At 46.2% G+C, this 69,457-nt stretch overlaps 4 protein-coding genes, 1 long non-coding RNA gene and 1 pseudogene across 20 annotated transcripts in view; 2 read left to right on the forward strand and 4 right to left on the reverse strand.

Annotated features, from left to right (window-relative positions):
* Treml2 (triggering receptor expressed on myeloid cells like 2) overlaps positions 1–4,562 on the reverse strand; it is a 10,436-nt gene extending 5,874 nt beyond the window's left edge. For 2 of the 4 annotated variants that reach the window (XM_048805260.1, XM_048805259.1), the window contains exons 1-3: positions 3,847–4,562; positions 1,544–1,864; positions 817–888 (exon numbers count right to left, since the gene is read on the reverse strand). In XM_048805260.1, the coding sequence (XP_048661217.1) occupies positions 817–888; positions 1,544–1,864; positions 3,847–3,898 (445 nt within the window). In that variant the 5' untranslated portion in view covers positions 3,899–4,562. The remainder of the gene's footprint in view (positions 1–816; positions 889–1,543; positions 1,865–3,846) is intronic. The other 2 variants (XM_048805257.1, XM_048805258.1) reach the window with 2 other exon arrangements.
* Positions 4,563–15,747: 11,185 nt separating this feature from the next.
* Treml4 (triggering receptor expressed on myeloid cells like 4) lies at positions 15,748–25,401 on the reverse strand. Of its 4 annotated transcripts, XM_048805274.1 has the most exons (6): positions 25,173–25,389; positions 24,631–24,975; positions 24,170–24,217; positions 22,551–22,608; positions 16,849–16,981; positions 15,748–16,468 (listed from the first exon to the last, which is right to left on the reverse strand). In XM_048805274.1, exons 1-6 carry the CDS (start codon positions 25,231–25,233, stop codon positions 16,442–16,444), a joined length of 672 nt encoding a protein of 223 aa, XP_048661231.1. In that variant the 5' UTR covers positions 25,234–25,389; the 3' UTR covers positions 15,748–16,441. The 4 variants fall into 4 exon arrangements, with proteins under 4 accessions (XP_048661231.1, XP_015343195.1, XP_048661232.1 ...); XM_015487709.2 differs by lacking the exon at positions 24,170–24,217 and having other exon boundaries at positions 25,173–25,383; XM_048805275.1 differs by lacking the exons at positions 15,748–16,468; positions 16,849–16,981 and adding an exon at positions 20,280–22,471 and having other exon boundaries at positions 25,173–25,401.
* LOC125617447 lies at positions 25,212–32,782 on the forward strand. 2 transcript variants are annotated; one of them, XR_007348449.1, is made up of 3 exons: positions 25,212–25,349; positions 31,746–31,831; positions 32,550–32,782. It is a non-coding gene; the product is annotated as an uncharacterized LOC125617447 (long non-coding RNA). The 2 variants fall into 2 exon arrangements; XR_007348450.1 differs by lacking the exon at positions 32,550–32,782 and adding an exon at positions 32,092–32,224.
* LOC107143630 (triggering receptor expressed on myeloid cells 3-like) lies at positions 31,264–43,104 on the reverse strand. 5 transcript variants are annotated; one of them, XM_048805273.1, is made up of 6 exons: positions 41,241–43,104; positions 40,862–41,136; positions 39,862–40,215; positions 36,088–36,203; positions 35,862–35,981; positions 31,264–31,892 (listed from the first exon to the last, which is right to left on the reverse strand). In XM_048805273.1, the coding sequence occupies exons 2-5, from the start codon at positions 40,875–40,877 to the stop codon at positions 35,868–35,870; spliced, it is 600 nt and encodes a 199-aa protein (XP_048661230.1). In that variant the 5' UTR covers positions 40,878–41,136; positions 41,241–43,104; the 3' UTR covers positions 31,264–31,892; positions 35,862–35,867. The 5 variants fall into 5 exon arrangements, with proteins under 5 accessions (XP_048661230.1, XP_048661228.1, XP_048661225.1 ...); XM_048805271.1 differs by lacking the exon at positions 40,862–41,136 and having other exon boundaries at positions 35,862–35,978; XM_048805268.1 differs by lacking the exon at positions 40,862–41,136.
* LOC125617566 lies at positions 31,537–31,622 on the forward strand (annotated as a pseudogene).
* A 154-nt stretch (positions 43,105–43,258) lies between the features above and the next one.
* Positions 43,259–54,825, reverse strand: Trem1 (triggering receptor expressed on myeloid cells 1). Of its 5 annotated transcripts, XM_048805264.1 has the most exons (7): positions 52,652–54,794; positions 50,936–51,292; positions 49,505–49,700; positions 49,241–49,293; positions 45,227–45,652; positions 44,461–44,776; positions 43,259–43,872 (listed from the first exon to the last, which is right to left on the reverse strand). In XM_048805264.1, the coding sequence occupies exons 1-5, from the start codon at positions 52,704–52,706 to the stop codon at positions 45,525–45,527; spliced, it is 789 nt and encodes a 262-aa protein (XP_048661221.1). In that variant the 5' UTR covers positions 52,707–54,794; the 3' UTR covers positions 43,259–43,872; positions 44,461–44,776; positions 45,227–45,524. The 5 variants fall into 5 exon arrangements, with proteins under 5 accessions (XP_048661221.1, XP_048661222.1, XP_048661220.1 ...); XM_048805265.1 differs by having other exon boundaries at positions 43,259–44,776; positions 54,684–54,825; XM_048805263.1 differs by having other exon boundaries at positions 43,259–44,776.
* Positions 54,826–69,457: the final 14,632 nt, after the last annotated feature.

Consider the following 69,457-nt stretch of genomic DNA (forward strand, 5'->3'; position numbering starts at 1 on the left):
CACTGAGCACATCCCCAGTCCTTTATTTTTTATTTTGAGACAGGTTCTTTTTAAGATGCTGAGGTTGGCTTTGAACTTGGTGATCCTCTAGCCTCAGCCTCCTGAGTTACTGGGATTTCAGGTGCATCACCATGCCCAGCTTGATCATTTTCTTTTCCTCGCCTCCACTTGACCAAATCCTGTCCTGCTTCCAAAACATGCACTTGGACAGAGAGTTTAAAAAACATAGATTTGAGCCCCTCCACTTCTCTCATCTCCAGCACCCACATCCCATTTCAGGCCACTGTGATTTCCAGCCAGACACCCACCGCAGTCTCTCTGGTTCTGCTCATATCCTTCCATCCTCCATAAACAGCCATCGTCATCTTAAAAACAAGCCACAACACATATATATTCCTACTGTACTTGGAATAAAACCCCAACTCCATGTCATGGAATTCAGGCTGCTCCTTGACTCTGCAGCATCAGATCCTGAATAAAAGCAGCCAAATATTATGAAATTTACTCTCCACCCCTCATTGCTCCCCTGACCCAACTGCCCCACATTCAATATGGACCAGCCACACAGGCCACGCTCCTTCTCACCTCAGGGACTTTGCTCATGTTTCTCTCTCCAGAGAAGGCCCTTCCAAGCACTCAGATGTCAACAGGCTGGAGGGGCCCGATCATTCAGGGTTCTGCTTGATGGCATCTGCTCAGGGAGGTGTCTTCTGATCCTCAGGACATCCCCTATCTCTGAGTTACTTTCTAGTTCATCACATTTCTTAGGGACATTTATTGTTACCTGAAATCATTTATCTGATGAGGTATTGTTACCTGGCCTCCCTCCTAGGGCAGGACTGTGGCTGGTTCTGCTCACCACTGTATTCCCAGAACCTAGAACAGTGCCTAAAACACATCATAGGGGCTCAGTGAATAGATGTTGAACAGAGGTCTGAAGAAAACAAAGCAGAGTCCTGGGTTCAAATCTCCTCTCTGCTGCCTGTTAATTCCGTGTCCCAGGGCAAGGTCAGAGCCATGGAGAGTTTTTTAGATCTCATTTTTTTCATCTTGTAAAATGAACTAGCCAGATATGGTGCACTCTGTGATCCCAGCGACACAGAAAGCTAAAGTAAGAGGATCATAAATTGGAGACCAGTCTCAGCAAATTAGTAAGAGAATCTCAAAACAATTTTTTTTTTTAAGTATCAGGGATGTAACTCAGTGGGAGAGCACTTGCCTAGCGTGTGTGAGGCCCTGGGTTCAATCCCCAGTACTATATATATATAAATGATGAGTGGCTATTTATTTCCCAAATAAGTTCACTTTAGTCTTGGGGTAGGGGCTGTGGGGAGGAGGGTGCTGGGCATTGAACCCAGGGCGCATATATATATCTCAACAATAATGCCCATAATCTGTTTATGGATTATGATTCCTATTCTGTTGGATGTTAGTGGAGGACACACACACACACACACACACACACACACACACTCACACACATGCGCACACACCGCATGTGCGCATGTGCGGGCCATCGCAGTGCCCTGGAAGGCCTGCTTACCTGGAGACACTTCCAGCTGGATGCCCATCATGGGGTAGAGGATCCCGGAGCTGTTGCGCATGCACCAATACCGGCCCGAGTCCTGGCGCTTGAGGGCCCCCATGGTGATGTTGACCACCTTGGCCTGGACGTCGTCTTGCAGCAGGTAACCCGGCCCCTTCACCCAGACCCGGGCAAATCCGGGCTCACACCTCCTCTTCCTGACCTTGCACCAAACCTTGCCCTCCACGCGATTTTTGCGGCCCTTGTAGGAGCACTGCACAGACAGGGTCTCCCCTTCCAGGTGCTGCACTTTGTTGTACACGCTCTCAGCGGGGAGACCTGGGGAGACACAACCCGCTGAGCAAGGTCTGGAGAGAGAGGAGCTGAATGCACCTTGAACCTCCGCGCCCCAGCCAAAGGTGAAGGAGGGGCTCCGCTGCCCCTCCTCCACCCTAGAGCTCCCCCCTCTGATGCAGGAGATGCACAGGCCTGCCGACAGCTGGCTCCCCGTCTGTGGGGGAGGCTGACCTGTCCTTCAGGGAGTACCCAGGCTAATGCAGGAAATTCAGCCCTAATGTTGGGAGCTCCATCAGACACAGCCCCTCCTTCACGGTATTTTCTAGTCTTCAGGGATTCCTAGTCTTTTGGGAAAGACCCAGATGCCACCTCCATGAGACAGATGCTCATGCATAATGACAAGTCTTAAGTCTGGAAATTCAAAACACAAACCACTGAGGTAGATAAGAAAGTCCAATATTTGGGGGGGAAATGACGAGTAGCTATTTATTTCCCAAACAGGTTCATTTTAGTCTTGGAGTGGAGGCTGTGGGGAGGAGGGTGTGGGCATTGAACCCAGGGCCTCATGCATGCCAGGCAAGAGATCTACTGCTGAGCTACAGCCCCACCCCCATTGCAGCCGCCTTTTAAATACTGTGTGACCTTCGTTCATTCTAAGTGGCATTTAATTTTTAAATATTCTAGTTACATAAAACCTAAAGACCAAGTATGCCCACATACGCAAATAAACTCTCAAGAATTTTGCAATTATTCACTGCTTGTTTATAATATCTTAAATACTGTGCCTGGAGAGAAAATGTGGTTTGAGTCCTTCATAATCCATGGTATGGTGGAGAGGACTTGGGACACAGGGAGGGCCTGTGTAAGTTCAGCATTTTCTCCTCTAACAGTTGCACCCCAGAACCTTACACACACACACACACACACACACACACGCATGCACACACACTTATCTGAAGTAAGATAGAACAGAGAGTCAAAATGAGACATGGGTGAAAACCCTATTTTAACCGCTTAACTCTCTGAGCAGTTCATTTAGCATCTCTGTTTCTCCATCTGTCAAGTGAGAATAATGTCACTCCCCTCAAAGCCTGCTGTGAGAAAGATGCCCCATGGGAGTGCCTTGAACACAGTAAGTGCTCAATGCAGGCACACTTCCTGCTCTCAAATGCAGGTTGTTCCAGCTTTCCCCAGAGGAGCCCAGAGCATGATGGTTAAGGGCCCAGAACCCCAGACATCTGTTCCAGTTTCCAACCCAACTGCCAAGCTGAGGCTCTGAGTAAACTAGTGCTTTCTCCAAACAACACTTTGACCCTTGAAAACGAAACACAATGATCCAACTCAGTTATTCAGTGAGGGAGCCTGGGACTTCCTAGCCCAGGAGAGAAACCCTTCTGCCCAGGGGTGGTGCATTTTTGCCTACACTACCTCTCCTCTCACAGGAGGTGAGAGCAGACTTTGCCAACCCTCCCCATGCCCAGAACAGAACAGGAAGTGGTAATTTGGTCGCCTTGGCAGCAAGGGAGGCAGGAATGGGTGAGGCCCCTTCAAAGGCGTTAGTAGCCATGGCTGGGCGAGGCCTTCAGGGATTGGCTCCCTTCAGGACAGCACCAAGGGACCGGATGCCGCGTCAGCATTCCGAGAAAGAGTGAGTTCAAAGAGAATTTATGAAGCAATGGGCTCCTGTCAGTCACAACCTTCCTGACAGAGGCCAAGCAAAGAAGGCCAGGGGATCAAGGGTCCCTGGTTCTGGGTCCCAGAGGAGCCTAGGAACACAGGGGCCAATGAGAGGGTCCAAAGCTTCACCCCAGCTCCCGCATGAGGGCTTAGCTCTGCCTGGTGCCAGATATCAGGATGGAACATTCTTACCTGTCTGCCAAGGACCTACTAAGCCAACCCAACCTCCTACCCCTCCCCCAACTCACAAACATTCAGACAATTGGGCAAGGACAAGCGGAGCCCAGGGGACAGGAAAAGCTCAGCATCCCCCCCTCAAGTCAGCACCCCCCCCCCATTCCTCTCACCTGAGGTGCAGTCCTGTAGCCATAGCAGCAGCAGCAGGAACATGGGGGCCATGCTCCATCAGATGGGCAGTCAGAGGCCCAGCAAGGGGCCAGGGCACCTGGGGGATCCAAGGTGAGGGCCCAGGCCAACGCAGGACGTGCCACCTGGGTCTACCAGGGAAGGACCTTGGGTTCTAAAAGTGAAGTTGCCCATTTAGGGAAGTGAAGGAGTGTGGGACCCACTGCCACCAGCAGACCGCAGGGGCCCAAGGAGCCTATCGCAAGAGCAGCACGGGTGGCTGTTTCCGCCCTCTTCCCCAGAACTTCAAGCAGGTGTGGCTGCTCCACCCAGTTGGGGGCCCCCCAACACTGGGAGGGCTCACAGAATCAGACAGCTCGGCTGCCCTCCCTGGGTTTTCCCCGGAAACCGTCCCCTGGGACGACTCCTAATCAGAGGCAGGAGATCCAGGTAGAGGCTGCCGCACGGATTCTGGATCCTCTGGTACAGACTTTCCCGGAATCCTCCAGGCTGGGACGCAGGGACAGAGACCTCTGGCTGAACCCTAGACACACATTCACGAGGAGCTCTTGCACACTCACTTACACTCACTCTCTTGCACACTCCCGTTCACTCGCTCATTCATTCATTGTTCCGTGGCCCCGCCTCTCCTCGCAGACTCCACCCGCATGTCATTTCTGTTCACTGGTGCAGATAACCTCTTCAGGCTCACGTGCAATCTTATTTTTGTCATGGGGAGGAAATGATGCAAATTGTAAGATTCAGAGAAGAACATTTGGGTTCGGGAAGAGGTTCCTGTGCTCTGATGCATGAGAGTACACGTGCGCGCTCTCTCTCTCTCTCTCTCTCCCTCTCACACACACACACACACACACACACACACTGTCTCTCTTCCTCTCTCTGCCTCTACTCCAGTAATCTCTACTCACCCACTAGCTCTCTCTAGACCCCCCACTCCCTCTTGCAGGCTTCCTAAAGACACCGCAAGGCTTCCCCTCACCCTCCTCCTTTCCAAACAGCTCACCCCACAGCCCCTTCCTCCCCTGCCCTTTCCCTGCCAGCACACAGGCAGGCCCCCACAGCTTCCTGCCCCTGCCCTATCTCGCCTCCACAGGCGCCCGGCTGCAGATGAAATGACCCAGCATTTGGCCCATGACTCCACCCTTCACTTCGTCTCCCAGAAAGAGAACCAAAAGGATCGGCTCTGACATCCTGTAGCCATGTCATCTGCTCTGCTGGGTTGCAGGGACCAAGGTGGACCCCCAGGATCATGTGTCCTCCAGGTACCCACCTGGGCCACCTTGCTTCTCCTTACATGGGACTCAGCAGCAAGTCTCCAGCTTGCATGGCCCGAGTCTTAACCTGAGCTTGAACCCCCAGATCCCAAACCAAAGAATTTTTGTTTTTGCTGACTCCAAACTTTTACTGTCTGTTAACTCTCTCATTTATTAATCCATTTATTCTTCCAACCTCATTGCTGTTCCTGGGGTTAGGCACTGGGGGTACGGGAAGGAGATTCAGTTGTCACTTCAAACCTCCCGGCTAACAGGAGATGTGTTATATTTTCCTTACACATCCTGCCCTTCCCAATACCTTTTGCCAAGTCCTCAGACCCCTGGTTCAGAGGTTGTCTTTCTCTCCAACACACATGCTGTTTTCCTTCCATCAGGACAAGTGGCTTCAGGAGTGGGGGATGTCACGTACCTGAATCAATATTTCCACTAAGCCCCTAAGTCCTGCTCTGAGTGGGGCATTGTGACAAGTGTGACCCTGGGGGTAGTTGTAAGTATTTATCAAAATCTCTAGAAGTTTGTATACATTAGATGTCTGTGTACAAAATAATTTAACATAGCATTATTTTTTCTTTACATTTATTTTTCTGATCAAAAAATGTAAGGTCTAATATTATTATTAGAATATATAAATATAAAATAATCTTCACCCTTTTCAAGGGAAACTTCTTACAGTTGGACAAACTCATAAGGACTCATATCCCTACCACAGTTGAGATAGAAAAGAGTCCCATCACCCCCAGAAGTTTCCCGGTGCCCCTCGAAAGCCAGCCCCGGCCAACACTGATCTGGTGCGTTTTTTCATACAGTTTTTTTCTTCCGTGGAATGAAAATCATATAGTTTTCTTTAGATGAAATCCAATATATAACTTTATGGATCATATTTTCATCATATCAAAGAAATCTTTATTTAACCCAAGGTCACAAAGCTTTTTAACAGCTTTTTGAGGTAAAATTCATATAATATGAAATCGACCCCTTGAGAGTGTACAGTTCTGATTTTTCAGGGACTTCTGGCAAGATGGCTTAGCAGAGGTGCCAGACGGCTTCCCACCCACAAAGAGGGACCTCAGCAAGGAATCAACAGTTTCTGACAAGAACATTTAGAGGAGAACGCTGGAGTGCCATGCGGATAATATGGAGAAGCTGTGGATCGTGGCCTTATAAAGAAGGGAGGGAAGTGCCTTGTGTCTTCCACGATAGGGAAAAGGCAAGCGTGAGGTCCCCAGTGGTCCCCACTGACGCCACAGACACCTGAGGTTTCACCCGGGGAGTCCTGAGCCCCGAACCCAGCTGGGGAGCTGACATGAGTGTCCACCTCTACCTTGCCCCAGAGAGGGAGCCCAGTCCATGCTGCACCTTCTTTCAACCTGGCTGATGCTGCATGGCGCCATTTTGAGGCTAACCCCCCCCCGCCCCCATGTCCCTAGCCCTGCTGCATGCCCCACACCACTCCCACTCTGGGCCTGCTGGAGGAGCTCCACCCCACATAACCCTCAGGATCTGACAGGTGTCCTGGGCCCACCAGAGCGGCTCTGCCCTCATCCAGCCCCCAGAAACTGATGGGTGCCCCATACCCACAGCAAAACACACCATGCCAGAGTCACAGGCACACCCACACCCACAAGCATCACTGATTTCAGAGGAGAAGCGGCAGGAGGACTATACCACCATGCCCACCCAGAACTGCCACCAACGTAGCCTACTCAGCAGCACCCAAGACACATCTCCAGGGGAAAAGTCTCACTCCAACCTGTGGTTTTGGTAAGTGCATCCCAAAGACCTATGAGTCAAGGCTTGATCTCCAGCCCGTGGTGCCCCCGGAAGGTGGTGGGACCTCTAAGAGGTGGGGCCTGGTCCCCAAGTTATACTCTCAAAGGGGATATTGAGACCCAGGCCCTTCCTCTGTTTTTTCCCTTCTCAGCACCATGATGTGAGCAACTTCTTCTGCCACACACTCCCCACCATGATGTACCGACTTGCCACAGGCTCAAAGGCCAAGGGACAAGTGATGAAGTTTCAAATCCTCTGAAACTGTGAGCCAAAATAAACCTTTCCTCCTTATAAGTTGTTTCTCTCCAGTATTTTGTCACAGTGGTGGAAATCTGATTAATACACATACCAAAAACAAACAAACAAACAAAAATCCTATAAAACTGGTAGAGACAAGTGAGCCACCAGATATGCGAATATCAACTAAAGGATGTCCAAATTAAGAAAAAGCAAATTAACATGACTCCTCCAAAGAAAAGCAATAATTCTCTAGCAATAGATTTCCCCTTCCCCCAAAAAAAGAAATTGGAAAAAAAAGTTTGAAAAATAATCCAAAATAATAATTGCAAATAAATGCAACAAAATATAAGCGAATCAGATAATTCAATAAAGTTCATGATCTGAGAGAAAAATTAGTGAAGACATCTGTATTATAAAAATGAACTAAACAGACATCTTGGAGCTGCAGAACTCAATAAGTGAAATGAAAGTATGATTGAAAAGCTCAACAAGAGACTACATCAAGCAAAAGGGAGAATTTCTGAACTCGAAGACTGGTCTTTAAAATAACACCAGCCAGACAAATAAATAAATAAAAGACAAAGAAAGCCTACAAAGTTTCTACAACACTATTAAGCAAACATTCACATTATAGGAGAAGGCATAGAATTATAGGGGAAGGGCATGAAAATTAATGAGACTTATTTTGTGACCTAATATATTGTCACAAGAAACTTTAGGGAAAAGGTATAGAAAAATGATTTAACAAAATAATGACTGAAATTTTCCCAAATCCTGAGAGAGAGAGAGAGAGAGAGAGAGAGAAATCCAGATCCAAGAAGCCCAAAGAACCCTAAACAGATTTGATGAGAAATATTCTCTTCAAGGTATACTATAATCAAAATTCCAGGACATTGACATTCTAAAAACAAAACCCAAAAATCAGATAAAATTATACATTAGACCAAGTGGACCTCACAGACATTTATAGAACATTTCATCCAACAGCTACAGAATACACATTTTTCTCATCAGCACATGAAATATCCCCCAGGGGGAAAAAAAAACACATAATAGGATACAAAATTAGTCTCAACTTTTTTTAAAAAAAAATTGAAATCATACCATGTATCTTCTCTGAAAACAGTGGAACAAAACTAGAAATCACAGCAAGAGGAACTTGAAATTGTACAAATATATAGAAATTGTTTTTGAGTAATCAATAGGTCAACAAAGAAAAGGAAAATTTTAAATGTCTTGAAACAAAATAGAAACACAACATACCCAAACCTACAGGACACAGCAAAAACAGCACCATGTGGAAGTTTATAGCAATAAGCACCTACACCAAAAAATAAAAAATAAAAAGATTTCAAATAAACAACAATGCAATTCAAGGAACTGTAAAAGTAAAAACAAACTCAAAAGTAGTACCAGGAAAGAAAAACAATGATCAGAGCAGAAATAAATGAAATAAAGACTTTAAAACAATACAAAAGACAAGAAACGGAAGAGTAGGTTTTTCTTGAAAAAAAAAGATAAACAAAATGTTTAAATCTTTTGATAAAGTCACCAAGAAAAAAAGAGACAAGACCCAAATAAATAAAATCAGGGATGAAAATGAAGACTTTACGACCAATACCACGGAAATACCAAGGACCTTAAGGATTGCTATGGACAACATAATCCAATAAATTAGAAAACCTAGAAGAAATGAATAAGTCTCAGACCTACAACCTTCCAAAATTGGACCCTAAAGGTATAGAAAACCTGAATGAGCCAATGACAAGTAACAAGGTTGAATCAGTAATAAAAAGGCTCTCAACAGGATGTGGAGAAAAGGGAACAAGTTTACACTGATTGGTGCTATTGCAAACTAGTCCAACCACTATGGACATCAGTATAGAGGGTCCTCAAAGACTAGGCACGGAACCACCATGTGACCCAGCTATACCACTCCTCAGTATTTATCCTAAAGAATTAACGTCATCACACTCCAGTGATACATGCATACCCATATTTGTAGCAGCACAATCCACAATAATCTAACTGTGGAACCAGCCTAGGTGCCCATCAACAGATGCATGGATTTTAAAAATGTGATATAGATAGATAGATAGATAATGTATATGCGTGCGCGCACACACACACACATATAATGGAATTTTATTCATCCATTAAGAAAAATGAAATTATGTCATTTGCAAGAAAATGGATGGAACTAGAGAACATTATGTTAAGCAAAATACACCAAACTCAAAAGGTTAAGAGTCCTGTTTTTTCTCTCATATGTGGAAGCCAGAAAGGAAAAGGGAAAGGAAAAGAGGGGCTGGGGTTGTGGCTCAGTGGTAGAGTGCTTGCCTCAAATATATGAGGCACTGGGTTTGATTTCAGCACCACATATAAATAAATGAATAAAATAAAGGTCCAACAACTACTAAAAAAAATTTTTTTTTTAAAGAAAGAAAGAAAAAAGGAAAAGAAAGGTGGGGTGGGGGGGGGTGTCTCATGAACATTAAAGGGAGATCAGTAGAGGAAAGGGACCAAGGTAGAGAGGAAGAGGGGAAACGAAGTAACAATTGGCCAAATTATATTGTGTATTGTGTGCATACGAATATGTCATAACGAATCCAATCAGTAGGTACAAATATAATGCACCAATAAAAAAAATAAGAAGCCAAGTACACAGGTGCATGCCTATAATCTCAGCGGCTTGGGAGCCTATGGCAGGAGGGTCATGAGTTCAAAGCCAGCCTCAGCAACTTAGTGAAGTCCTAAGCTACTCAGTGAGACTCTGTCTCCAAATAAAATACAAAAAGCTGGTCGTGTAGGTCAGTGGTTAAATATCTCTGGGTTCTATCCCTGGTACCAAAAAAAAAAAAAAAAAAAATTGGAAAGAAATCGCTCAACAAATTGCACAAGTCAGTAGTTCTTAATATATTCACTAAGGTGTACAACCATCACCATGATCCAATGTTATTTTATTTACCTATTATTTATTCTTCTATTTTGCATTTTTTTAACTAGAGATTGAACCCAGGGGCGCTTAACCACTGAGCCACATCCCTAGACCTTTTTATTTTTTATTTTGAGACAGGATCTCACCAAATTGCTTAGGGCCTCACTAAATTGCTGAGGCTGGCTTTGAACTTGAGATTCTCCTGCCTTAGCCTCCTAAGACACTGAGATTATAGACATGAGCCACAACACCAGTCCTCCAATTTTAGAACATTTTTATCACCCCTAAAACAAACCCCATGTCCGTCAGCAGTAACACTGTGTATTGGTTTCCTATTCCTGAGAATGGGATGGCAGGAAACTGATTTATGATCTCAAAAGTTCTGGAGGCAATAAATCTAAAACCAGTATCCCTATACCAAGATTAAAGTGACAGGTGGGCGGTCCCTCCAGAGCTCTAGGGGAGAATCATTCCTTGCTTCTTGTAGCTTCCAGCGGCTGCAAGCATTCCTCAGCATGGGACTCTGTGATTCTAATCTTCAAAGCACACAGCTTCACACCTCTGCCCCATCTTCATATCTCCTCTGAATCTCCCTCTGAAATCTCCCTCTGCCTCCTCTTAGAAGGACACACGTGATTGCGTTTGTTTCCTATCCACATAATCCAGAATAATCTCCCCATCTCAAGATCCTTAACTTGTCTAGAGTGGTGGCACATGTGTACTCCCAGAGGCTGAGGCAGGAGGGTCGCAGGTTCAAAGCCAGCCTCAGTAACTTACGAAGACCCCTGTCTCAAAATTTTAAAAATTTTAAAAAATGGCTGGGGATGTGGCCCAGTGATAAAGCGCCTCTGGCTGAGATCCTTAACTTAACAACATCAGCGTGTGATATTACCACACAGGTGATATTCACAGGTTCCAGAGATGAGGACATAGATAACATTACAGGACCATTTTTCTGTTTATGAAGTTCCCCATTCCTGCAGACCTAGGCAGCCACCAATCTACTTTCTTTCTTTCTTTTTTTAATAGATTCACCTCTTCTCAACATTTCATGAAAACATAATTTAACAATATATGTTCCTTGTGATTGGCTTCTCTCATTGAGCAAAATGTTTTTAAGGTTTCTCTATTTGCTGGACTAGTTATATAAACACTTCCTTTTAATGGATGGATCATAGTCTATTATGTGAGGATATTTTGTTTATTTGTTCATTTATCAGTTGACGGACATTTGATTTATTTCCATTCTTGAGCTATATGAGCATGTGCTCCTATAAGCATTAGTGAACAAGTTTTTGCGTAGACATGTGTTTTCATTTCTCTTTGCTGTATAGCCAAGAGTCATATGGCAACTCTATGTTTACCACTTTGAGAAAAAGAAAAATAGTTTTCCAAACTGATTGCACCATTTCTCCACACTGACTAGCAATGTATCAGGGGTCTAATTTCTCCAGAACCTTTCCAACATGTGCATCGTCTGTCCTTTTGTTGACAGTAACCCTGGTAGATGTGCAATACTAGCTTTTTGTTATTATTTGCACTCACTTAATAAGTACTGATGCTGAATAGCTTCGTGTACTTATTGCTTATTTGTATATCTTTGGAGAAATGTCTATTCAAATTTATTGCTCCCCTTACCCTTGCCCTACTGGTGTTGAACCCATGCCTTCCAGCATGGTAGGCATGTCCCCTACCACTGAGCCACATCCCTAAACCCTTTTAAATTTTATTTTGAGACAAGGTCCTGCCAAGTTTCCCAGGCTGGCCTAGAATATGTGTTTCTCCTGCCTCAGCCTCCTGAGTAGCTGGGACTGCAGACATGGGCTCCCATGCCCAGTCCATTGCTCATTTTTAAATCGATTATTTTTATTTTCAGTCCTTGGGGGGAAAAAAAGTGGTGGCCCATCCTTCTGGGTTCCATTCTTTCACGTGGGAAATTCACTGTAGTTCACATTAGTGCTATTTTGAAGATATTTTCTGACTTCAGTTCTCAGGAGTTTAATCATAGTGTGTGATGTTGTGGATTTATTTGGGCTTATTCTACTAGAGGCTAAACCAGGGTCTGAGATCAGTAAGTGTCTATCTGTTGCCAAATACGGGAAGTTTTAAGGCATTTCTTTGAGTATTTTTCAGTCCTACTCTGGCTCTCCACTCTTTCTGGATCCCATGTGGTCTTGTTACTATCCTACAAATCACTGAGGTTATGTTCATTTTTTTTTCTCTCCTTCTACTTTTTTTCTCTTGTTTCAGATTGGATCAGTTTTATTGGTCTATCTTCAAGTTCACTAATTCTACCCTCGGTCATTTCCACTCTCCTATGAAGCCCATCTAATAAGCTTCGCACTTTCGTTTATATATTTTTAGTCCCCCAATTTCCTTCTGTTACTGTTATCGATTTCTAATTGAACTCTAAAAACCTCTTTTCAACATTTATTTGTTCTGGTTTGGTTTGGGGTTTGTTCTTCCTTTTTTATGATATAGAGTTTTATACTTTTGTCAAATCTCTCTGCCTTCTCTATGGCTCCTGCCTCTCTTCTATGCATCCCTGCACTTATGCAGTTATTTCTTTCTTCTTTGATATCTTCTTATTTAACATGTACTTCTTTAATCAATTTGAAGTTTATTTTATATTAGGGAGTGAAAAGGGGATAAAATTTAATGTTTTTCCAAATAGTTAGACACGCTCCTTTTCCATTTATTAAGTAAGTCATTGCTTTGGATGGCTGTCTTTGTGATCTACTGAATCTATCTACAAATTTGGACTGCTTCTGGCAAATTTTCCACCTTTATTCACTTCTAGGGCTTCCTTAGGCAGTGAAATCTTTTTTTTTCTTTTGGTACTGAGGCCAAAATCCTTTACCACTGAGTTACGTGCCCAGTCCTTTTTATTTTATTTTATTTTTTAATGTTATTGTTAGACAGGGTCTTGGTAAGCTGGTGAGGCTAGCCTCAAATTTACCATCCTGCTGCCTCAGCCTCCTGAACTGCTGGGATTACAGGCATGTGCCACACTTGGCTGGCAAGGCAGTGAAATCTAGAGTGATTCACTGATCCTCAGGAACCAAGGGAATAAAAGATAATAGCTTGAGAAAAACTACCAAGTGCTATAAAAAAAGAGACAATAATATGAACAAATTTTTTTCCTCTTTTCTTTTCTTTTTTTTTTTTTTTTCAATACTGGGAATTGAACGCAGGGCCTGTGCATGCTGGGCAAGCTACTCTACCAGCAAATATCTTATAGAGAACAAACTGAGCTATCTGCTACAGAGGAAACCAAAGTCATGAGAAAATGAAAAAGTAAGCACGATCAATATTCTCAGAGAGAAAAAGAACAAACATGAACAAGGAATTATGAAAAAAATTAGAGATATAGATTATGAAAAGGAAAATTGTTGAAATAAGGAAATTCATAAATGCAATGACCAGCAGGAAGAAAAATTGGGGATGGAAAGACAGAGTCAAGGAGCACTCCCCAGAGACAGTGGGAAGGAAGAAAGTGATGGGCAAATGTAAGGGAAATTTAAATTGTGGAGTATAGGATCAGAAATGTCAGTATCTCCTCAAAGAAGTTCCAGAGTAAGGAAAAAAAAAGAGTACATGAAGGGGAGGAACTACTTCACAAATAATACTAAAATTAATAATACAGAATTAAAGAAATATATGACATTTAATGTATAATATATTTAATGTATTCAGAGAATTCCAAATAGGATGAATAATTAAATACCCTACATTAAGACACTTTGTAATAATTTCAAAGGAAAAAAATTATAAAAGTTTCCAGAGAGATAAAATGAATCAATTAAGACCAAGAAAAATAAAATGAATATCAGAATTTTCCATAACAACATTAGAGCTAAAAAGAAGATACGTAATGTAAAAAGTAATAATATGTGGAAAAATTTAAATAAAAATAACACTTTTAGATGTTAAGACATGGAACTTACCACAAGTTTGAAAATGGTAGTAAAAAGAATTAAGACAATTTTGAGGCCACAGATGGAAAGGTAAAAAGTTACAAAGTGTATCTCTTAGCATCTGAATTCATAAAGGTGTATTTTTATTTATTTCTCTTTTATCCCTTTGCTAAAGTTCTTTAAGTGATTCTCATTATTTCTGTACTGTGTAATTTGTCCCAATTTGTATAAATTTAATAAATCAAGGAAGGATTAAGTTCAGCAATATACAACTGAAAACCAGAGTGGTGGATTTACTGCATGAGTGCTTATGTTTATGTATTACTTTAAAAAAATTTTTTTTAAGTTGTAGACGGACACAAAATACCTTTATTTTATTTTTATGTGGTGCTGAGGATGGAACCCAGTGCCTCACACGTGCAAGGCATGTGCTCTACCACTGAGCCACAACCCCAGCCCCTATATATTACTTTTATTATCAAATTTCCAACAAAGCACAGAAGTAGAGATAGCATACATCTAACCCCTATGGACCATCGCTAGCTACATTTATTCTCACTTCCCACTTGTTTTTCCCCTGCAAGACCAAGCCATAGGTGGTGCTAAGTACTTCAGAGACTCACAAAAAAAGCACATAATTTCTAGTTACCTAGATTTGTGGTTCAGGCAACAAAGCTGGCAGTATTAATTAGATGTCTGAGATTCTGCAACTCAGTTGATCCCACCTGGGTATAAATCCTGAAGGAAGTTTCACATGAGAGAATAGGATGAAGGAGATCCATCACAGGATTGTTTGCAACACGGAAAAGCGAAGGAAAAACTGCACATGAGCCAGGCATGGTGGCATACGCCTGTAATCCCAGTGGCTCGGGAGGCCGAGGCAAGTGGATTGCGAGTTCAAATTCAGCCTCAGCACCAGTGAGGTGCTAAGCAACTCAGTGAGACCCTGTCTCTAAATAAAATACAAAATAGGGCTGGGAATGTGGCTCAGTGGTCAAGTGCCCCTGAATTCAATCCCTTGTAACCTGCCCCTCCAAAACAAAACTGCACATGTCCAATGGATGGACACCCATCTGGCATGCACTAGGAGGGACGCATTCCATAGAATAAGCTGCAGCACTGAAAATCAGTGCCTGGGTATTGGAAGCACCCAGCCACCAGTGAAATCAGCACGTGAAAAGGGAGTAACACAATTGCTTTTGTGCAAGTTAAAAAATACAGTCACAGGAAAAAAAAAATACTGCATATTTTACATGCATTCAAAATCAAGTTTCCATCCCAAATGCATCAGAGGGGTTGCCTTGGTGGGGAGGCAGGTGAAATAGGAAAAGGGGTAAAAAGACTAAATTAAACAAATGAAGCAAAAATGGTGTCTGCACAGATAGGTGATGGTCATGTGGTGTGAGCCAAGCTACAGATGAGGAAACTTCTATACTTGACACCCCAAAACAGAAGGAAAAGGAGATGCATTGTGTTTCATATTCTGTGCTCTCTGGATGGTGTCCTTGTCCATGGCTGGCATTCAGGTAGTATGCAGTAGCTGTTCATGGAGGACACCCATTCTGAGTGGCCAGTGCCCAGGCTGTGCTGCGTGTTAAATGTTTGAACTATGACGCTGGCCTTGTGTTGTTCTATGGATGGTATCTTGTTTGTAGGGCTTGGTTTTCTCTTTCAGGCTACGAGAATTCCTCACAGGACCAACAACAGAATATCAGACCCTGGTGGCCAGATCTTCTTTGTGGATGAATATTTGGGCTCCCATTGGGGGAGATTTGGGGCATTTTAATTGCGTCTGAGTTTTTTTTTTCACCTTCTAGGACTTCTTCAGTTTCCAGTCTGCAGATCCCAGCCTTTGAAGTTTCAATTTTATGATTTATATTTAAGTCATTTTATCTCATTTAAGATACCTGGGTGAGAGGATAGGAAGCCAAGGGAGACAGGTGTGCCATCTTGCTCAGTCGCCACGAGACATTTCAACCCAAGTGTTTGATCCAAGGTCCCGAGGAAGCAAACAGCTCTCCCAGTAACAGAGTCCACAAAGGATCCTGATGCCCAGCTGGGCAAGGAGACTGAAGGAGGGAGTCCTGGGAGAGGAGGAGCCCATGTGGAGTAGGGGAAGATCTCAGCTGAGCCTTGCACAGAGTGGGAGGCAGATAAACTTCCCATGGTTGGTCAGCTTGGAGGGAGGTCAGAGCCAGGAAAATGGATCGTAAAGTGCTCAAATCCAAGGTGAGGGTCACCCCTGATGAATTCAGCGACTGGAAGTTTTCTCCTGCTGGCTTTTTCTCACAGAGCTGTGGTGTTCAATGCTCATGGGAGTGTCCAGTAGGGGGCCAGGGGAAGGGAATAGGTATTGTTCCTGTATCCAGAGATGTGGCTGAATGGACCCAAAGTTCTGGGGCCTGGGCTGTGCTAGCAGAATCAGAGACCCCCATCATTACTGTCCCAGCCATGTCCTACGACCCTGAGGAAAGAAGGTGAGGAAGAAACTCATAAATTAAAGTGAATCCTTCCCTACCCCTCTTGGCTGCCCCTTTCTCTTAACCTGACCCGTTCCCTGATCTCCAATCCTTCTGCCTTTCTCCCTTCTACCTGCCTCCAGCCCTCCTCTTCTTTCCCCCAGTGCCTCCAATATTCTCTGCTCTTCTCCCTCTGAAGACAGAGACTGGGGAAGGGCCAGGGCATGAGCCTCCAGGAAAGCCTCTCTCGTTCCCTGAGGTTCATTCTTTAAGAAATAATGAGTATTTCAATTAGACTCAGCTGTGACTTTCCCCGGCCATCTTCGTCCATTGGACGGAAGCTGGCCCGGCTCCACGGCCACCCAGCCAAACCCAGCTCACTCACCCGGGGTCGCCAGAAGCTCAGGAGCACACACAGGATGAAGAGCACCAGGCCCTTGGCCAGGAGGAGTCCATACTGCACTGAGAGCAGGAGCTCAGGGGACGCAGGGCCCGGGAAGGAGGAAGAGCCTGACTCCCTGGAGGAGGGGGAAGGAGGAGAGAACATGGGCAGGGCGTCCTTGTCCCTCTGTCCCTGAGCTAGGATCCCTGTGGCTAGAGCCTAATTAGGTGCATAGGGATCCACCCTGAACTCACTGTGAAGGAACAAAGGACTCATGGGTGCAGACAGGGGCCACAGGGGTCTCTGAGCTGCAGAGGAGCCCTGGTCACAGGAAACCCAGGCTTATTGGATGGAAGGAAAGAGAAGAGCCAGGTGTCAAAGCTCAGCTGCTGGGATCCAGAGAGCCAGGGGAACGGGCAGGCTCCCTAACCAGGTCAGACAGACAGGGCCAAGAGGAGGGCCCAGAAACAAGAGGCAATGTGGCCAGACCACAAAGGCAGACCGCTGGGAGGAGGCAGGCCCCAGAATCAGAGCTCATGTACCAGTGCAGGGTCCATGGAGAGGGACTCTTGGGACCCAGACATCAGGGGGCCTGAGTCGTTGCCTTATCTCTGATCCTAAGTGGCTGGTCAGGCCCTGTAAACAGTCTCCGGGCCTCATTTCCTCAGCTGTGATATTTTGCCTGATCTCAGAGATGCTCTGCATCCGCCCTGGCCTGGGTGGGGCTGCCTGGGAGACAGGAGCACTTCCACTTCGCAGCACGGCCTCAGCCTTCCTGGGGCCACATCTCTTGCAACACCCAGTACTTCACAGGGTCCTTACTTTGCCAGTTGAAAGGTGCAAGATGGCAAGTTCTGGTTGACGTTTCTTGAATGTTTTAACAAGTGTGGACATCACTGTATGCCTACTGCCGTTCCCTCTTTAATAAATGCCTTTAATGTGCTTAGCCATTTTCCTTGGGGATGCCCGTCTTTGTATATTATAGACACTATTACCACATTCGTTTGAGACATTTTTAATTAATATTTTTCCCAGTCTGTTATCTGCTTGAGAAGTTTTCTCACGATGTTTTTCCATTGAATAATTGATTCCTCATTTTTGCCTTATAGTTTGTGCTTTCAATTTTTTTCCTAGATCCCAATTTTTTATTTTTATTTTTTGATTGACATGTAATAGTTGTACACATTTATGAAGTACAATGTGATATTTTGATTCATGTATATATTGGGTAGTGATTTAAAGCTTTGTGTAGAAGTCCTTCCTCACCTCTAGATCACCCAAATATTCATCTGTAGTATTTTTTTTCTATTAACTTAATCATTTCACTTTTCATGTATATGCAACTGGAATCCATCCAGAGTTCGTCTTTGTAAATGGGTAGGAATCTACTTTTTTGTTCATTTTTTTCATTTTCAAATAGATTTTGCCAGTTATTTCAAGGATGTTTTCCAAATAATGGGCCCTTTGCTCCATTGGTTTGTATCACCTCCTTATTTTAAGTATGTTCCCTTTATATAGGCAGATCTGTCTGGAATTCTTTAGCCATTTATCAGTTCTGACCCAAGCACTGTGCTGCTATTAACAGTATCACAATATTTTGTAGGATAGAGCCTGTTCTCCATTTTTGCATTTTCATGGTAGACTTAGCAAGTCCTGTATCTTTATGTTTCTGTATAATTTTAGAGAAAATTTATCAAGTTCTTTTTAAAAATTAAACTAAAGTTGAGTTTGGAGTCACACTTATGGACTTTTTTAATTTGCAAGAAATAGAAATCTTTGTAATATTATTGTCTCATTCAAGATCATGTATTATTTCTCTTCACTCAGATCACCCACATCATTTATTAGCAATCAAAGATTGTTCCCCAAAGAGACCTTGGTTAAATTAATTCTCTATAGAAAGTTTAAAGCTTTTATTTCTGAAATGAATAGAATCTTTTTTTTTTTTTTTGGTACCAGGGATTGAACCCAAGGGTCTTGCTTAACCACTGAGCTACATCCCCAGCCTTTTTTTTTTTTTTTTAATTTTGAGATAGGGTCTCATTAAGTAGCTTAGGGCCTCATTAAATTGCTGAGGCTGGCTTTTAATCTGTGATGCTCCTGCCTTGGCCTTCCAAACAGCTGGGATTATGGTATGTATCACTGCACCAGCTAGTATCTTATTTTGATTAGATTTTTTCTAAGATTTTTTTTTCTTAGAATTACTTTTGATTTGGGTCAGTTGGTCTTACTACGTCTGGCAGCCTCTTTCATGAAATCTAATAGTTTATTGATTCTCCCTATTTCTAGGTTAGACGATTTCATCATCTATCTGCATATTTGACAGTTTTGACACTTCTCTAATCTTCTTTCCTCTTACCTATCCTCCTTTCCTGGGAGCAGTGGCCAGGACCTCTAATACTATACTAAACATTAGTGGCATCTATAAAAATCCTTTATTTGCATTTATACTTTCTCTACTCAGTAACATTTATTATAGTCATAAAATACAATGACCAAGTTTTATCTTCCTATTTCTATTTAATTAAGAGTTTTCCTCAAGAATATGTTGAACCTTTTCAGCCTGGCACAGTGACACATACCTGTAATCCCAGTGGCTCGGAGGCTGAGGCAGGAGGATCACAGGTTCAAAGCCAGCCTCAGCAAAGGCAAGGTGCTAAGCAACTCAGTGAGACCCTGACTCTAAATAAAATGCAAAATAAGGCTGGGGCTGTGGTTCAGTGTTTGAGTGCCCCTAAGTTCAGTCCCCAGTACCCGCCTCCAAAAAAAGAATATGCTGAACCTTTCCTAAGGCCTTTTCAACATTAGTTGATCTTTTCCCTAGAGTTTACTAATTTGGTTCATTTACATTGATAGATTTTCTAAAGTTGAACAATCCTTTCAGTCCTGGAATAAACCCCTCCTGATCATAATCCACATATTCTTTTTCGTTACACTATTGAATTCACTCAGCAATGATTATCTTGATTTTGATTGTATGTTCATGGTGAACAGATAGTTTGATTTCTTTTATTTCCTGTAACCAGTTTTAATATTAAGATGACACTAGCATCTTCAAATGTTCTGAGCAGGCTTGGCTTCTTTTCTATTTTCTGCAACATCTTGTATAAAATATAAATCAAGTGTTTCTTAAAAGTCTGGTGATATCTACGAAATCATCTCAAATTTTCTTTGAAGACTATTTATCTAACGTTTCAGATTTTTTTCATATGTACTAATCTACTCAAATCTACTTTTTATTGTGTTACCCTTAGACTATTATAACTTAGAAATCTGTCTGCTCCTAGGATTTCAAACAAGAATTTATTCATTAAAATATCTTTGTAGACTGTGTAGTTATTTTCTTTTTTCTTCTCTTTGTTGTTTATTTTTATCTTTAATCATATGCAGAAATGTTATATGTGTATATAGTAATATATAGTAATAAGTATATGCTATATATCTTTGTATCGTAATATTTTACCTTAAATTCTATTTTCATTAATATTAATATTATAATTAATATTAATATTACCACAATATTTTATTTCATGTAAGCCAACTTTTTAAAAGCTTTTAGAATCTTTTCTTTTGTAAGTATATGTCTTACAGATAATATATTGGTGGGATTTTTTTTTTAATTCAAGAGCCTGACAGTCTGTGTCCTTATTTTGTAAGTTTAACCCACTTACATTTATATTAGAACATATTTCTGCTTTCTTATTTCATTGTTTTTCCATTTAGTGTGATTTTTTTTTAAAGTTGATTTTCTACTTTCCTTTGGATAGAGTGTCATTTTGCTGGTTTGAAGGGTCAACATTCTCCGATTGCAACCTTGAACTTGTGACTATCTCTACATTTTGCCTCTCCTGAGACAAGTAGGTAATGTCCTCCCGGGACCTCCTGGTCTCTCTGCCTCACCCCATGTCAACCTTGTCGGGAATGGTATTTTTAGTTGTCACGGATGTAGTTTCCCTTCCTCTTTATTTTGGTTCTCGTTGCCTTCTTTAAGGGCGAGAAAGGAGGCAGGGAGGGAAGGAAGGAACTTTACCAATGTGCTTGGTCACACTTCGTCACCTCTTGCGGCATCTCTGGATTTGGGTTCTTGTCTAAATTTTAGAGTACTTCCTCCGAGAGCGTTTTCAGAGGGGATCTTTGTGTGTGGCAAACCTTCACAGATGGTGGAAGTCCCGAAGTTTCTGACTTCACACTGGAATGACGGTTTGGCTGGATGCAAAATCCTAAATCCAATGTTCTTTCTTCGATATTTAAAAAACATTACTCAATGGTCTTCTTACATCCAGTTTTCCTCTTAGGAAGTCTGATGTGAATCTAATGCTTGTTCCTTTGTTGGTGATCTGAATGCCTTCAGAATTTTCTGGTTTTGATGCTCTCCCATTTCACATAATGCATCTAGAGGTGTGTGTGTCTGTCTGTGGGCATGTCTCCTCCTTTCAATCTCAGATCTCTCCTTTTTCTATGATTCTGAGAAATTTATATTCATTCTTTCTTCAAATATTTCTCCCTTTCCATCTTGTCTTACTCACAGATCTACTTTTTATTGTGTTACTCTTAGACACTACTCACAGTGCTTAATGCCTACATGTTAGTACGTCTATTTTTCTCCTTCATGTCTCTTAACTTCTCTTTGATTATTTTTTTTAAATCTTCCCATCCTTTCCAAAAACTTTCTGTGAAAATTCCCCAACTTTTCTCCAACTCCAACTCAACCCCAACTCCAACTCACTCTCCAGAATAGTATTGCCATTTAGCGTTTTTTGATGGTTTTTGTTCTTGATTTGCAGTTTATGTCTTCTCCTACCCCTTGAGGTGGACTGATCATATTTACTGAGAGTTGTTGTATTGTTGGTTCCTGCAGTTGTGCTTTGGATGGGTTTTATTTGTGTTCGCCCTCTTGTAAAGTAGTAGTTCTTCTCAACTGACAAATTATTTTGGCTTGTGAATTAAGATTCTTTGGGGGTTCTCAGATATTCAGCCTGGCAGAGAACTGAAAGCTAAATCCTTTAGCCTGGTGAGTTTCAAAAGTGCTAAGCCCCAGAACACAGGGCCTCGGGCACCCGTTTGCTGCTATTCTTGCCCTCTGGTTAGGGTTTCACCTTTGAACTCGCTAAGCGATGCATCTTAATTCATTATCCTTCTGTCTTGGAGTTCCGAGGAGGAGGAGAGGGCTAGGGAGTCAGTGTTTACAGGTGATTGATTATCTATTTCCATCAATCTCTTATGCTTTTGCTGTGCCTCAAGGTCCACCAGGGCACCTGAGGGCTGTGACAGCCTATATCTCAGTGAAGGGACGCCCATGGTAGCCTCAATAACCCTGAGGGCAAGGGTCAAGAGCAGAGTTTTAAAATGATCTTTTCACCTTTTGCTAGCTGATATGTCCAGCCACCACTGCCCCCCAGGATGTAGCCACTGTCCGTATCCACCATCGACACATACCAACACAGCCTCCAGTTCCCGCTTTGAGGGGGTTCATTTTATCTCGTTCCAGAAATCCATGTTTAACTGTCATTTCTGCAGTTTCCCCAAAGTTAATGACCTGCCGCCTTCTCTCCATTCCTCTCTACCAACTGTGCATCTGGGTCTTGGGAACTCCTCTGCAGGAGGAGAATTCTTGGGTCTCCTCTCCCTGGTTCCAAAGACACAAGAGCTCTCTCCCTGGTCATCTTTTCCCAGGACTTTCCCTCCCAGGGAGACCCCAGACTTACCCCTGCTCAGAGCCATTGACGGAAGGGCTGGAGGTTCCCTCCGGAGAAGTGATCAGAGCTAAGGAGGACACAAAGAAGATGGTGTCTTCTCAGAGGACCAGAATTGTGGGTGAGATTAGATCCTAAGAACCGTAAGAGGAAGCAGAGAAGGGACAGAACCAGCTTCTCAGGGTCCCTCAGGGCAGGAGTAACTGGGCCTGAGATCTTTTTTTTTTTTAATTGACATTTAAAAACATACAAATTTATGGAGTGCCTCATGATGTTTCAATACATGTGTACAGTGTATAATGTTCAAAATCAAAGTCTACTTCTCAGATGCTTATCATTTCTTTATAGTGAAAACATTCAAAATCCTTTCTTCTAACTTTGTTTTAAAACAGTGCATTATCATTGTCTACTGTCACCCTATTGTGTAATAGAACACCAAAACTTCGTTCTCCTAACTATAACTTAATATCCATTAGTCAGAGTTCTCCAACCCTCCTTCCCCATAGTCTCTCCAGCCTCTGGGAACCACCTCTCTCTCAACTTCCATCAGATGAACATTTTAATAATCCACATATGAATGAGATCATATATAGTACTTGTCTCCCTCTGCCTGGATTATTTCACTTAAAATAATAGCCTTCAGTTACATCCACATTGCAAATGACAGGATTTCGTCCTTTTCATGGCCAAATAGTATTTCATTATGTATATGTACCACATTGTCTTTATCCAATCATCAGTTAATAGACCTTTAGTTTGTTTCCATTTCTTAGCTATTTTGAATAGTGCTGAAGTAAACATGGGAGTTCAGATGTTTCTTTGAAAGACTGATTTCATTTCCTTTGCATATATAGCAAGTAGTGGGATTGCTGGACTGTATGGAAGTTCTATTTTTTAATTTATTTTTTAGTTTTAGGTGGATACAATATCTTTATTTTATTTTTATGTGGTGCTGACTATTGAACCCAGTGCCTCCCAGGTGCTAGGCAAGCACTCTACCACTTGAATTTCCCCAGCCCGGAAGTTCTATTTTTTTAATTGTTAAAGGAAGCTTCATACTATTTTCTACAACAGCTGTACTAATTTACACCCCCCCCCCAGTGCTGTGTAGGGGGTCCCTTTTCTCCACATCCTCAGTAGCACTTGTTTTGATAACAGTCATTCTTACTGGAGAGAGAGGTGATATCTCATTACAATTTTAATTTGCATTATCCTAATGATCACAATGCTGAGTATTTTTTTCTTTTTGGCCATTTATGTCTTCCTTGAGGGGGGAAAAATGTCTATGTGAACAGATCCTAAAATCTTTAAAACCACTGAAGTCAAATCCAAAGGGGAAGAATCTCTCCACAGGCTAGTGGGAAGTGAGGGGCGGGGCTGGGACACACAGGTGCAGGTCTCCAGTGCAGGACTCCCTCCGGGGGCACCCATCCATCGTGGAAGAACACGGCTATTTTCATGAGTGGATCAGCTAGTGCGCGTTGATATCCCTGTGTCTTAATCCCTGAATCCACCAACCCAGACCACCCGGAGGGTGGAGCACCTGCCTGGTCCCTCCTTCCCTGAATTTGAGGCTCTCTAAGTTGCCTGGTCATCCCTCTTCCTTCCCCTGGCTGAGACCCCACACCTACCTGTCATTGTTGGGAGCCAGGTTATAGTCCCCACAGAGGAGACTGAGGCTATAAAGAAAAGGTAGAGGTCAGCGTGGGAGCCCAGAAGGGAAATGAGTTCTGGCCCCAAGCGGTTGAGGGGAACGAGGGGCCCAGAGATGGTTCTTTGGGACCCCTTAGGCCAGCAGTGACCTGCACTCAGGTCTGCACACCCCAGCTGTTGATGTGCCTGTGTAAGAGAGTCAGAAAGACACCCCAGGCTCCTGTCGCTCAAGCCCTGGACGTGCCTTCCCCCAGCTGGGTCCAGGACTGGCAGGGAGACCAGAGATGCAAACCCAGCTCTGGGGACAGGACTCCTTGCTCCCCCAGAGCAGAGCAGAAGGCCTATCAGGAATGGGGGTGACAGAGGCATGGGACAAGGATTAGAAATCTTCCCCCCAGGTCCCTGGAGGAGGAGGCATTTCCTCGAGAAAAGTGCTCACCTGGAGACACCACCAGGGTGATGTTTCTGAAGGTGTTGATCAGGTTCTGGGACGAGTTGAAGCTTCCACACAAGTAGACGCCCAAGTCTTCCTCCCTCAACTGAGTCATGGTGACGATGAAGAAGCCAGCCTTGGGGTGGTCCCAGATTGTGTGTTGAGCATTCTCAACGGCTGTCAGAGGCTGGGAGGTGGTGACCAGCCTGGTGCACCTGCCAGGAGACCTCTGCCGACACCAGGTCTTCTGCATGTAGGGCCCTTCCTGGGGCGAGGACCAGCACTGCACCAACAGGGTCCCTCCCACCACTTCACGAAGCTCCTCAGGTGTGACCGCCAGTCCCCAGGAGCCTAGAGGAGGAGCCCTTCGTCAGATCCCTGGCCAGACCCCACCACTCACACCGCGGCCCGGGAAAGGGGAGAGGAAAGGACTTCTGCACTCAGAGCATGTCCCCAGAGCCAGTCCTGTGGTCACAGAGCCAGCCCGCTCCGGGCCCCACCCTTGTCCTTCCTCCTCTCAGCTCTGTGCTCACCACCTCCCACCTCACCTGGGACCAGCAGCACCAGGGCCACAGGGTGCATGAGCAGGCGCAGGCCTTCCCACGCCATGCCACCCACCCTGTCCCTGTTGGTGGAGGAGAAGAGAATCGGGAGGCCTCTGCGGAGAGGGAGTCAGAAGTTAAAGCTGACCCTGCTCAGCCTCTCTGGGCTGGACACACTGAAAGGTCAGTGCCTTGATTGGAGAAGTTATTGGCCTGGGAAGGCGGGTTCTGTGGGCACAGGGGCCTAGCCTGGATTGGGGGCCACCAACGGCAGAGTCTGTCTCTGGGCCTCCATACCTCAGTCCTGCCCCTGAGGATCCGCCCTCTTGTGACCCAACTTCTTGTGCCTGCCGGCTCCACACCCTCCACTCCCTCTCGCCCCTGCGCTCTGGCTGGAAGGAGGTCTGAGAAGGCTGAGAAAACCGTGAATTAAGAGGCACTTCCTCTTGTCTCTCTCTCTCTGTGCTCCCTATAACTGGTCAGGGCCCTTGGAGCCATGCCCATAGTCCTGGTCATGTCCCCAGAGCAATGCGGTGACCTCATCCCAGGCACAGTGGGGTAATGGTGTGTTTTCACAGTAAGTTTTGGGGGGTACAGACTTCCATTCCAGGAGGTGTAAGTATGGTCCCCGGGAAGTGGGGAGGCAGGGAGCTGGGAGGAAAGGGACACCGAGAAAGGATCATCAGACAAGGGCCTGGGTCCCTTGCAGGAAGAGAGCAGGCAGGAGGCTCAGGACCATCTCAATCAGTGTTGGTCCGGTAAATACCTTCGTGGCCAGGAGGCTGAGGCAGGAGGATGGCAAATTCAAAGCCAGCCTCAGCAACTTAGTGAAGCCCTAAGCAACTCAGTGAGACCCTGTCTCTAAATAAAATATATAAAAGGGCTGGGAAAGTCGCTCAGTGGTTAAGGGCCCCTGGGTTCATTCCCCAGTACCAAAATAAATAAATAAATGCATGAAGGAAAAAATGAGGCCCAACTTGGAACTATGGAGCAACAGGATTATAGTCCAGAGTGTAAAGTGGATGACCCTGCATCCATGCGGGTGTTACCAAGAGCTCCACCATGGTCTGAATGTAGTTCCCCCCAAATTCATGTGGAATGCTGATCCCGAATGGATTAGCTGCTCTTGGTGAAGGGTCCTCAGGGCCCCTCTCCAGCCTCTTCCCTCTTGCTGTGGAGGCTGATCTTAGAGCAGGGCAGTGATCTTACAGCTCAGCTGGATCTTTGAACCTCGTCTTTGAACCCACACCCAGCATTTTGCCCTCTACCAAGCAGCCCCCTTCCACCCCAAATATGGTACCTCAAAATATGCCCTTTTGACAAACGGGATTCCTGGTAACTGAAGGCAATTAAAAATCTACAGCTGCAGGAATTGTTCTCGGCCCTCCCTTTAGCTGCCTAGGAGCAGGGCATCAAATCCCCTTTGTCAAGGTGTCCCCTTGTTTTGGAGGAAAGATTTATCTTAGCTCTTGGTTTCAGAGGTTCAAGGTCGATGGCGCCATTGCTTTGGCTCTGAAGCCCGGCGGAGCATCATGGAGGAAGGGCATGGGGGAGGGGGAGCTGATCGGCTCATGGCCTCTGGGAAGCAGAGTGAGAGGAGGGGCCCAGGGGCACACCTCCAAGGACACACTTCCTCTTAGGGCCCACCTCCTACAGCTCCCAATTAATGCCCTCAAATTATTAATCCACCGAGGAAGGAAATCAGAGCCCCCATGATCCAATCACTTCCCCCAACCCCACCTCTGAACATGGCTGCATTGGGACCAAGCCTTCAGCAGGTGAAACTATGGGGAACAATCCAGATCCTCATAACACCCCCCTTACCAGAAAGAGAGGACACTCACCCCTGGAGAGAGCATTGACCCAGATAAGTTTGCATAAAGAGAACTTAACACAATAGCTCTTCCCCTTCCATGTCTTTCCCAATCACTTCCAAAGACTCAAAGCCCAAACCCCCTTCCACTGTTAAGATAGCATGTAAGCCGGTACGGTGGCTCACTCCTGTAGTCCCAGGCTAAGGCAGGAGAATTACAAATTTGAGGCCAGCCTCAGCAATTTAATATAACAAATAAATAAATAAAAAGGACTGGGGATGTAGATCCATGCCAAAGTCCTCTGGGTTTGATCCCCAGTATCAAAAAAAAAAAAAAAATCATATATAAGCACCTGAGTCTAACTGCTTTTTTTTTTTTTTTGAGTTCTACTTCTTTCCTGTGAACTCCCATGCACATAAAATATGACTAAAATTGTTATCCTTTTTTCCTGTTGATTTGTCTGTTGCTACTTTAATTCACAGACCCTCAGACACCAACCTAAGAGGTAGAGAAACTTTCTCCACCCTGATGCTCCCCATCATTCATCCAAATGGACTGCATCAGGCTCAGGGATAAAGCAAGAGAGAGTCAGGGAAAGAGAAAAAAGAACTTGAGACACCAAAAAAAAAAAAAAGCCCTTTCTTTTGAGAAAGAAAACTTAAAAATAAAAAAAAAAAATGTGTTTTTCCCTTTAAGAGGAAAATCTGCTTTAATTACGTGAAAACTATAATATAAGCAAAGTATGAACGTATATAAATTTATAATATAAACTCAGGTGCGAAAGTAAGTTGTATAATGAAAGTTTTAATCATTTACAAGCTAAATTTACAAGGAACTGAAAGCGTTGCTAGCTGACCAGTTATGTTGAGCAGAAGTCTATAAAATCAGCGGGTGACATTGCTTCCAGAGGTGACAGGACTGTCCTCTAGCTCCCTGTCCAAGCAGCAGCCACAGGCAGTGTCAGGGCTGACATGGGGTGAGGGTGAACACAGAGCTGGATTTTGATCTTCCGTTGATTTTCATGAAATGCAAAAGCCCTGTGGTCAGTGGCTATCACTTTGAACAGCACTGGGCCAGGTGACAGAGATGACTCAGACCACGCCCTGCCCACCCCATCCCACCCGCTATAAGGGACCCACCTCTTTGCTGTGTGGTGTTTGTGAATGTCAAAACTGTGAAGTTATTGGAAGGTGTGTGAGAATATCTTCAGACTTTGTCTAAAAGACAGAATCCAAATACCATTGTGCTTCAGATGGGGGAAGAACACCTTCAATAAGATCCCAACAATATCAATCAAAAAGGGAAAATGAATGGATTTAATTACATTGTCGAATGCAGGCTTTCCAGAGAACGTAGCCCCAGCAGAGCTGTCACGGAGGTGACACTTAAGGGTGTCCCAGAGGGAGACTGCATGGCCAGGAGTTATTGAGGAGTCTGGTTTGAGGCAGGCCCTTCAAAGGCGGGACTGGATTCAGACTGGGTAAGGATCGTGATCCCACCGTCCTTTCCAAGGGTGCAGTGCCAGATTTTGAAGCAAGAGATTTAAAGAATCTTGGGCGGCCAACTCTCTCTGGGTGGGTCTTCCGGGAGCTTCCCGTAATGGACAATCAAACCATTTCCCTGGATAAGAAAACTCCCAGAGAAAAAAGTGATCCGAATAGCAAAGCTGTGTTACAGACGGCAAGGGGGTGGCTTGGGTACTCAGAGTCCAGACAGAACGTGGGCACAGATGGCTTCAATTTGAAAAACAAAAATGTGTTTTTCCAACATGGTCATTGTGGATGAACAGTCAGGGGAATGATTCCACAAGGACACCCTGATGACCCTGCCTGGGAACACATGGGCCACACCAGGCAAGGCCTGAACAGCAGCTTCTCTGAGGCATGGCAGGTGGCCCTGTGCTCCTCTGGAACATAAGAGACCTGGAGGCCTGGGAGGCCATCTCCCAGTCACCTCCTGTCTCCCCTGAAGTCAGTTGTCACCTCCTGGTTCTAAAGAGCAGGAGGCTTTTCCTGTCCCTCAGAAGAGAGCTGCAGGGGTAAGACCCCACAGCACAGCAGTAGGGTCTTCTGTGGTTTGGGGGATGGGACCAGGACCACGAGTAGCTGGCAGCGGCGGCTAATCTTCCTTTCATGGTCTATGTAAGTCATAAACTGAATCTGACTGTGGCTCATGGTATCTTCACTGACCAAATCAGTCCAGCCGTGGCCATAGCCTTATCTGCTCTTGGGTGTACTTAAAAGTAACAGGCTGAAAGAACAGGTTGGCAGTCTCAGACCTGACCCTGAAACTGAACCAGGGGTTATTACAAAAACAAAAACAGAACAGCCAAAGAAAGAAAATCCAATTTAAATGGTCAAAAATAGATGATACGCTTCTGGAAACATCCAAATGCTTACAAAGCCCCATCTCATTAATTATGAGACAAATGCTCGTTTTAAGGCCTGGAGAAGTCACTTTGAACATATTGGCTCAGCAGAACTAGCAGGTTGGACAACACTCACTATGGCCAGAGCGTACGCAGGGGAATCCTGGAGCCCTGCTACAGGAATGTAACGAGCCTGGCTTCTGCAGAACAATCTGGAATTTCTGTGTGGAATAAGCATGTGGAAATCCCACACCCGGGTCTCACTCCCAGAAATCTGCCATGGTTACTGTGTTTTGTGTCCGGTTAATGATACATTTGCTGCCTCGGATGAGCTGCTGTTCAGGTCCTGGCTGGCGTGGCCCATGTGTTCTAAGATCATGTTTTGTATATTTTCTTCCTAAAAGCCATATTGATTTCGCCTTTTATCTTGGAGTCTGATTTGAATCAAGAGGGGAGAAAGCCTTTTTTCTTCCCCCTTGTGGATATCCAGTTGACCAGTCAGTCTTCAATTTGAGGTCAGCACCATCTTTCCCACTAAATCAAAGAGACACCTGGGTGGCAGTCGAGTGGCCATACAGCTGTGGGTATTTCCCTAAACCCTCTATTCTGTTCCCTTGGTCTGTCTTGCTTTATGCCAACTGGGCATGTATTCTAGAAAAATTCTCATGTGGGCCCTTCAGCAATGTATTGTGTTGGGTGGGGCGGGGGGGAGTAAATATTTTTAGTTGTTGATGGACATATACTTTTAATTTATTTTTCTGTGGTGCTGAGGATCGAACCCAGTGCCTCACACATGCTAGACGAGCGCTGTACCACTGAGTCACAACCCCAGCCCAAATATATTTTAAAGTTTTGTTTTTCACTTTTCTGTTCTTTTGTGTATGTGAGAGATGGGTGTCTGACAGTAAGGAGTTGAGACAACTTAGGTGCCATCACTAGGGGAAATGAAAAAGTAAAATCTGATGTTTACATTATATGGAATCCTACATAGTAGAAAAATATTTTTTGAAGCTTTATTTTTTCCATTTACTTTCTAAAACAATTTTATCAATGCATTATAATTATACATAACAGTGGAATTCATTATAACATATTTACACATGCACATAACATAATTTGTTCAATTTCATTCCCCAGTATCTTCTCTTTCCCTCCCCTCCAACCGCCTTGGGGTCCTGGGTCCCCTTCCTTTATTTTACTGGTCTCCCTTTTATTTTAAAAGGTTTTTTGTGTTATTGTTTTTTGGGGGATGGTATTTTGGTACTGGGGATTGAACTCAGGGGCACTTAACCACTGAGCCACACACTTAGTCTTTTTTATATTTCATTGAGACAGAGTCTTGATAAGTTGCTCAGTGCTTGCAAAGTTGCTGAGGCTGGCTTGGAACTCACGATCCTCCTGCCTTAGCCTCCCAAGCCATTGGGATTATAGGCATGCACCATCATGCCCAGCTTAAAGATTAAAATTTATATATGGCAACAAGGATAGTATCAGAAGCATAACAAAATATTGGATAAAAATGTATAAATATAGTAAATTTATAAATATAATTCACTGTCAAAAACATTAAATCATGACTTTCACACAAATAAAAATAAAGACAGATTAAGATCTTTATCTGGGGGTGTAGTTCAGTGGCAGAGTGTGTGCTTGATGTGAACAAGGCCCTGGATCCTCAGCACCAAAAAAAAAAAAAAAAAAAAAAAAGTTTTTTATTTAACTCACTCAGTAACTCATATGCCAGCAGATGCAATAACTTGTTTTTTAAAAAAGAAGTCAAGCCAGACACCATGGCACATATGCATCTCAGGAGACTAAGGCAGGAGGATCGTGAGTTCAAGGCCAGCCTCAGCAATTTAGCATGACCCTAAGTAACTCAGCAAGACCTTGTCTCTAAAAAGGGCTGGGAATATGGTTCAGTGTAAGAAAATATTTGTAAGAAAATATACAAAACATGATAAAGTGCCCCTGAGTTCAATCTCTGGTACAATAAATAAATAAATAAAGTCAAAGTACAATTTATGTGATATAAAGAAATGTTGGAATGAATTGCACATGGAGACAAACTAGTCTTGATTTTATTTTTTCCCCCACAGCCGGGAAAGACAGCATAGAAATTTGAGAACAAAAATTTTATTAGTGCATTTCAATTACACAGAAGAATGGGTTCATTGTGGAACATTCATTCAACTTTGCGAAGTGGCAGTATCGTAGCCAATGAGGTTTATCCGAGGCGCGATTATTGCTAATTGAAACATTGTGGAACATTCATACATGCAGTGAACATACTTTGATCTATCCACCCCCTAACCTTCCCCTCTCCTCCTCTCCCCCTGGGTCCCTTTCTCCTCTAACAGTCTCCCTACTGCTCTCCTGTCTGTTGTCTTTTTCTCCTAGATTCCACTTGACCATCAACTGCTATTGACAGAGTCACAAAGCCACTCTCATGGTGACAGATGACACAAGGATGGTGTGCAAGATGGGTATGCAGGACAGCTTTTCTCTTGATTTGCAGGTTTTTTAATACAGTTGAGTGAAATTTGTCTGAAAATAAAGCCACAAAATTAATTCTATAAATGTTCAAGGATCTACATAAGTGTAAGTAAGTCTAGGAAAGTGGATTGAAAAGATGTACAGAATAAAGATGCCAAGGAGGGGGGAACGGGCAGAGTGGAGCCAGAGGGTGAAGGTGGGAAACATTTAAAAGCACATTAAACTGAACAAGTGCAAATAATTTCCACAGGTAAATGAAGGCCCTGAAATAAGGAGTATGCTGACTCCGTTTTGGGCGCTTGAAGGTCATGAAAAAAGACAAAAACCGCTAAAGCCGAAGCAGCACTTTGTGTGCACCTCTAGTCCCAGCTACTCGGGAGGCTGAGGCAGGAGGATAGCTTGAGCCCAGGAGTTTGGAGTCGGCTGGCAAAATGTGGCAAGACTTCATCTCAAAAAAAAAAAAAATCTAAAACAGAGCACATTCACCTGCACTAAAATTAACCTTCCCATGGGGCTGGGGCTGTAGCTCAGTGGTAGAGCGCCTGCCTTGCCTACCTTGCACATGTGAGGCACTGGGTTCGATCCTCAGCACCACAGAAAAACAAATGAAAAAGGGGTATTGTGTCCAACTACAACTAAAAAAATTAAATAGATACTATTTAAAAAAAAAAAGAAAAGAAAGAAATTAACCTTCCCATCTTCCTGCAGGTAGGTGTTCCTTTATTATGTGACTGAGAGGGCAGAGGGCCAGCCTGGGAGAGGAACTGGGTTCTCCCCAAGTGCACAGCACGTAGGAGAAGAGGAGATTCCACACTTGCCAGCAAACCCTGAGTCAAGTGCCAAACATCTGGCTCTGTTCCCAGCAAATTTCAGTAGAAGGAATGGTTGGGCTGAGGGAGCCTGGACAGGAGACAGACCAGGACACTTGACAGATGGACAGTCCTAAGCCAGCAAGGGGCTTTAGGTCAAGGCGATAGATGAGATGATCGCTTCCCTTCAAGCCCCAAAGAGGACTCCAGTCCTTGAAGACTGGCCTCTATCCTTAAAGACCTGCCCTTGGCTCCAAAAGCAATCATTTCCAGTTTTACAAGTTTTCAAAAACTTTTGGGATGCTAAAATGGAACGATTTTCACTGACGTGACCGCCTTGGAAGCTGAATTTTGCCACGTCACTGACTGATTAGCGATCATGTGGGTGCCCCAGGAATAGATTAAAGAAGACTAGTGATAAACAGAAGTCATTTTCTCAGACACCACGAAGTTTCCAAGAAAACTGTCATAAATCCTGGAACAGGAAAAGTAGGAATTCGTCCTCTGCATCTGTCTCTTTTTATGCCTCCAGGGTTATATATCACATTGTGCCCAATGTGCTATTTTGGGTAACTGGGACCTTGCTATTATGACTTTAATAAATGAACAATAGTGTTTATTTGGCATAATAAGACCGAGAGTGGATGTTTATTTTCCATTTAATTATATTTGTCTTTCATTGACCATACAAGAAACAATAAAACTCTGAAGTTTGAACTATCGTTTTGTCCATTTCAACTTCGATCGTTTTGGGTGCTTGCTGTGGACTTGACTTTCATTCTCACCCCCTCTCATGGGCTTTTCTTCAGCCAACAGTCTGCAAAATCATTTCTCACACTCACTGGCAGCTGGGCTTCCAGATATTTTGGACTCCACCCACCAAACACATTCACACGAGACTAAAGTTTGGGGCCAAGTTAACTGGGAAGGAAGGCACACATTTTGCCAGCAAACCCTGAGTCAAGTCTGCACTGTTTCTACAGCCAGTGCTGTGCCAGCAGGTTCCTGTTGGGGGAAATTTCCAGATTCCTCTAATGCCAGGCTGGTAGCCCCTTAATAGCCCCATGCTGTAGTGCGGCTGTGGGAGTCATTCCCAGATCTGATGGTTGGATCTGATGCTGTAAACCATTTAATACTCTATTTTTTAAAATCCCCTTCTAGGAGCTGGGATTATGGCTCAGCGGTAGAGCGCTCACCTAGCACCGGCGAGGCCTTGGGTTCAATGTTCAACACCATATAAAAATAAATGAATAAATAAATATAAAGATATTGTGTCCAACTACAACTAAAAAAAAAACATGTATTAAAAAAAATTCTCTTCTAATTGTGAGTTCAAAGCCAGCCTCTGCAACTTAGAGAGGCCCTAAACAATTTAGGGAGACTCTGTCTCTGAATAAAATATTAAAAAGGACTGGGGATGTGGCTCAGTAGTTAAGCACCTCTGGGTTCAATTCCCAGTACCAAAATAAATAAGTAAAAATCCCCTTCTACTTAAAATAAGTAGACTGTATTTTGTTGTCTTCAAGTGAACATTAACTCATGCAAGCCCTAAGAAAATAGATGCTGTGTTCCAGATCAGTGGGGACTGGTGGGCAGCAAAGCAGGGAGGGAGCAAAACTCTTTTTCTGTTGCTGTTGCTTTAACCCTTATTACCCTCAAGGGCATGAAGTTGTGAAGAGGATTCAGGAGACAGCTGTTGGTCTGCTGTGATCCTTGGGGATGGGGGAGTGGACACATCCCTTACCTCAAGCCCAGGGAGACAAGCTTCAATGTCAGGACTTGGAGAGCTTGTCCAGTGTCCCCTGCAGTTTGGAAGAGGCAGCCACTATGTCTGACTCAACTCTAAAACTGACAGGCAGGGGCAGCAGGTGATGAGCTAGTCTGATGGTAGCTGTACGGGAGCCACCAGGGCCACGTGAGACTCGTGGGTGAGTGTTCCCCGAGGACTGGATGTCACTACACATCTGTGAGGCAATGGGCTCAGGTTGTTGCTATTAATCTTGCCCAAAGAGGCTGCCTGGTGCTGCAGATGTCCACAGAAGAAAATAAGAAGTGGATTGTAAAGGGCTTGGGGGCCAAAGGAGGAGCAGGAGTAGCTGGCCAGGAAAGAGACACATGTGCCTGTCTAGGACTCTACAGGTGAAAGAGCCCACAGCAGCGCCCTATGAAGGAACCCCAGCTCGAACCCCATGGGGCACAGGAAGACCTCCCCTCTCCTTCCTCCTCTCTCCCCTGTTCCAGCCTGGCTTCCCCACGCGGCAGCTGGCAGGTGGAGATGGCAAAGCAAAGGAAGCAAGCCAGCCTGTCCCTTCTGTCCCTTGAGGGGCTCAGATCCAAGGGTCTGGGAAGGAAGCTTCACTTTAAAATGGACTCCTCCTTCCCTGTGCTAATTACTGAAGCTTCTTTCAGAATAAACTTTTTTTTTTGGCTTAAAAATGACCAGAAGGGAAGGATGAATAGGTGGAGAATTTCAGGGACAGAGAAGCTCGTCCATGGGATATAATGGTGGGTACATGCCATTAAGGCACAGAGCCAAGGGAGAACCCAAATGAGGACCACGGACCTCGGCAGTCCATGTAGGTCCATTGGCCATAACAAATGCACTTCTCTGAGGGGGTCCTTGAGAGTGGGGAAAGTTGAGGGGGGACAGCATGGAAGCATATGGGAACTCTGCAATTTCTCCTCAATTTTGCTGTGAACCCAAAACTGCTCTGGAAATAAGTTTATTTAAAAAAAAAATACCAGCAGAGTGAGGGTCTTGGCGTAAGTTTCACCCAAGGTCCAGAAAGTCCCCAGCAGGACTTCTGGAGGGCTGTAGGGGGAGGGATGCAAGGTCCTTAGGGGAACTCTTCTCTGTGAGTCCCAGTTGCTCTATTCAAGGCCCAAATCCCTTGCTGTCCCGTGGTCCCTGCTGATGTCTCTGCTAATAGCTCCTTCCACCTCTGGGAGGGACAGGTGCTGAGCAGAGAGCTCACAGCGGGACTTCAGGAAGCCTTCCATTTTCCCTTGAACTGTGCATGGAGTGTGCTGTCACTAGGGCAGGAAGGCGAATGGTGTGCTGTCACTAGGGCAGGAAGGTGAGAGGAGGTTTCCCTGGGGCCCATTGTGCTGAGGATACCTGAGCAGCAAGAGAGATGAACAGCATTTGGAAATGACCATTCAAGCCAGCCCAGGCCTGAGTCCAGCCTCCCTGAGGAAAGGGGCTGCTTACCTCCTGTCAGTTCCTCCCATCCTGTGGGACCCGCTCAGCCCGCTTGGCATCGATCCCAGCATCTTGGCCCACGCCTGGCACTGTCCCAGGGGCTGGCCCTGCCCCCTGACCAAAGACCTTCTGAGAAGAGAAATCAGGGCACAGGGGCTAGGAACCCCACCCTTCCCAGCATCTGGAGCAGGTGTCTCAGTCCTGCCTTCATTTCACCTTAAGTCTGGCCACGTACCTGAGGCCTGGGCTTCCGGAGAAAGACAAACAGGACTGAGAACACCAGGCCCTTGTTCAAGATGATTCCGCAGGTCACAAAAATCAGAGCAGGAACACCAGGCAGCTCCAGAAGTCCTGCAGGTCAAAGGCAAGCGTGACTCCCTCTACCTGACCCTCCTGAACCCAAAGGGTGGGTGTCTGTTGAGTGGACAGCTCTGAAGGCCCCTGCGTCCCGCCTCTTGGCTACGAGAGCCGCCAAGCAGGTTTTTATACCCTGTGCAGATGAGGTCTCCACCTTCCCCAGCCTCCACCCTGCTCTCACCCCTGCCACCAGCCCCGCCCCCACCCCACCTCCTGCACACAGCTGCCCTGTGCTGATCTCCCTTTCCACCAAGGAGCCCAAGGAGGCCCTTCGTGTTTCCAGTTACCTACAGCCCAAAGGGCATGACTGCCAGACGTTCAAGGCTCCCTGTGACCTGAATGTGTCGTCCTGCTTGACCTCACCCATTTGCTCCACTCCTCTCAGTCCTCGGGCTTTGTAGAGGGCACATCTCCTGTGCGTCTCCACCCCCTGCTCCCTCTTCTCTCCAACATCAGACCCCACCTCCCTTCTGCCCTTTCTAACTCCTCTGTCACCTTTGAGGTTTCTGGCTCCACCCCACCCAGGGCTCTGAGGGTCTCTGCTCGTGGGGTGCTTAGAGCTGCTCTACATGTAAGGAAGGGCTTCTCTCACGCCTTCCTTAGCTCCAAGTCAGAGTCTTCCGATTGCTCAGACTGCACTAGCCAGGAGGCCACCCCTCCTAGGTGCAGCCCCTTGTCCACAGGGGTACCGAAGCCCAAAGCCCTTTGACCTTAGCTCCTCTGACCCCCCTCCCTCTGGGGCTGCTGGATAGACTAGCACCCAAGGCTTGGGTGGGGCCTTGGGATAGAAATCTAAATGAAGGTCATTCTTCCTGCTTGTGTTCAGGACCCCCTGGCAGCCCTCTGGGTGGTCCAGCCTGACCCTCTGGAGTCCACAAATGTGTGTGTGGGGGGGGGTGAGCCCAGGGCCCCAGCTAAGCTCAGGGTGTGCCTCTGCCCTGCTTCGGTCTCTGCAGTGATCCTCAGCACACACAACTTACAGCAAATCTGGACTCTCTGGGGGTTGGTTCTGTCTGGTGCGGACCATGCTCTGGAAGAGATCAAAGCTCTTCAGGGTCTTGACTGAGACCTGGCCCCTACTAGGTGGCCAGGCGATGATTGACAAAGATGGGGCAGCATACTCTGAGCTGTCCACCCAGCCTGGCTGACTTCCTCTGAGCTGGGGAGGGACCTCCAAGGTGTTTGGAACAGCTTTCTTCTCCTACAGGCTGAGCCACTGTTCCACAGAGCTACACTGGTTGGGGGAAAAGGTTCACAGAGTCCCAGAAGGCCAAAGGTAGGGGGGTTCAACACCACCAATCCACCCTCCCAAGGAGCAGGGTGGACAGGGGGTGTCCACAGTCACATAGTGGAGAGCAACAGAGCCAGCCCCCAGGCCCAGGCCTCCCAACCCTGTGCCTGTGTATGTGTGTGACACCCTGCTGCTCTCAGCCTTCAGAGCCTCATCCAGGGCACCTGGCCAGTTCTTCAGCTCTCAGCCCCTCCCCCACTCAGCCCATCACAGTCCAGCCAACCCACACCCCACGCCCAGAACCTCCTCCTGGACTTACTTCCGGTTGGTGATGGATCTTGTCCATCAGGGAGGGCAGAGAGCTCTCTCCTCATGCCCTCTGCAGCCCACCTTTCTCTCCCCTCAAATCCCCACACCATATTCACTTCCCAAGTGGGGTTGGTGGGACAACATCCATCACCTCCCAACAGCCTCACATTACATAGGTTTCTTTCCGAGCTCAGTCACTGCTGTGTCCTCCCCCACCTCACAAGCTGAAGAATAGAGAAGCCATCTCCACTGTCCATGGAGGAGTGTCCTTTAGGCGGGCTCAACAGCATGCCAGAAAGAAACCCCCAACTATTTATTTAACCTAGCTGAACAAAAACCCAGTCCCTGACTCTCTTACGATCTCCAAACAACCTCAGCGATCACTACAGGTGTCCTTTGTGGAGGCTTCTATCTTTTTTCCACTGCAATTCCTCTAGGCAAGGACAATCTGTGCAAGATGTCATTTCCATCACCACATTAGCCTAAAGTTTCCTTAATTACTGGAGAGAAGGAATGCAAAGCTGCTATCAAAATGTTACTCCGTGTTATTTATGGTTTAAGGGAAATAATTACGTTTTGGTTTATCCTGTGTTAAGCTTGATACAGTTCTTATTGACTAACATGGGCTCAGTCACTCTCAATCACTTCTCCAGTCTTAATATTAAGGTTTGAGTTAGCCAGGCACGATGGCTCTCACCATAATCCCAGCCACTCAGGAGATTGGGGCAGGAGAATTGCAAATTTGAGACAAGCCTGAGCAACTCAGTGAGACCCTGTCTCAAAATAAAATAATAGGGTTGGGGATGTAGCTCAGTGGCAGGGTGCTTGACTATTATGCACTAAGCCCTGGGTTTGACCCCCCAGAGCTGAAAAAAAAAGTTAAAAGGACAGCAATCCACCCACTGGCACCTAGAGCCGCCAACTTTGCCAAGTGTGAATGTAGGGCCCTTGTGTCTCCTACCTCAATAAATACAGAGGAACCCAAACACTGGAGCCACTGAGTATCACAGTGAAGAAGCCCCACCAGTTTACTACAGCCTAGAAATAGTGTGGGACTTGCCCAAGCTCACTAGGTATATTCAAGTCAAAGAAGGATCCAGAACCTTCTGTCACCAGGCAATCTGCAATGGTCACACTTCCCTTGTAAAGACTGTAGTTTCAGTTCTTTGACAGTTTTCAAGGACTACGGCCGAAATAATAAAATATTCCTGAGTCTAGGGCAATGGAGCTGCTTAACTATGAGAACCCTTTGTTAACTACTGGGGCCACGGCATGCTCCAAGCTTTGAGGAATTGTTTGACTCTGTTCCTGAGGTTCTACCTGCAATGCCCTCCCTTTGCCTGCTAACTCTATTTACAGATCCTAAGACGTGTGACTTGGACCCAATCCTGTCCTGAGAGTCATATGTTCAGGCTGGCAGAAGAGCAAGACCCCATGGTGGTGGAGGCCACCCAAACCACAGCTCCAAAGGAGGTCACTTGAGAAGGTTGAGGCAAAAGCGTTGGACACCCCCTCCCATGCCATGTCCCCATGTGGGCTGACAGGCTTTTTAACAAAGGGGTGTCCTCGCCAACAAGAAGCAACTAAAGGGCGGTGAAAGGCCCTTCACTGTGCTCTCTACTACTTTTTAAGTCCATTGAGAAAAGGGACAGTGCCTTACTGTCAAACTGAGCCCATTTCACAGATTCTCCAGGGACAAGAAAATTGAGTGAGTCCTGTGGGGGCCCAGCTGCTCCACCTGTCTGCCAAAGGACCAGGTGAGTTACCCTCTGGAGTGTCCCCTCACACTGAGAGACAGCAGCTCTCTCAGACCAGCCTGGCACCTCGCAAGTCCCAGTTGCCAGTTTCCCACAGAGTCTGGTGGTGTTTTCGTTCACCTCGTCCAACTTCCTTGTTTCACAGGTGAGAAAACTGATGCCCAGAGAGGAGTTGTGTTTCTGAGTCTCAAAGTCACAAAGCAAGAGAATGGAAGGCCCAGGTGCCCTGACTTCGGGTCTGGAATTTCCCCGTTACTCTCTGGGCAGCAAGCCTTCGTGGTGGATAGGGTCCCAGCCCACCCTCTGTGCCTGAGGAGACCCTCCCCCGGGAGTCCTGGGTCTCCCTGATGCTCACCACTGCACTGTACTAGCCGAATCCGATGGTGCAGGATGACTAGGTTCTGAGAAGTGAGGTGGATCACGCACTGGTACAGCCCCGCGTCCCCCCTCTGGAGCCCGGTCATGGTGACTTTGATGATGGCTTCAGTGGGATAATCCTCCAGCAGGTACCTTCCAGCCTGGGCCAGGTTTAGGTCTGCATTTCTAGTCTCCGTGATCACCAGAGTCTCCAGGTGGCCGTTGCTCCTCACCCGCTGCCAGGCCTTCAGGCTGAAGGCGTACTTGTTGATGTTGTAAGGACAGGTCACGGTCAGGTTCCCGCCCTCCTGTAGGCACTTCTGCTCCTCACTTTCACCTTCAGCTTGGAGCCCTAGAGGGAGGAGTCCCGCACTTTACTGGTGTCCCCAAGAAGCCGAGTCCTCCACCCTCTCCACTTGTCTCCATTCCATTGATCCAGAGGGGAGCCCACCAGAACAGTCCCTGCTGACACTCTCCTCTTTCCCTTCTTGGCCCTCAATACCACGCATCACCCCAAACCTGGTGATACCGTCGTCGTCATCCATAGCTTTTATTAAGCACTTACTATGCCCTAAACTCTGAGCCAAGAGCTTCCCACCCATCTGTTATTTGTTTGATTCTTAGGGCAACTTTCTTTTTTTTTTTAATATTTTTTTTTTTAGTTTTCGGCGGACCCAACATCTTTGTATGTGGTGCTGAGGATCGAACCCAGGCCGCACGCATGCCAGGCAAGCGCGCTACCGCTTGAGCCACATCCCCAGCCCCGCAACTTTCTGATGTACTCGCCATCCACAAAATGAGCACCTGTATCTGGGCACTATTTACAAATGAAGGAACTGAGGCTCGGGGAGGTTAGGGGAACTGCCTGAGGTCAGAAAGTGGTAGAGATGGGATTTGATCGCAGCTCAGACTCCACCTTCCTTCTCAGAGCCTTGCTAGAGTGATTTCCATTTCCGTTTTGTGTCCCTCTTGCTACTCTGCCCTTGGTGCTTATTTACCTTTTCCTCTCTGCATGCTTCCTCTGCCTCCTGACTGAACATGTTCCTCCAAAGGGACATTGGCTTTGCATTTCTATGCATCTCCCGGGATGCCAGCGTGGTGCTGGGAGATGGCTTGGCTGCTCCACATCACATCCTCAACTTCAAGATGCCCCAGAAGAACCTCCAACCTGTCTTATGGCACAGTCCCTGCCGGACCAGCGTGCTCTGCGTCTGTTGCCTTCCTTTCCCCTGACCTATCTCTAGCACAGGCCCTGATCTCATTCCAGTCCATTCTAAAGAAATGAGAGAAAGTTCCTCTTAGCCGCTGCATTCCTCCAGATGGTCTCTGCCCCTAGCCCTGAGCTGCTCCTCCCACCCCTCACCCTCCTGCCCTTACCTGAGACACAGAGCAGCAGCAGCAGCAGCCCCAGCGGTGGCCACCTCTGCTGGCCTGCCCCCTGCATCCCGTCCTTCTCCCTGAGTCTTCTGTCTGCCAGGGCCTCTCTAGCGGCAGGAGGACCTTGCCCCATGGGGGGTGTCTACGGTTGTCCCCCAGAGGTGCTGCTGTTTCTTCAGATTGAGAAACCCTGAGGGAAATGTAACAAGGGAACAGCCCAGGAAAAAGCAGAAGGTGAAGAGACAGCGTCCTTCCTACCTCTATTATGTCACAGTTGTATTGCGAAACTCTCAGCGGCTCCCCGCTCTCCACCACAGCAAGTCTAGCCCCATCCGTGTGGGGTCCCCCCTCTGCTCCACTCTGTGCCTCTAGTCACCAAAACACTGCCATCAACTGGCCGCTGCCCACCACATCCCGCCAACCCTCACACCACAGTCCCCATCTGAAATGACACTGGGCATCCAAACTGTGCCCACCCTCTAAGGCCTGGGTTGAGCTTTCAGATGACAACACCTTCGCCAGACTTACTCCACACCGTGGTTCTCAGATATGGGAGGTGGCTGAATCACTCCAGAAGCCTGGCAGTACACACACACATGCCAGGACTCTGAGCTGGCAGGCCTGCAGAGACACCCAGGAGTCTGCATGGTAGCAGGCAGCCTTAGTGACTCTGAGGCAGGTGTCCAAATAGACCATGCCTGCAAAAGCCCCGTTTGCAGTCAGATGCACCTTGAGGCCTGCTCTGAGCTCTCCCTGTGTAGGATGTAGACTTCCCCAAGCAACCCAGTCAGGGCATAGACACGGACACCACAGCTATAATAATGACAGGTGAATGACCATGAGGAGGCCCTGGGCATTTATTCCAGTTCTCTCACTTAATCCAGTCAGTGCTGCAAGAGTATGCAATGGATGTTTGTCATCTTTTGACTCTCTGGCACCACATACTTTACTGGAAAGGTGAATGTGGCCCAATGCATAAGTTTTCCTGAACTGTGGACCTCTGCTTCCCCTTCTGTTAAGTAGGAAGGCAAATATTCCTCCCACACTTCTTCCGGTCAGCTACGACATGCCCACAGGCACTGACCTAAGCTCAGCAAAATGCATGATTTCACCCAGGATTCTAGATCCTGAGAACTGGATTGATTCAAGATTCAGAGCCCGTGGGAGATGACTTACACGGAGGCAATTTAAGCATTCAGAGTCCAGGAACAGCATATAGTAAGTGGCTGGTGACTTCATGTGTCCAGAGAAACATCACCAGATTATCTCCTGCTTAATCCCAGCTGTGGCCTCTGCTCTGCCTTCCCTTTTGGTATCTACCGATTTTCTAAACCTGGTTCTCCAGCCTCCTCATTGACCCTGTGAGCTCCCAGGTTCCCTCTGCAATCCCTCTGCTATCATGATAGCCCAAGTACAATGCTATTGTTGGTCTTGACAACCATCACTGGCATTGGTTAGGTGGCCTTGTGTCCTTAGAGGCCATGAGGCATACTGAGGCCCAGAAAATGCAGTCACTCCAGATCAGACATACTGACTGCAAGAATGCAGAGCTGGGACTCAAACCCAGACATGGTATCGTTTTGTCAGCCAAATTTCCAGCAAGAAGCAGAAGGCTCGCCGAGACTAAAAAACTAAGGAGCATTTAATAAAGATACAGGCATTTGAGGAAGCCAGTTCAGGATGCTGCAGTAGCTGAATCTGGCGGCCATAGTGAGCTGTCACCACCTACAGATCTGCAGGGTGAGAGGATGGAGCAGTCACCTAAACTTGGAGCTAGTGGCCATCTGGTGAGGGGCTTGAGGGAACCTTCAGAGTGAATGCAAACACATATGCCATTCCCTGGCCTCGTCTCTTTCCACCCTCTGCTGTCCTCTCCTGCTGCCCATTGGCTAAACCCAGCCAGAAGGTGGTGCCTGACAGAGCCTGTTGACATCACCTACATGGGCATGTTCCCAGGTGTGCACTCGAGAGTGTCCAGCACGACAGCTTGTCTTCCAATGTAATGTAGTGCACAGAACTTTCCAGGCAAACATCATTTATTGGACTTAAATACAACTTAACCTGTAATTCAATGACTCACACAGCACACCAAGCCATGCAACTGGATGTCATGGTGTTTAACAGACAGCATTATGATTTCTTTGAAACAAACCTGAGAAGCATGAAGAGAACTGTATGCTATGATGCGACAGGTCCGCAGGAGCCCCGGAAGCTGAGCATGTGTCTTATGCTTCCAGATAATGCAATGCAGGTGTTTTAAGGGATGCCATTTGGGCAACACTGCTCCAGTGTGTCCTGCCTCTTCTGGACAGCATCTAATTACAGTGTCTCCCCCCACCCCGACCTGGTTTTTTTTTTTGTCACCTTCATAAACTGGAGCAACATCGAAACTGCGAAAATGCAGGTCCCAGACCAGCCACCTCAGGATGCAAACGCTGTGTCACATAGTCGCTGCATCTGAGCTGCTCAATTCAAGACAGGGAAGGAGATGAGATGCTCAACTTCTGGATAAGTCCTTCTCTCTTCTCTGCAGACTGGCCAGAGCTCCAGGACGAACTGAATTCCACTCACACCCCTTCAAATGGACTCAAAACTGGGGGATCAGAAATCATCTCTGAGGTCAGTGCCATCCCTGGGTAGGTTCAGACAGTGCAATATTCATTAGAAGGGGGTCCTCATGGGATGGAAGGATGCACCTGAGAACTAGGTATTTTTTCCCCCACAGGAGGAGGGGAAAGTCTTGGAGATTATAGGAATATATTTTTCTGGCGTGAGACAGATGCTACGTGGCAAGGTGTGTTCGCTCTTGGAGGCTTTAGGATGAAAATGACCTTGACCATTGCTGAATTGGAAGGACCCTTTTGCTTTAGAACCCAAAGATAGGAGATAGGAAGTCCTGGTATGAGGCTGGGGGACACACGTGGGTGGCCTGCCTACCTATTTCATGGGGCACAGTAGGAGGGTCCCAGAAACAGCATGGGAGCCATCAGGGGAGTTGGGTGCAGACCAAATGGAGGAGGATGGTGAGTGAGAGGTAAGGGGCCCACAGGGACAGCCTCCAGAGCCTCAGTGGTGGGCTACTGTCACCCTGCCATGACTGCCCCTCATGTGATTCAAGGACGAGAGGCAGAACTCCTTGCTCTCCACATGGCTATGGATCCCCTCAGCAAAAGAGTCTGGTTTTCCTTCCTGCCAGTAGGTGGGACTCGCGTGGCCTCACCTTGGTCACATACACCTCCACCTTCATGGGTTAGCTTCAGGGTCCAGAGACAAAGCGCACCCGGCAAGGCGGGTTCCATCCACCCATCGTCCTACACGCCCATCTTGTCTCCTGTGCTTTCCCAGGACGAGCCGTCAGCTTCACTTTCTCATTCCCAGTTACTTAATTCCCACCGTGGCATCTTCTCTTCTCCTTGTTCCATGGGTAGGAATGTTGGGACAATCACGATGAAAGGAGAAACCAGGCATCTGATTCTCCAGAGAGGGAGGCTCGCTCCAGTGGCGGGGGAAGGAGGATGCTTCTAAGTTCTGTCCATGTTGTTGAGAGCCACAGCCGAAGGGGCCCCAGCAAACTTCCAGCTGCCAGCAAACTTCCAGCTGCCGGCTGATGATTGGCTCACAGCGGCCCCAGCAACATCTAGCTGATTGGCTCCTCGGCCCCAGCAACATCTAGCTGATTGGCTCCTCTGCGGTGATGCTCATTGGGCTGTTTCCCTGCCCTTTCAGACCACGGAGCTGCTCATTGGGGGACTTTTTTGGCTCCGCCCACATGACCCAGCCAATCGGCCTCAAGAGCAGGAGGATTGTGGGAGGTGGAGAGAAGCTTGTGGGGGAGAGAGAGGCTTGTGGAAAGCCGGTGGTGGCAGTTGAGGCTCTGAGGGTTTTTCCTGAGAGGCTGTTTTGTTTGGCGTGTGTGGTTCTAAAAATAAAGTTAGTTTCTTTTGACAAGTGGCTTCTGATTGTGCCCAGCCAGACTGCGGCACCATGTGGCCTAAATTGTATAGTCCAGGGTAAGGACACGGGGCAGCAATTTCAGCTGTGCCCACTGAACCTCACAACCCCGCAGGAGAGGGACAGTGGAAAGCACTGGACTCTGTCTTGATTTCACGCCAAGCTGCGGATGGAATGGAGAGCCACATCTTCTCTTCTGAGGGTGATCCGTGTGGACAGGGCCAGGGAGCGGGCAATCCTGGCCTAGGAATCACCTGAGGGCACATTTTCGATTCAGGTCCCTCTCCACTCGGCTTCCAACAACTGCCAGGTGGACATGGATGGAGGTCAGGGTCACTGTCGTGGGTTCCTGGGTCTAGAGTCCAAATGACCTCTGAGTGACAACAAACAGGACAGTGAAGACCAGGCTCTTAATGAGGATTCCACAGGCCACAGGAACGACAATGCTGAACACAGGGAGCCTGCGGGCGAGAGAGAGAGAGAGCACTGCCACCAGCCATGAGGACCCCACACTCAAGGGTTTAGACATTCCTTCATGTTCCCATCTTATCCGCTCAGTTCCTCCCACAGCTTCCCAGACTGTCTGGCCCTATGCAAAGCCCTTCGCTCCATTCCCTAAAACAACCCATTAGAAACATGTTTAGTGAAAGTATAGGGTTCACGCCCAGGTGAGCTTCATCTTGCCTTGGATGCGGCAGAGAGAGAGGGCCCCCGGGCCTGGAAAGCTCAGCTCATCTCTGTCCTCAGCACCGTGGCCTGCTTCCTGGGATGGTTGCCTCCCCTCCCCCCACCTCCACCTCCACCCCCTGCATTTAGCCTCTGTTTCCTTGTTTATAAATCAAGAAGAATCCAATCCTAGAGAAAATCCAATCCCGGATTTGTCTAGATGTTAACAAAATGATTCTACAAGTCCCAAGTAGACATCAGTAAATATCATGAGAAAGAGACCCAGTGAGAGCAGGGACAGGGGCATCCCATCAGCAGATCCGGAAGCAGATGTCAAGGCAAGTCCTCTACCCGCTGAGACACAGGGACAAGGGGAGGAAGAGGCAACAACGGAACAGAGGCCAGAGAACATTGTAATATTATATCAGAATTTAACAGCTAAGGGAATCAGCAGCCCTGTGGGCAAAGCAAGGATTCTTTCATAACTATCTGTTTCATAACAGTGGGAAGAAAGAGTAATCTTTCTTCAATTCCACTCCCCAGCCCTGGATGGAAAATTTAAATAAATTGAAAAACAAAACCACAGAAAAATCACCAGGAAACAGAATTGAGCACATTTAAGGAATAAAACAAAGCAATAATTTTCAAACCAGCACACATTATCCACTCGAAACTTAAAACTGGATGTACAAACTAGCAGACAGAATCACCCCAGCAAGAGGCAAACTGCCCATCTATGCTGACACCCACCCTAGTCTCCACCTTGTCCTGTATCACCTGGGACTGCGTTCCCAAGGATGCTGGTCAAGTTCAGCAACCAGTGGTGCCAGCAGCCAGGCCCTGGGGACAGGGAAGCCAGCGTCTGCCTCGTGGTTGCAACGGTACCCACCAGGATGCCAGCCTCTGCCCTGGTAGAGCCTTCCTGCAGAGAGCCCTGGTTTCTGAGCTTCACTCACCCCACTCCCTCCCTAGGGCTCTGCCTGATACCCTGGAGCTATTTGTTTTCATGCCCAAGGATCCTGGAGGGCACCCACCTCCACTGGACCATCATCTCATGTCTTTCAGAGGCTGCACACAAGTCCCCAGAGCCCTGGGGTGCCTGGGAATTCATGGGCCCCGCTCATTGCTTAGAGCCCCTCTACCCAGTGACTGTGAATGCAGAAATATCAATACTTGAGGTTTCCAGCATAGGGACACCTCTGTGTCACCCAGACCTTCCTTGAAAGACCAAAGCTGTCCCTGTGAAACCTCACTTATTTTCTTCCCTTTGCAGTCCCACTTCCTTAGTGGCTCTGCCAGTGATCACTTCCTAAAACATTTGAACAGGACTGTTTTTCCCACAGCCTGTCCCTCACACAGTAACCCTGGGACAGGATGCTCGGATCCCCCCCTCCAGGGCCTCACCACCCCCAGGTTGGGGCCTCCACTCTTCTGTCACCGGGACTAACCACTCCTTCTTTCTCAAACAGCTGTCAGTGACTTCTGACCAGCAGAACAGTTAATATTAGTTAACAGAGTTAACAGGTAAAAAGAGGTACAGTCTCTTCTAGGAATATGGGCAAAGATGCCCACATTCTCTACCTATTGAGAAGTAAAAGTAGTGAAGACAGAAAAGCGTTAACTCACACTAGATTATTTTATTTAATCCACAAAGCATAAATGAGCACCTGTTATGTACCAGGCACTCAGGCTGTGTGAGTAAAACTACATAAGGAGGAAGATAAATAAGTCATTGCCCACTCTCATAAGAATGGAAACTGAGTAGCTGATCTCCAGCTGACCTACATCCTGTAAGTTAACCAGTTCCAGACTATGGGTAATCCTTTTAATAATGTAGAAATTAAGAAAGTAAGGAAATATGTTACCTAGTACACACACTGCATCATGGGTAATGTGGTAATGATATGTAAAGAGGAAATAAATTTAGTCCCAACATTAAACAGAAAAATCACTGTCTCTACCTTCCTGGAGCAGGAGTCCACATTAATGAAGAAGTGAAGATGGTTACCAGGAATTTTTTTCTCTCCTTGATGCTGAGAATTAAACCCAGGGCCTTGCGCATGCTGAGCACACGCTCTGCCACTGAGTTATGGCCCCAGCTCCAGCAGGAATATTGTTACAACACTAAACCCACGTTGGCAACCTGCGGTGGCACTTATGCATTATGGATCACCTGCAAATTCTGTCCGATCGTTTGGAAGACCATTTATCCATAAGACGTGGATGCAGAATGATACATGTGTTCAAATTCTCTCGTGGAAATTTTGTTTGAATAAATGATTTTCTGATGACAACATCAATGACTAAGAATAGGCAAATGACTAGGTTCTTGATGATTTTTCCAATGGACAGAAAAGTATGTGCCCATTGAAATTCTAATTTGAGGAAGACTACGTAACAACATTGAAGGATAATCGGAGCATGGAAAATGATGCAATGGGTATAATTAGAATTAGCACCATGTGAAATATGAAGCGTGAATGAGGATCAGGTGAGAAGATGGGGGAAAGACATATCATCAGTGGGAATATGGAAGAATATTTCTTTCTCTGTTAATTCAATATTTAATGATAACACGTTCTAAGATAAATCAGCATTTAATAACAACTGTAAAGCAAGGTGTTCATGCCAACTCAGCGGCTCTTTGCTGCTATTGTTTGGATCTGAGGTGTTTTCCAAAGTCCAATGTATTAAAGGCTTGGTCCCCACATTGGCACTATTGGGAAGTCATGGAAACCTTGAGAAATGAGATCTGGTGGAAGGTGTTTAGGTCATTAAGGTCATGCCCTTGAAAGGGAGAGTGGGACCCCCAACCCCTTTCTCTTCCTTTTTTTCTATGTCCTGATCATAAGGTTTTGCCAGGCATTGCCACTGTGATGTACTGCCTCAACCCAGGCCCAAAAGCCATAAGGTCAACCAATCCTGGACTGATACTTCCAAAGCGTTGGGCCAAAATAAACCTTTCCTCTTTATAAACTTATTACCTCAGGTATTTGTTACAGTCACAGAAAGCTGACTAACATACCTACACTTTAGAAATCTCCTGAAAAAATAATTTAAATGTACTAAGACCGGACCCACCTCCAGAAATTTTCATTCCATTGGTCTATGGTAGAATATTTACACCAGTGTTAAAATCAAACAAAGCAAATAAAATCAAACAAAATAAGACAAAGACAAATGCTTTAGACAATCATAACCTAGAGCTGCTATGGAGCTACATGATCCCTTCCAGTTTTTTAGCATGCCTGCTGTACCAACAGGACACTGAAGCCAGAGAGGGTCCTGACCTGCCCAAAATCACACAGTTAGTTTGCCTGACACAAGAAACCAGGGTCCCTAACTCACAATGCTTTTTCCATTGCACTATTAGACTGGATCACCTGGGATTTTCCTCTCCTCGTCACTTCGTTGTCCAAGGCAGGAAGAGGGTGAGCTGAGGAAAATGGCACCCTTGTTCAGAGTTTCCTCCTCACTCTACCACCACCCACTTCCTTCCCTGGGAATTTCCACCCAGACTGAAGCAACTCTTGCCCCACCCTCCCCACCTACCCCCATCCCTCTTCCACCACATCCTCTAAACACATGAACTAGGGAACAAAGGATTTGGTGTCCAAACCAGGAGTCCCAAGGCCTGGAAATCATACCTGATGGCATCTGTGGGGTTGACTGTGGTGTTTGGGGGGATGACAGCTGTTGACATGGGTAGGGATTGGACCACCGTTCTGGAGCTGGTATAGAATGTTCTCAGGGTCTTCGTGGTAGGAAGGGTGGTGGGACGGATGGTAGTAGGAGCCAATTTAGGGGTAGAATTCTTGTCAGAAGTACGCTTAGTTGAAGGATCTGCAAGAAGCACATTGGATGGATGGATAGATGGATGGATGGATGGATGAGTAGGTGGATAGATGGATGAATGGATGGATGAATAGATGGCAAGTAGATGGAGCCACAGAGGGAGATGAAAGTAACCTTTCAAGAAGCAAGGTTTTCCTTTGCCAAAACCAAAAATGTAGTATAAGGTTAGCCTCAGTCAGAGATAGGAAGGAGGAAGAGAGAAATGGAGGAAGCAAGGGAAGAAAGGAGGAAGGAAGGGAGAGGGAGAAAGGAGCTCTCAGGGTATCTGGGTTATTGGAAATGTACGTGCCTGCTCTTCTTTACTTATCTATATGCCCCTCCTTTTTCCAAGAATAATTCCCTTGTTATTCTATCTTATCCCATTCACTCTGCCTCTTATAAGTACATATTACTTTAAAAGTTATCTTGTGGGCTGGGGCTGGGGCTCAGTGGTAGAGCGCTTGCCTAGCATGTGTGAGGCACTGGGTTGGATTCTCAGCACCGCATACAAATAAATAAAAATAAGGATCCATTGACAACTTAAAAGAATAAGTTATCTTGTATTAATCCACTGCATATGTGCCATGTCTTAGGCTTAGAATTCCCCTAGTGCTAGGAACTTCAACCTGTCTGCCTTTCCTCTGTCTTCCTTAGTTCATGTAATATTAGTTGCTGGGGACAGAGAGCCCAACAAGGCACAGGCCCTTTCTCAAGGAGTTTGAAGATTGATAAGGGAGACAGATAAGTAAACCAGTCACTACTCCCCCGTGAGATCATATTGTCCACAGAAGGACCCCGAGTGAGCCTGCAGACATGCTCCCGACAAGTGGGAGTCACCTTGGGCCTACCAAGTCAGGATCTGTATTTGAAAGGAGACCCCCACACAGCTGACACTCCCTGGGAGGCCTGGGGTGCACTGTTTTAAAAGCTTGGGAGGAGGAGAGGGAAGTCACAGGAGGCTTCCCAAGGACATGTCTTCTAAGTGGAGACCTGAGGTAGGGGAGTAAATTCTCCCATATCTACTGCTCACCTTTTATAGCACCCCACTTCCCATAACTGTACCCTAAATTAGGCTCTGCAACCCAAAGGGAATCCATGCTTAGAAGCCTCTGCTTGCTGTGTGTGAAATGCCTGTTGAGGGCCTCACAGAGCAGACAAGGAGCTTCTGGGAGAACGCTGGCTGGCTAGGACTCCTGAGCTCTGCTGGTGACACCACCACATCCATCCACTCCCAGGTCACTCACCCGCAGTCACCACCAGGCGGACAGGATGGAACAGGAGGACAGGCTCTTTGGGAGGAGGATAGTAGACCACACACCGATACAGTCCTGAGTCCTCCACTTGAAGGTTGATCATTCGGACCTGAAACATGGACTCCGCAGGGTCATCTCTGAGAATGTACCTCCCCACCTGGATTTGATTGAGTGTCCCCTGAGATCTTTCTGTGACAGCCAGTGTCTGGGGCTCCTCCCCATTCCTCAACCTCTGCCAAGCCTTCTGGCTGTAGGCATACTTCCTGTTGGAGGGACAGTCCACTGTCAGGGTCTCCCCCTCTTGTAAGACATACTTTTCCTCTTTTGACTGAGCAGCAGCTTGGAGTCCTATAAGCAGAAAAACACAGTTACACAGTTAGTCTCTGTCATGAAGAGTTGGGAAAGAAAAGGAGCCAGTTCGTTTTCTTGTCTAACCACTCATTTTTCAGATGAGGTCCTTGAGGCCTCTGGAGAAGAGGCATCTTGCTTTTTAAGCCACACTGGACACTAATCTCTCCACCACGAAGTGTTGGGTTTTGTTTTTTACAACAAGAGCCACACTGAGCAGAGTCCATGAAAATTCAATTTGATAAATGATCCTTTTGAGAGGAAGTAAGTGCCTGATGGGGGACAGAACAAGGGATGCTGTACAGAGATCATGGTGGCTGAGGCATGGCAGAGAGGGGCATGGGGTGAAGAGAGGCGAGGAAGACATGATACCAGCAGAGAGCCATTCTCCAGGAAGCTTGAGGACTTCAGCTAAGTCAGGGGAAAGAGATAAGTTCAAGAAACCATTGAACAAAGAGGGAGGAGGCTATTCTGAGGACACAGAGGACAAGGGAACCCACGGTTCCCTCCCGCGCTCTGCCTTCCTTGGGTAGCGCAGCTCTCTTAAGTGGCTTACCCATGGGCCCGCCCACGTTCTCAAGCACAGCCCCACCAACTGGCCAATTAAAAGTTCCCCCTTGCCCTGGCCACACTGATTGGTCATCAACTGAGCCAATTAGAATCCTCCCCGAGCGCACGTCATCAGCTGAGCCAATCAGAATCCTCCCCGAGACTGTTGCGGCTATGGGGAGGGGGGACGTTCCTTCTGGCCCGGGCTGAAAATGCGGGCTGTGGAACTTCCGCTGCCGTCTTTCTACCACGTGGAAACGGCTGTCCGAGAATGAGGCCGGAGGCCGAGGGAGCGAGCCAACAGTGTTACCTGTCTTGAGTTTAGCGGTGCTCCAAAACCGCACCCCTAGGCTCCCCCAGTACCCCAGCCGAGAGACCCCTCCTCCTGTTTTAGACAAGGAGACACAGCGTTGTTCCTCCACTGGGGACAAGTCCTCCTCCCTCCCCCCAGGGTCACTGAGCAATGTCCGGAGACACTGCTGTTGTTATAACCAGGGATGGAGGTGGATGCTGCTGGCATCTAATAAGTACAGAAAAGCGACAGTGGCCAAAATATCAGGAGTGCTGAGTTTGAGAACCCCGGGTTTACAGAGACAGTAAGAGTGATTTTTCTGCTCTAGTCCAAGCAGGGCTTGCTGATGGAGGTGCAGAAGATCCTGTCTGTGCTTCCAGGGGGACACTCGGGGCTCTGTGGTTCACTAAGGGACCACAGTGTGTCCACTCAGGCCTGGAGACACCTTGCTCCAGGGAATACCAGGAACAGGTTGGACAGTAATGCCGGGGGCAAACCGTGGGTCAGGCCACCCCTACCTGCAATCACCACCGCTGTTCTCAACACCATGACTGCACTTCCTGGCACTTTCATCCTCCGTGATAGTTCAGGAGTGCCGCGGTGAACAACGCCAAGAGTTGTCCTCTCAGTGAAGTGCTTACCTTCCCTGTTGGCCAGGCCAGGCTCCTGAGGCCCTGCCTATCTCAACCTGACCTTAGGAAGACCCTCCTCAGGGGCTCCTGGGGGTTTGAAGGTGAAGCAGAGCTTGAAGGCCAATTCACTTCTAAGGAAACCTTTCGAAGGTTTTCCCATGCAATGTCTATGCACCCTGGCCAGGAACACCCTCCACAAAAGATGGTGAGAGATATCTTAAACCAAGTTTAGTTCCTCATTTATGGAACTATGGCTGAAAGCCTTCTCTGTGCCAGGCACTGTGCTGGACTTTGTGAAAGACACATCAACTCCAACTTCTGGTTGCCACCAAGGAAGACCTAACTTCCCACATTAATGTTACAGATGGATTTCCACTCTTTTTACAAACTTGACCACCTCTTGCGAAAGAAGACAGAAATATATGCTCAAAAGCAGTCTGTACCCCATCACAAGAAAGGAAACCCTTTCAACACACTAATAAAAAAAATACCAATAATAATAATTACCATCTGCCAAGTATTATATGCTAAATGCATTATCTTACTTAATCTTCATCACTTATAAGGTTGCCACTGTTATTCCTATTTTATGGATAAGGAAACTGAGGGACAGAGAAGCTAAGTGACTTGCCCAAGGTCCCACAGCAATAAGGGATGGAGTCAGAATTCAAACCTAGAGAGTCAGCGCAGTGTGTGCTAAGCCTCTGAGCTACATTGTCCAACACTGTTGTCTGATTGGAGTTACAGCATCCCCACCCAAGGATGAATGGGCATCTAGCTGGGAGGGGCTTTGGGGTGAACCCCTAACCTATCCCTGTAGGGTATAATGAAATATACAGCTCTGTTTTTTTTTCTCTCACAAGTACCCAACCTTCAATCCTCTGCTTCTCCCAGTTGTCCTTCAGAAAAACATAAGTAAAATAAAAGCAAATGCACTGGTTCATGAGAAACCAGTTCCTATTCGCCTCGGTGACAGTCCCAGCTCCAAGGAGATCCAAAGCAAGCACCGCCAGGTAGCTGCCCTTGACCCTGCTCAATAGGTCCCAGAGACAGCCACTCCCTGGGCTTCTATCTCTTCCCAAGGCAAAACTTGTTTTTAAAGTCTTGTCATTTCCCCTGTCTTATTCGGGTTGATTAGGAGGAAGAACCAGCAACGCCCCAAATGCTCTGCAGATTGTAAGAGACCCGTAGGGCTGGGGATGGATCAGCTCTGCTGAGCGTGCACAACAGGGCCCTCCAGCCCCAACACGCAAAAGAAAGTAGGGGTCCTAACCTCCTGGAGAAGGGGCTCCAGGCTGCTTCTGTTCCCACCTGTGTCTTTAGCAGTAGCAGATTTGCTGGTTCACAGTAGGCCCCAGGAAATACTTGTTAAATATATGGTATCTTTTGAGTTAACAGATGTCCACATTAAAAGCACCATGATGGAACACATAAAGTCCAATTTTCTGTATAATTTTAAAAAAGTACTAATTTAAAAAAGAGAAAAATGCTTTTCAAAATCAGACAAAATTATTTCTGATCGTACCCGAGTTAGATTTCCTTTATCATTATTTTCATCTAGGGTTTTTCTGTCTTTGACATCCAAATGCAAAATGCACAGGGAGGCTGGGGACATACCTCAGTGGGAGAGCACAGATGCCTAGCATGCATGAGGACCTGGGCTCGCTTCCCAGGATTGCCCAAAAAAAAAAAAAAAACCAGAAACATCTTTCTTCCCTAATTCCACCCTTCTTTGATGTCTGTGCTCAGACCTGTGCGTCCTCCTGGTCCTGCAGACCTTGGGTAGAGAAGCTCAGACTGCTTTAACTGCTGGTTGGCTTTGTCTTGGGTGGCCGGGTGCTCTGATGCTTCTAAAAGAGAAGGTCTCCTGGGGTCCAAACCAGAGGTCTCACCTGCTCGCACCTCTCCCTTGCCTTACCTGAAAAAAACAGCGTCCACAGTAGCCCCCAAAGCATCATCCTTCAGGGATTCCAGCTCCAACTGCCCCTGTGGGCTCCTGTGTCAGTTATAAGGCACCACCCTGACACAGTGGCTCCGGAAAGTTGCTCAACAGGACATGAGGCCATTCCTGGAAGGTTCCGGGTCAGATGCTTTGTTCCATCACTGTTGACTCTGGTTGCATACGTCAATGAGGAATCCAGAGACCACGGCCCAAGATTCAATTAAGCTTCTTTGAACCTCAATTTCCTCTTCTCTAAGACCCATGGTAATTACCTTCTCAGCCTCACAAAATTTAAGTGAGCTGGGAGCGATGGCACACACCTGTAATTCCAGTGACATGGGAGGCTGAGGCAGGAGGATCAAAAGCTGGAGGCCAATCTCAGCAACTTAATTAAGCCCTGAGTAACTCTTAGCAAGACCCTGCTTCAAAATAAACAATAAAAAGAGATGGGGATAAAATGATAAAGTGCCCCTAGGTTCAATCCCCAGTACCCCCCTGCAAAAAATTGTGAGAATAATTGTGGTCAATTATAATTGCTGCCACGACATCCATTTTAAATACAGTTTTCACTTTCTCAATCCAGCTGCAGGCCTTAGTCACCTCTGACACTGTGTCCAGTTCCTCAAAGCGGTGGATCCAGATATCTGACTCATACAACTTCCTCCTAGTGACCATCTTCCTTGGGACAGCCGAACACAGTCCACTTCACTGGGCCCACTGGACTTGTGCAGATATGTCACTGTTACCACCACTTGATCACAGTGTGACCTCCCAGGACTCAGGCCTGCTTGCTTTAAATGGCAGCAGTTACATTTCCCTGAGTGAGGGGCTGGGGTGTGGCTCAGTAGTAGAGCGCTTGCCTAGCATGTGTGAGGCACTGGGTTCGATCCTCAGCACCACATAAAAATGAAATAAAGATATTGCGTCCACCTCCAACTAAAAAATAAATATTTGTTAAAAAAATCCCTGAGTGAAACCTGCCCAAGACCCCTAAAGGTGTTGGTCCACAAGTTGTGATCTCCCTCCACTCACTGCCTGGCCTGCATGTGGGGGGCCTCTGGGCATGCCCCATACCCACTGGGACCTGTAAGTAAAAAATCTTTATTTCCTTCTGTGTGTCTGCTAATCATTGAGGGGGTGCTCTTCACCTTGAAGGTTCTCAGTCAGAACTATTGGCAGGACGGAGAGTGCTTCTGCCTCTAACATCCACCAGGGGAGGTGGTGCTGTTCACTGTAGTTCAACTGACCCCCCTCTGCTGCCGTCACCTCTGTAGAGTGCCGCTAGGCTGTCCACCCTAAAATGTTAGTGACAATGATAATGCTCTGTCATGTTCCTCACGACTAAAACACTCAGGCTCACTCCAGGGGAACTGGGCTGCACAAAATAACCCCAAAAGAGACAGAGATATCTTTTTCTTTGGGGTCCTGTAACAGCTCCTCAGACCTTAAGGGTCCACAGAAAGAGAGAGAGAGAGAGAAAGAGAGAGCACATGCTGACTCCTTTTATTGAGGAGAAGCCATTCAAATGAGGCCAGGGGTCAAGTTTCAGGGTGCTGAGTCTAGCTTCATGATGTCCACTGTCAGCAGGTTGACTGACATCTAGGAAGGCCACACCCAAGGGCAGAGCAAGAGAAGGGAACACATTAAGGGTGTTTCCATGGAACATTCTATCTCAAACAGGGCAAAGGGTGGTATCACAAAGGAACAGGTGAGTAGCTCCATCCATGGGGTGACACGCCTACGTCTGAAGACGCATCCTCAACCTCTGGGACCTGGGCAAAGTTCAGGTCACTAGAGATGTAGTGACGGTCAGAGCCTCTCTGCTCTGGGACAGAGAATATGAGTCATTCAGAGGGGCCTCCCCACAATGCTCCCCAAAGTGATCTGGCCCACCCCAAGAGGGACTCTTAGTCTAGACCAAGGGCCAGGGTGGCTCTGGGACCCTGACTGGGAAGGCGCCCACACGAGGCAACTCTCTTAGAGTGAAGTGTGACATTCCTAATCCCTTGTCCCCAGTAACAACTATTTCTCTGTCCCATCCTGAGCCAAGGTGAGCTCCTGAGACCACAGGGCAACATTCTCGCTAATGAAACAACTGGGGGACAACGTCCCAGAGCCCCACGGTTCTCCTCATGGGGTGTGGTGGGGTGTGACAGCGAAGTGTCACTGGGGGACCCCATTCAGACTGGAGGTATCTGCAGTTGGTACAGTGGGTCTAATGCTAGAAAGGGTGGCCCCTGCTGGGGTCCACCCTGCTTTCTTGCTGGGTCCCTTGATCCTGTCACCCATGTCCCCAGCCCCATGGGGTATCATGAGTCTAATTCCTGGCCTCATATGGCTAAGACTCTGATGGGGATAAATATAAATACTCAGGACATTTGGTCCCTGTCCCACCACAGACACCAGAGGATGTCAAAGCAGGTCTTGGGTAAATGCCAAACTCCCAAGGAAGCCGCGGAGGCCCGGCTGGGTACTCTGCCTGCAGAGGTGGGGCCTGGGAACCAGGAAGATGGAGAAGAAGAATCGCACTGGGGGACACTGACCTGATCCCTCAGAGTCGATTGGGACACCTGGAAAGGGAAGTGGCTGTCCAGGAGGCCAGCAAACACAAGGTCAGACATATATGTATACATATATATATATATATTTTTTTTTTTTTTTCTTGTAACAATCAGTATAAAGTCAAAAACAGGCTACTCAGTCCCACCGTCAGCAACTGTAGAGAGACAGGAGAGGGAAAAATTTTTAGACACTTAGAAATGCAAAAGATTTTACTTAAAAGAGAAAGATTGGGGGGGGCAGGAACTGACGAGCATGTGGTGGGGCCCTCCCTGGAGGCACGGGGCCCCTTTCCTCCTCCCTTTTTCCTTCTTATCAACCACAGACAGACGCTAAGAACCTGGCTTCAGGTGGCTAAAAACCTAAAAATGAAAAAGCCTGCTGTTCTTAGGCAGCAACAAGTCCCAGGGGGAAGGAAACTTGAAGCTTTAAGTCCTGAGCAGATGCCAGGCGTGGGGATGGTGATGCTGGACCTCGATTACTTACGTCATTTAGGAACAGATCGCCAGGTAACTGGGGAAATAAAAGGTGATCAAGTAAAATATATGCACATATATTTAAATATAATATGAAATAGGTAAATGTATATACACTTTCCTTAATGTGTTTCCATTGAAATTCAAAAATCATGCATTAGTTTATATGCCAAAAAATTCTACAACCAAAAAAATTTTAGCTGGGTCCAGTGGTGCACGCTTGTAATCCCAGTGACTTGGGTGGCTGAGGCAGGAGGATCACAAGTTCCAGGCCAGCCTCAGCAACTTAGCAAGACCCTAAGCAACTTAGTGAGACACTGTCTCAAAATAAAAATTAAAAATAAATAAAAAGGGATGGGGACATAGTTCAGTGAAAAAAAACACTACTAAGTTCAATTCCTAGTACAAAAAAAAAAAAGAAATTAAAGGACACCGATTGGTTTTTGATCCTACAGTTTAGGTTCTAACTAAACTTTAACATATATGACAACACAATGGTTCTCAAAAATTCACGGACTTCCTATTGCAGCATAGATTATAGTTCTACTTGGGGATCCTGCTAAATTTAAACCCTGCCCTATAATATTGAAAAAGGCAACTAAATATTAATGTTTTATAAAAGAATATGCATCCCCATAACCATAGTTTTGCCTAAATTTCCTACAGTCATATACTCATTGCTGTGAAATATTCTATGTCGGTCCTGGATGCTCTGACACAATGAATGAATTAAAATTAGCCCTGGGGGTGTGGCTCAATGGAGGTGTGCTTGCCTAGCATGCCTGAAGACCTAGGTTCAATCCTTAGCAACAAAAAGTAATAAATACAAAACCACCCTAAGATACCATCTCACTCCAGTAAGATTGGCAGCCATTATGAAGTCAAACAACAAGTGCTGGCGAGGATGTGGNGGGAGGGGAGAGGAGGGGAGGGGGGATGGTGGAGGATGGGAAAGGCAGCGGAACACAACAGACACTAGTATGGCAATATGTAAATCAATGGATGTGTAACTGATGTGATTCTGCAATCTGTGTATGGGGTGAAGGTGGGAGTTCATAACCCACTTGAATCAAAGTGTGGAATATGATATGTCAAGAAATTTGTAATGTTTTGAACAACCAACAATAAAAAATTAAATAAAAAAAAGTAATAAATAAATAAAAGTAAATTTTTGTCCCTTATCAACAGGCTGAAAAATAGAGGGCCCATAAGCTCATAATGAAGACAGTCCATAGGGCAAATGTGACTGGAAATGGGGCCCTGCAAGATCAAGACTTATTATACGAAACCTCCTTAATAAATGGGTGATTATCCCAGGGCTTCTCCACTGAACAGCACGACTTTGTTCTCGATTCTGGAAATGGGGTGACTTAAAATGGATTGCCACAACCTTATCATGGCGGTCCCACCCACTGGGCCCCTGACACCTGACACTGTTAAAATGGCAAATCCCCGTCAATCAATGGCGGCTGGCTCTTAGGTTCTTGTAGAGTTCCCGCCCTGCTCTCTTCACCCTGTCCACTGCAGGGTAACCTCCTTACCCTATAAGGGCATTGCAAAGGCTCCTCAAAGGAGAAGGACACCCATGGGAAGAGCCCGGGGGTGCTGCCTCCCCCAAATCTCTCTAGCTCCCCCTCCGACAGCCCAGAAGTGAACCATCTGGCAAAGCAAACTAGTGTCAGAATCTCAGCTCAAATCAAGGTAGGGAAGTGTTCAACTCACTCTCAGGACCCCCCATCGGGGGCCAGAATCCTTCAGGAGCCCTGCCAACGGGGCTCCACCCGCCTCTCGCCTACGCTGCAAAGTACATGCGATGCAATGTCACGAAATGCCCAAACCAGACGAAGGCATCACAAAACACGCTGCAGACACACTTTTTCCTTATGAAGAGACTGAAATCCTCCAAGAACACCACACCAGCTATAAAAAGAAATGCACACCACACCCAAGCAGGGTCAGCTTCCTAAGGCAGGGACAGTTCAATGTGACAAGCCGTCCACCTAATGTGCCCAAGCAATAGCAAAGGGCGAGGAGGCACAGAGTCATCTGCACATGCAGAAAAAGCACTTGACAACAGCCACACTACCTCATGATTAAAAAGAAAGACATTTAACAAACTAGGATGAGAAGGAAACTTCCATCACTTCATAAAGGACATCAATGAAAAGCCTCCAACTAACATGGTGTTTAATGATGAAAAACCCGTGACCCTCCCCAAGGTCAGGATAAGGCAGAACACCTTCTCTGCCAACCTACCCAGCATTGTGAGGGGGCAGTAGCCGGGGCAGTAAGGCAACAAAATGAAAGGCTTTCGGATTAGAAAGGAAGAAGTAAAGCCGTCCCTGTTCACAGGTGAATATTCACCTGTCCATAGAAAACCCAAGGAATGATTTAAGAGAAGAAAAAAAAATGATCAGAGCTAACGAACAACTTCAGCAAAGTTGCAGGATATAAGATGAACAAGGAAAACGCCATTGTGTTTCTATACACTAGCAATGAACGGTCTGAAAATGGAAAGAAATCAGAAAAACACTCCCCTTTATAATGACATCCGGAAGAATGAATGTCTGGGAAGCAGTTTAACAAGGGAGATGGACGACCTGTACGCTCGAAGCAAGAGAACGTGGACAGAAACTTCTTCAAAGAACTGAATAAAGGGAAGGCATCCCTTGTCCATGAATTGGAAAATAGAATATTGCTTCAACGACAATATCCCCTAGACAGATCCACAGATGAATTGGCATCACTAACAAAACTTCAGCTTCCTTTAGAACTTTCAGGAATGATGTGGGGACTGTTTTTCCATTCTTAGCCCCAATACCTTAACATTTATTTCACATTGTATTTGTCCGAATATTCTCCCTGTTAGTATCACCCTAACACAGAAAACTGAAAACACTCTGTTCTACCTGGGGGTTGGGAGGTTGAGGGAACATTTCATATGGGTAAAAGAGAGGATGCAAACATAAACAAGGTTTTTAGGTTTTAGCTAAACTTTCTTCATTCTGGGGTTCCCTTGGTTAACATTACGTATGTGTGTGTTTGTATGTTTGTATGTTTGATGTGGCTCAGTAGTTAAGTGTTCAATCACTGGTATTCTCCACCACAAAAGTGAGGGGACTTTGTACCAATACAAGTATATGCATGTACTTGTGATATATATTACAGCTTTAACTTCGATTCAGTCCCTACTAGATACTACTAGTATATAGTAGTATTATTTTCTTTGACCGACCACCATCCAATTTAATGAACTCTAATTTCTCAAAAAAAAAAATTTTAAATAGAAATATTTATTGTTCTAGTATTCCAGTATTGTATTGGTACAAAGTCCCCTCACTTTTGTGGTGGAGAATACCAGTGATTGAACACTTAACTACTGAGCCACTCCCCATTTATTTATTTATTTATTTAGACACGGGGTCTTGCTAAGTTTCTGAAGCTGGTTTTGAACTTGTAATCCTCTTGCTTCAGCCTCCCAAGCCACTGAGATTCCAGGTGTGCACCACCATACCTGGCAAAATCCCCAAAGTTTACTAACAATTTTATAAAATATTCTTAGATTATTCTGAACAATCAAGAACAATCCATTTAATCATATTAAGATTTATAATAGAAACATTATACTTTTATGAGAAGATCCAAGTGGAATGGTTACACTAAGTTTACAGAATTTTCAATTTTAGATAGAATACCACAATGGAAGTGTATGAACACCAGTTATTTATACAGTAACAAATTTGATAAAGGCGAGTTTTAAAATGTTTATAAAGCAATCACTCTTAACTATTTAGGTTTTAGTAGAGAACAATACCATTCATCACAAGGTAATTGCATTACTATCAACTAAAAAAAAATGTGAAGTTACTTTTTAAAAAAGAAAAGTTAAAACAAAATCAGTTAAATTTTTTTCAAAGCTGGGCCCCATGATGCACACCTGTAATCCCAGTAGCTCAGGAGGCTGAGGCAGGAAGATCATGAGTTCAAAGCCAGCCTCAGCAATTTAACAAGGCCCTGAGCAACTCAGTGAGATCCTGTCTCTAAATAAAATATAAAATAGGGCTGGAGATGTAGCTCAGTGGTTAAGCCCCCCAGGGTTCAATCCCTGGTACCAAATATATATATTCCGCCCCCCCCCTAAAAAACTCAGACATTTTTTGATCCTAAACCAAAATAACCAAATCTCCCAAGCACAACCTGGTGTAAATCTAACGTCACCACTAGAGGGAGTAGGTTGCCCAGTTTATCTCTGGATAAGCTTCCACAAGGTCATTAAGGGAAGAGGCTCCCAGGGACAACCGTTTTTAGATGCTTCAGGCACAGACCTTAATACCCAAAACTTTTTGTCCCACGAATGTCTTGCACACTAAAATAATTTTCAACTAGAAGAGGTTCCTTTCTTTCTTTCTCCCCCTCCCCTTTCCTCCCTCTTTCCTCCCCCCTCCCAACTCTCTGACTCTCTCCCCTCCTTCCTTTCTTTCAGCACCTGGAACTTGCAAATGAATCTTCCTGTGGAAACACAACACTTCCTTCCTACCTAGTTGGATGGATCAGGCACACAGAGTTTATGATCCAGGGATATCCCAGGGATATAAGGGTCCTCAACAAATGGTTTGTTGGTCTGGTTCTGATTCAGTTAGACTTATCTGGCTGCATATAATAGAAAACTTGCTTAAGAGGAGCTTAAGCAAAAGAAGTTTCTTACCTCTCATTTAAAAGTTCAGAAATTGGCACTTACGGCTGCTGTGAGAGCTTTACGTGATCAGAAACTGGTTCTTCTCTGCCCCACCATCTCAGTTCATAGCCTCCAAAATGGCTGCCAGAGTGCCAGTCATCACATTTGTGTTCCATGCAATGAGAAAGTTCTTTTTATATGTTTCCTTTGTTTCTTTTCACCCTCTCTGGGGGTACAAGCCTTGCTGCTCCCACCCTAGTGGTTTGAAGTTTTTGTCCTGGGGAGGCTGAGAGTCTGTGTTTCCACACTCTTTCTTGAGATCTTCACCATGGAGCATCCATCTCTCCAGTTTCTCACTCTGCCTTCACCCACCCTCATGAGAGCACCAGTGGTGGTCCCTGGGGAAGAGATTCAGCACACATATGATCCTTCCTCTTGAGCCTGGAAGCCCTGGACTATCGTGCTAGCCTGTACTTGACCTTCGTTAAACCTCAGCTGAGTCATCCTTGCCTGTTTGTGAGGCAGGCAAAGCGCTGCCGGTCTCAGCTCTCCTGGGGTGTCTTGACCCTCCTAAGATGTTCGGTGATTCGGTTGCTTTGAACTTCAGCTGTCATGGGGTTAAGACACATGGAGACACATTAAGACACATGGATTCTTCTCCTTGTTCCAACGGGAGCAGCACAGGTCTGAGCTCCCTACGCCCCGTGCAAAAGCTGAGCCTGAGAGGCAGCACGCGAAGAAGATGGAATGGCTGAGAACTTTCCAGAGCTTTGAAGAGCCAGTAAGCCACAGTTACAGACCATAACAAACCAAGCAATCGGAACAAAAAGAACCCCTCAAACTGGCAAATTGTAGAGAAAAATGCAAAAATACAAAACTGGGAGGAAGCAGTCAGCGCTCAGGGAGATTTGGGGGTGAGGGGGGGCACTGGGGATTGAACCCAGGGCACTTAACCACTGAGCCACATCCCCAGCCCTTTTTATGTTTTATTTACAGACAGCATCTATCTGAGTTGCTTAGGGCCTCGCTAAGTTGCTGAGGCTGGCTGTGATCCTCCTGCCTCAGCCTCCTGAACCGCTGGGATGATAAGGCACACACCACCGCGGGAGGCAGGAAGAATTTTAAAGAGCAGACTTCTCATCTGCAAGCACGCAAGGTGGTGGAACAATACCAAAATGCTTAGGGAAAATAACCGTTAAACTAACAAAATGCTCAACAGCAAGAGCTGTACCAGGAAGGGCTAGGTTCATCTGTAGAAAGCAGAAAATGTTCAAGTAACCGTTCTCCTAACTGCCTTGAAGTTCATTTCCAGGAAGGTGAAACCCAGAGGTGTGCGTGGGTGAGGGATGGGGCTGTGCTCCGTGGAGTTCAGGAGCCCAGCCAGCTCCGGCTCAAGGTGGTCCTTAAACCCCTGAAATGACCTTTCCACTGGGAAAATGGTGGCCGTGGAGATAGAAGAGATTTTTTTTTTCTTGGAAAAATAAAAATTGGACCTGCATCAGCGGGTCACACGTCTTAGGAGGTGCTGTTGGTCTGAGGGACCCACATCTCTGGGAGCCATGGCTCAAAGTCTGGAGGAGTGATCTGGCCTTGGACTTAAGTCCTGGTGGCCGGGGGAATAGGACCAGGCCTCTTCCGGCCCCCCACCAGCTCCTTTTCTTCCTTTCCCCTTTAGAATCGAAGCAGCTGTGACTGGTCTTCCCCGACTTCAGCCACTGGTGTTCTCCGCCCTTCAGAACACACACAAGGGGTCCTCCCCACGTGCTCCCCATCCGCCTGCTCCACATTTCACAACTGCCCGGGTAGGTCATCATCAGAGACCTTGAACAGAGGCGACCCCTCTCCTCCCAGCACTGGGGGCTGAGTACCCAGGACATCCCAGTGCCCCTGCCACCAAACCCATCCCGAGACAAGAAACTGTGATTGCTCTGAAACATCAGTGTGCCGGACACTGTCAGACAGCTCTCTGGACTGTGGGTGGCAGCCCCAGGACACAGGAGAGGGCCACCATGTTATTGCAAGGGTGGCGGGGAGGCTGATCTCAGGAAGACAGATGTCCCCTTATGTCCCTGCTCCCGGACCCCTGGGCTGAAAGGAGCACAGGAAGTAAGACTATCAGGGACCAGGGACAGAGGCAGAGGGAGCGCGCAGGCTTGGTGGGGGGAGCTGGATGAGGAGCTGCGGGAGGGTCACGGATGGGTCCATTCCACCTGCCCGACCTCCTCCTTGGCCCTCCTGTTCACAGAGCTGCCTCCAGCTCCCCTGGAACCTGGGCCCACGAGCCAGCGCCCTCCCGCCACACGGGCTCCCAGGAGACCTGCTCAGTGCGTGTGTCCCAGGAGCCCCGAGCAGCACCGCAGAGAAGAACTGTCCCCAAGCTCAGAGCCCACCAGCTCACAGCGCCAGGACTCCCAGGCCGCCTGCCCCGGCCGGGACTCCCTCTACCCTCCCTGAGCCACTGGAGGCCAGAGAGGCCTCTGGTTCCTGGTTCTCTCCCAGGTCCTGTTTCTGCCAAGACCAGTCCCCTCTGTCTCACCCCGAGGGCCCCAGAGGTGACCGTTTTCCTTCTCTCCTCTTCAATCCAGCCTGCTCACCGTTCTCGAGTTTTCCTGGAGCAAATCTCTCTGCATGACTTAGTGATTAGAAACCAGTCGTGGTTCAAAGAGGTCCCCCAAGAAAAGGGCCAGTGTCCTGTGGAGGACAATTTAGCCATATGGAAGAAACCTGTTAGCCCAGCAAGTCCACTGCTCCACCTCTACTCACAGATGTGCCCCTAAATCACTATTATGTGTACAAGGAACCTTACTGCAGCATGATTGGAAAGAGTCTTTCTACATTTCCGTAATCAATAAGGAAAAGGTGAAGGAAATTGCTGCTTGTGGAAGGAGTGAGTGGAACCTCCATGGGCTGATGAAGAGCAGTCCCCGCAGTTGAGACCCAGTGAGAAAAGATGCAGAGCTGCACTTCATGCAGGGTACATTTTTTTTTTTGTAAAAAGGAAAAATTAAATATATGCTGGTGCAGTTTTACCCCTTGTCCCCCAGTTGTCCCCACAAGGGATTGATTCCAGGTCCCTCCAATCATCTCTAGATGATGAAACCTAATACAATGGAAGTGCTACGTGAAGAGTTTCTATATTGTATTGATTAGAAACAATGAGAAGGAGAAAGTCTGTACATGTTCAGTACAGATATCATTTCTTTTTCAAATATTTTCAATCTCAAGTTGATTGCATCTATGGATGCAGAACTTGTGGATACCGATAGCTGACCATGTGCATACGGTTTCCTGAAAGGATACATAAAAATCAGATATTTTTATGTATAAGTCAGCCTTTTGTTACTATAAGGAAATACCTGATGGAGACCAAATTTTTAAGCAAAGAGGTTTATTTAGCCAATGGTTTTTCGAGGTTCATGGGCATAGTATGGCACTGGCATTGACTCAGGTCTGGTGATGGACTTTTTGCTCCCAAAGGAACACATGGCATCATATGTCAAGAGGCAGGGCATGTTCGTGCTATGTCTGCATGTCTGATCTCTCTGTGTCTTCTTACAGAGCCATCAGGACCCAGTCGTGAGGGCTTCCCCCTCACTCCCTTATTAAACCTAATCACTTTCCAGAGGCCCCACCTCTAAGCACATAGTAAAATTAATTTTCTACCCTTTTAATATCACTAACATATGACTTTGGGGATTAAACTCCTGTAAGAGTGAAGGGGAACACCCTTGTTTAAACCATAGCAGCTTCATATAAAATATGAATATTTTATACAATATTTATAATAATTTTGTGCACAAAGAAAAGCTTCATGGTATGGGATTCTCCACTTGTGGCATATAACAGTGCTCCAAAAGTATCGGTTTTTGGATCAATTTGGATTTCAGATTTTCAGATTAGGGATGCTCAACCCATAGTGGTTTATTACATAGGAGAGAGGAAATGCAAAAAGCAAGCAAAGGTGTCCTTGGAGGTTTCCTGGAATACATCCTGTACGCTGAGTTTTGATTGCATTGACCAGAGCTTAGCTAAATGACAACTTCTGTCTACAGGTGTTAGTCAGCCTTCCATTACTATAACAAAATACTCAAGATAATAAAGGTATAAAGATGAAAGGTTTGTTTAGGGTCACAGCTTTGGAGGGTTCAGTCTGTGAGTAACTGATTGACTCATTGCTTTGGGTCTGTGGTGAGGCAGTTCCTCACGGAGGGAGCCTGTGAAGAGCAAAGCCAGCCATCTCTTAGTGACCAGGAAGCAAAAGAGAGAGAAGGGACTGGAATCCCCCAGTCTCCTTTAAGGTCATGCCCCAGTGACCTAAGACCACCCACTAGACCCCACCTCTTAAAGGTCCCCCCACCAGCTGGTTGTACCCATCTGGGGACCGAGCTTTTAATACATCATCCTTTCAGGGACATCCCAGAATCAAACTACGGAAACAAGGAGATCTGGGATGCATAGATGGGCACACAATCTCCAAAATATAGTCCACATTTTGCAGCCACAATTGAGTCAGGAATAAGTGACAAAAATGTAATGAGGTATTTGAAAAATTAAAACCACATTTTAAGTAACCTGTGGTCGATATTGAGAGGAATCAGCAATCGAGGATCTGTGATACACTGGACCAGAAAACTCCTGGCTCTGGGAACAGGGAAGGAGGGAAGGGAGGGCCCTTAAAACTCAGGAGCCAGACCAGCGTCCTCTTTGTCATCTTGCCTATCAGGGCCGCACTGAAAATCCAAGGTAGTGCCTCCAAACAAGAGGCCATTAGACTACCACGGTGCACAGGTGATGTCTGGAGAAATTCCCAGACCGCGTCTGCCCTTAGGAAAGAGGGCCAAATAGGAAACCCCAGGACATCTCTCTGCCCTGCACCTGAGCCCTGAGATTGGGTTCTGTCCATCTTTCCAGCAGGATGGCCGCTGCGGTTACTTGAGCGTCTCCGGAGCCTGGTTTCTGATGGACTCTACATGTTTAAACCACGACTTCCTCATTTGTCAGTTTGTTATTTTACTTTCTGCCTCAGTGGCCCGAAGCAAACGTTCAATTTATATTTTTAAAGAAAGATCCCTCAGGTTCTTTCCTCTGAAAATCCTTGGGGTTGCCTTCACAAATGAGGACGAGTTAATGAGGCGTAAAATTGCCGGATCATAATATTTCCCTCTATCCTTAGGAGAAGGTAATTTGTTGTCTTTGAACATGGAACACACAGTGGCAGAACACTCCGGAGTCAACAAGATTCTTTTTGGAGTCCTTTGGAAGTGGCCCTTTCTTCCCTCCCGCATGGACGCTGGGGGGAATTTTTTCTTGGTTGTCATAGAAAAAAAAATTTTTTTTTACCTCCCAGACGTGCCCCAAGGTACAGGGCTGACATCACTCCAGCTCAGCAGCAGCCTGTTTCTCCTTCTTTCTAGACACTCAGAGACTCATTCTTCTCTTCTTGAAATCAAGCAGGGCAATATTATCTGTTGTGTGCAAAAAAATGTGAAGAAACGTGTCACCTCCAGGTCTGGCCCTCCCCCTTCTCAAGTGCTTGGCTGTTAGATTGATTGTAGATCTTTTTTGCTGATTTTGTCTGAGACACAGAAAGTCCTTTAAATCAGCCCAGGTGTTTCTTTCCTCACTTCCAAAAAAAAAAAAAAAAAAAGTTTTCTTCTACCACATCTTACGTCTTTGCTTCTTTTCTCATTCTTCTGGCTTCTTGCTGCCTTCTTTGCGGTCTATCTATCCCTTGTTGTTTTATAGATCATTTTACAATTGAATTCCTTTTCCCTCTTAAACCAAATTAAACATATGAAGGAATATGAGGCAAATAGAGAACACAGGAGTCTGAATGAAACAATCAAAGAACCTTTTATATTATATCTCTATAGTTTGAATATGTTTTTCCCCATCAAAACTCAAGTTGAGGCTTGGTCTCCATTGTTGAGAGGTACTGGGCCCTTTAAGAGGGATTAAATTCATGCTTTTCTTGCAAGAATGGGTTCTCGCTCTCCTGAGACAGGGTTAGTTACTGCAAGACAGAGTTGTAAAACAAGCCTGTAAACTCCCCTCAGTCTCTCTCACACATGTGCATGTACCTTGGACCACCAACACTTTAATCTAAAAGAAATCTTTTCTTTATAAATCAACCAGGCTTAGTTACTCTGCGATAGCAACAGAAAACAGACTAAAACAATATATTTATAAAGAAAAGAGAAGACAGCCATTAAACAAGAAGAGAAAACCATAAAAAGAGGCCCCTCAGAGGACACAAACAGCATTTTTTGCAATTAAAAATGTGATAGAAATAATTGACAAAATATTTTGAGGAAGTAAGGGAAAAAATGGAAAATTGGGGGGGATAGTAGGGGATAGGAAAGGTAGCAGAATACAACAGTCACTAATATGGCATTATGTAAAAATGTGGATGTGTAACCGATGTGATTCTGCAACTTGTATTTGGGGTAAAAATGGGAGTTCATAACGCACTTGAATCAAATGCATGAAAGATGATATGCCATGAGCTTTGTAATGTTTTGAACAACCAATTAAAAAAAATGGAAAATAACTGAAAAAACCTGAGAACTTTAAAGTATCAACCAGGAAACCAAATAAATGAAGAGACATATCATCTTCATGAATTTCAAGACTCAGTATTTTTAACATGCCTGTTCTCCCCACAGTGATCTACAAGTTCAATACAATGTCAAAAAATTTCATCTGATTCTAAAATTGAGTTGAAAAGCAAGAATATGTGCTGAGAGCCACAGCCGAGTCGGAATGGCCCCTGGCATTTTGCCAATAGTATTGGTTGAGATGCGAGCCATTAAGATGATGCCTGATTCAACTGTATATTAGACCTTTACTGTCCACCTCAGCCCGCCACTTTGGAGTTCTCGCGGAGATTCCTGGAGAGTTCGCATTGGTTGGGGAAGGTCCGGAGGAGGGATTTCCGGTTGGTGCCGGGTGCTTGGCGATCACGGGAGTGCGGAGAATAAAGGAGTTCCTGTTTTGAACCTACGAGGCTGTGTGGCGGCTCGGTTATTTTGTGCCCAGCC

Source organism: Marmota marmota, unplaced genomic scaffold (assembly GCF_001458135.2).
Source record: "Marmota marmota marmota unplaced genomic scaffold, marMar, whole genome shotgun sequence".
Classification (NCBI taxonomy): Eukaryota; Metazoa; Chordata; class Mammalia; order Rodentia; family Sciuridae; genus Marmota; species Marmota marmota.

Coding starts and splice junctions, on each gene's coding strand:
- LOC107143630 (XM_048805268.1), bottom strand. CDS start 41,373: ATGGGGCAAGGTCCTCCTGCCGCTAGAGAGGCCCTGGCAGACAGAAGA. Junction 36,204..39,861: donor TCGGCTAGTACAGTGCAGTG/GTGAGCATCAGG, acceptor TTTGACCTGCAG/GACTTCTGGAGCTGCCTGGT. Junction 35,982..36,087: donor TCCGGAAGCCCAGGCCTCAG/GTACGTGGCCAG, acceptor TTCTCTTCTCAG/AAGGTCTTTGGTCAGGGGGC.
- Trem1 (XM_048805264.1), bottom strand. CDS start 52,706: ATGAAAGTGCCAGGAAGTGCAGTCATGGTGTTGAGAACAGCGGTGGTG. Junction 49,701..50,935: donor CCGCCTGGTGGTGACTGCGG/GTGAGTGACCTG, acceptor TGCTTCTTGCAG/ATCCTTCAACTAAGCGTACT. Junction 49,294..49,504: donor AACCCCACAGATGCCATCAG/GTATGATTTCCA, acceptor CATTTTCCTCAG/CTCACCCTCTTCCTGCCTTG.
- Treml4 (XM_048805274.1), bottom strand. CDS start 25,233: ATGGCGTGGGAAGGCCTGCGCCTGCTCATGCACCCTGTGGCCCTGGTG. Junction 24,218..24,630: donor CACCCTGGTGGTGTCTCCAG/GTGAGCACTTTT, acceptor TTTTCTTTATAG/CCTCAGTCTCCTCTGTGGGG. Junction 16,469..16,848: donor TGAGCTTCTGGCGACCCCGG/GTGAGTGAGCTG, acceptor TTCTTTCCTCAG/GGTCGTAGGACATGGCTGGG.